This window comes from Saccostrea cucullata, unplaced genomic scaffold, assembly GCF_032062105.1.
Source record: "Saccostrea cucullata isolate Sc308-1 unplaced genomic scaffold, CSIRO_AGI_Scuc_v1 ctg612, whole genome shotgun sequence".
NCBI classification, from domain to species: Eukaryota; Metazoa; Mollusca; class Bivalvia; order Ostreida; family Ostreidae; genus Saccostrea; species Saccostrea cuccullata.
The window spans coordinates 160016-232104 of record NW_026925190.1 but is presented as its reverse complement, the minus strand read 5'-3'; the positions used below and the strand labels follow the sequence as shown (position 1 = coordinate 232104).

General features: G+C 33.0%; 3 protein-coding genes across 3 annotated transcripts; 2 read left to right on the top strand and 1 right to left on the bottom strand.

Annotated features, from left to right (window-relative positions):
- Positions 1 to 4149: 4149 nt before the first annotated feature.
- LOC134268291 (uncharacterized) lies at positions 4150 to 5636 on the bottom strand. Its single transcript, XM_062750525.1, has 2 exons — positions 5255 to 5636; positions 4150 to 4571 (listed from the first exon to the last, which is right to left on the bottom strand). Exons 1-2 carry the CDS (start codon positions 5634 to 5636, stop codon positions 4150 to 4152), a joined length of 804 nt encoding a protein of 267 aa, XP_062606509.1.
- Positions 5637 to 27506: 21870 nt separating this feature from the next.
- LOC134268289 (uncharacterized) lies at positions 27507 to 59248 on the top strand. Its single transcript, XM_062750524.1, has 12 exons — positions 27507 to 27586; positions 41167 to 41282; positions 41977 to 42160; positions 43510 to 43623; positions 43852 to 43924; positions 46136 to 46275; positions 46437 to 46661; positions 48161 to 48730; positions 48815 to 48912; positions 53098 to 54288; positions 54485 to 54512; positions 59127 to 59248. Exons 2-12 carry the CDS (start codon positions 41175 to 41177, stop codon positions 59246 to 59248), a joined length of 2853 nt encoding a protein of 950 aa, XP_062606508.1. The 5' UTR covers positions 27507 to 27586; positions 41167 to 41174.
- A 781-nt stretch (positions 59249 to 60029) lies between these two features.
- LOC134268298 (receptor-interacting serine/threonine-protein kinase 4-like) lies at positions 60030 to 61177 on the top strand. The gene has a single exon (XM_062750541.1). It carries the CDS (start codon positions 60249 to 60251, stop codon positions 61146 to 61148), a length of 900 nt encoding a protein of 299 aa, XP_062606525.1. The 5' UTR covers positions 60030 to 60248; the 3' UTR covers positions 61149 to 61177.
- Positions 61178 to 72089: the final 10912 nt, after the last annotated feature.

Sequence of the window (72089 nt, the reverse complement as noted above, 5' to 3'; positions counted from 1 at the left end):
GGGACAAAGGTTTGTATAGAATTCTATGGGAAAATAACAAGTACTCTTTTTATAAGTAAGCTTTCACTTCACCTTTTCATTTCTAGTCCAGTGGTTCTGGCGAAGGTTTTTCCTGAAATTTCGATGTTAAACTTGATTCCTTATCATTGCTTGTGTCTATCGCCGGTAGCAATGATTTAAACAGTAGAGAATCTACATCACCTTAAAAAGATCCCCCAGTTTTTCTGATCCAGTGGTTCTGGAGAAGACATACCTTTTTTAGTATCTCCTTTATCATTTCCCCTTGGGTGATGTCTTAGCGGTTCATTTTAAAAATTAAATTCCATCCTCACCCAAGGATGCTTTGTATCAAGTGCTCTTAATTGATTAATTGATTGATTGTATACTATTTAACGTCACTCTCCAGAATATTTCACTGATATGGAGACTGTTGAAACGGTAAAAAGAAAAAAATAAAAGAATACTGATGAACAACAAAAAAGTGAGTTTTCAGCTCAAGTGAGCTTAAATTCTGATGATAAAACTATCTGGACAGAAAAGCTGGCAGAGAAGCCTTTTGAGGTAGTGAAAAATCTAAATTGTTTAAAAATCTTGTCCTCTGTGGATAAAATGGAGTTACGTGCAATTGGGGATTATAGTTAAACACTGAAATATTTAAGAAAAATCTTCTATAGCTGTCTATAGTAAGAAGATTTTAAATTGTTCAAGGTACTCCGATCCTCTGGTTCCGAAACTAATGTTAAAGTTAACTGGAGTTCAGTGTAAAACACAAGTATGGCCAGATTATTGTCTCCGGTAACAGCGAGAAACCACAATGGAGAATCAAAGTTTTAAATTTACAGTGAAATAGAGTCAAATAATCTCTTTCGTCAGAACCATCAGGACAAAAAATTTTGAATGAAAGATGGAAGCTTGAAAACGTAGTTATCAGTAAATTTCTTCCTCCAATAGATTTAATCCAAATTCAATATAAGATCAGTGCACAGAATTACTACACTTGAATTGACAATTATGTTGATTGCGTTTAAATTTCAAGTCATTAAGTTGTCATGTTCTATGGGGTCAAAAAAGAGAGAAAATTCTTTTCGAATTAATAATTCTTTAGATTTGATTTCATTAATACCTGTTACACAAGCAGACATTACTATGATACATCTTGTCAAAAATGTCTGGTAATATAAATAAAGAAGGAAAATTAAAAGCAATATTAGGAACATCAATTATAAATTTGATTCTCGCACGCAGTATCTACGAATGTGTTGATGCAAATAATTATACAGTTGTTCAGAACATAGACCTCATCTGATGAAGAAAGTTATTATTATGAACTAAAATGCTTCAAGGTGCAATGCAATTAGTGAGCATAGTCAAATTCAAACAAAATTAATGATGAGTATTTACAAGTGGGATAGAAAGAGATCCCAGGTCGAGTTGTTCCGTTAATGAAAATTGGAATTTTCAGACAAAAATGATGTCACGACAGAATTTTAATTAAAATAATTAATCAAATACATCATAGATGTGTTGATTGGGAATTTATTTACGATAAAATCAAGCAGATTTAAGCTTCCTGCGACCGACGTCGGTTATTTCATCGTGTCTGCTGTACATATAAAGATCTTTTTAGTAAAATTAACAAGTGATAACACAACTTTAATTTTTCTCCATCAGAAATATATTTTTGAAAATGCACGTTTTCACGACGCTAATACTTCTCGATGTTTTTCTCACAATACAGCCAATTCTGGGGGACGGGAGTAGTACTTCTTCCTACAAACTACTCACATCTCTTCACGACAAGCTTCTAAAAAGTTATCGGAAGGACATCAGGCCTGTCTGGAATCAGCATACACCTGTTAAAGTTTCTATCCACGTAATTCCTAAATCTATCATTTCTTTTGACGAAATGAATGGGATTCTAGCCGCTTCCTTTGGACTTGACATTACGTGGACAGACGAAATCATAACCTGGGATCCGGAATCATATCCTAATTTAACCTTTATCCGCCTTCCCCTATCTTCCATGTGGCGACCCCGGCTGTTCAGCCCTAATGCGTTCGATACTTTTGCGTTGGACACTCTTGAGTCTAGCAATATTATGTATTTCTATGATGGAACCGCTCTATATGTTCTCGGTGTCAGATCTTCGACTCTATGTTCTCCAAATTCAAGATACTTTCCCTTTGATAGTCACACTTGTTTCATCGATATCATTCCATTGTCGTCGATATACGAAGTGAATTTCGTCGCAGATGGTGTGAATAACAAGATTTACGAAGAAAACCCACTCTGGAAACTTTTAAGTGTTGACACTTCAGTAGAAATTGACGAACATTTTGAAACTTATTTGTTCAGGATAGCAATTAAACTGCAAAGGCGACATTCGTTTTTGCTAATGAACATCTTTGCGCCAATCATATTTTTGGCGGTTGTAAACCTTGGCGTGTTTTGTTTACCGGTGGAATCAGGCGAGCGAATATCTTTTGCTCTCACAGTTTTATTGTCTTTTGCTGTTTTCCTGACTCTGGTGACTGGCAACACTCCTAAATCCAGTATAACCGTGTCATTGTTTTCCATCTACATGCTCATTGTTTTGACCTACAGTGCTCTGATAACCTTCAGTGTAATCATGGTAGTTGATATTCATTTTACCGAAAATAACGAGAAACCGAAATCGCCTTTCTCAAGGATAATAGTGTGGATTGTCCATAAAACGCAAAAGTGTAATTGTAGATCAACTGAGATAGATATCATAAAAGAAGAATTTGACATGGATGAATTTCAAGAAAAGAAACCAGTTTTTTGCATAAACTACAAAAGCATTTCCCATGCTTTGGACAAAGTTTTCGTTCTGATTTACACTTTCTTTTTCGTGTCTGTAACCATCATTTTTCTGCTGTATATTTCCTTTTATTCTCAGAGTGAAACTGTTTGAATTGAGCAGGTAAAGTTCTTTTAGGAGAAAACAATTTAATTATCTGTAATAAGGAAGTTGTTAAATGCTTTGTTTTTCAATATTTTGTTTGTGGGCAGTTACAGTAAAACTCGGTTATAGCGAAGTCCTGGGGACCTGTGAATTTAATTCGCTATATCCGTAATTCGTTATATCCGTATAACAAATTCGTATAACCATATAAAGCGAATTCGCAATATGCATGTTTTCCCTAGTGTTACTATCAAATATGTTAGGGAAGCAAATATTAGAAAACATACCTTCGATAACTAAGGTTTTATTATGAATTGAATTTTATATACAAGTGTTACAAGAAAAAAAGTCACTTCAATTTAGCAAATTGTTAGGTCTTTGAAAGTTCGTTATGAAAGATGTAAATTCCATCATATTTAATCTCACCGGGACTCAAAATGAGTTCGCTTTATCCGTAGATTCATTATGTCAGAATTCGTTATAACCGTAAAATTTTACAAGGATTTGTTAAGAATTTTGCCGGGGACCCAGAAAAACTTCGTGATATCCGTGAATTCGCTATATCCGTGTTCGTACTAAACGTGTTTTACTGTATACATTAACTACATGTATTTCATTTTGTTATGCATTACCATATAACTATGCATGGTACATGATTTATTAATTGTGCTTATCCTTTAAACAAAATGTAGGTATTCTTACAAATAACTTATTTTTAGTTTAGAATATTCGTTTAAATGTAAGAAGGAACTTCAAATGACATTTTCTTCATTGCACATCATCTCTCAGCAGTTTCTTTTACTCAAGTACGTACTTGTTTTAGCTTTTATAGAGTATTTGTTCATATTAATTTGCTGGGAATCACGTTTTCATGCTGCAGATTTTATTCAACAAAATGAAATATGTCCGATAGAACACGGGCCTATTCCCTTAACTTCTACCCTTGAAAATCAATATGTAGATTTATTATTAAAAGGTCTTCTTCGAAGGTTTTTATCATTAATATAATTAAAGTGTAATATACAATCGAACAAATAAATATCTGAGAAAACTTTGCTTTTTTTTTCAAAGTGCAAAGGGCTTAAAACAGAAAAAAACTGTTTTGAATATGGAATGTATTACTGGTATATTATTTTCACGTGTATGAAATGTTTTAGAACAACACAGTTAACGCAATATATATTTAAGATATATTCTTTCAGAAATTTATTTATTGGAAAGCTTTACAATCTCCATCCACTAAAAGAGGGTTGTCCGTGTAAAGGACTGCTTAACACATTTCCATGCGACAGAGTAGTTGGGTGTGTTCGAACATACACAAGATCTCCGTGATCAACTGTTGCGACTATTACCCCCGTTGTAGAGTGGTAGTCCCCCACCTCGTCACTGTCTGTTATCATACCAGTTAAAGCCTTAGAATTGATGACGATCTGCGTAAATATGTAGCTGTGCGCATCGGAAAATATGCTCCAAGTAAAAACGTATGTACCATCAATTGGAACTGTGAAGATACCCGAATTTCTATTATAGGCGGATCCAATATTGGTTTTCACAACATCGAACACGAAAACATGATGAAGGCTTGGACTTATTTCTTTTGAAGTCATGTATGCACAGAATGCTACAATACCGGAATTGTCAGGAACTGAAAAGGATATAGAATAGTAAAGTGTATTCCAAAAAAATGTTATCGAAGATTCGGTGGTATATAGTTTTTGCCTTGTCCGTCCATCTGTCTGTCAGCTTTTGTCTGTTTATCCACAATTTTTTTTAACCTTCTTCATACCTTTGGGTGAGTTTAGTTATGGCTTTCATATTATGTCACAGATATATTCCTTGTGACAAGACCTTTTCTTGGTATCACCAGATTTGACCTTGTTACCTTGACGTTGTATTTTGACCCACATTCCGACCTCTAATTATAACCTTAACTTTAGGAAAGTTGTTGCAGGTGCTTTCATAATTTACACGTGTTTTCACTTTGACAAGTCCTTTCATTGAGTAGAAAAATATTTTACCTTAACCTAAGAGTTTGTCCCACTTTTATACAACCTTTAACCTTGTCCATAACTTTTGAATTGCTAGTACAAGGGCTTTCATACTTTGTACATGTGTATTCTTTTTGACAAGAGCTACCTTAAGATACCTACAATTTTTTACCTTTTGAATTTCATTTGAATCTGAGAAATTTCAACACTCGCCACAAGCTACCATACAGGGGCATCGGTGTTTACATCTTGTTTTATGAGATTTCATTTTCAAAATATGATTATACAGATTAGGTGAAAAAAGCGCTTATAGACTCATTGAGAACAAAAACTAAAATACCTGGTACAATCCTTTTCTTTGCCTCATAGTTATTGACTGACTTCTGTTCCGAATTTCCATGACTTCCTGTGTTCAACATTACCTCATAGGAATCATCTCTGGTTTTGTTTAGTTCTATATAATATGTTTGAAAATCTTTTTGTCCTTCATCATCGTTATTGGAAATTTTATCAATGCAGTGTAGTTTAAGAATTTTTATTTTCTCCTCTTGAGAATCGACTTTTTCTTCCAGAAGGGCGATTTTGCTATCATACTTTTTGATCATCTCCTCGAACCTTTTCACTATTAGTTTTTCTATCTGAATTGCGGACATTTGGGCATCACACAACACTAATCCCACAATCCCCAAAATAACCACAAAGATCAGAGGGGGAAAGTGCATGTTCAATTGAAATGCTCTCTGCATTCTTCCTGAAGGAAAACAAATCGTCCCTATTTATCACGAACCTTTAAAGGAAAAAGTCTTATCTTTCATTATGCGAAGAGAGCAAATGTATATTGTAAGTGCATATCGTGATGTCTTTGTAAGAGTTCGTGACTCTACCTTACATTCTTTTTTGCTTTTCTCTTAGAACGTCGACTGACCCACAAAAAACGAAAAAGACCAAATATTTACAACATTTATGTGGATTTTGGACACCAAGTCTTTCAACAATCTATTGGAATTCCTATTTGTACCAATTGCGCCCGTTATTGGTAGACCTATTTGTTTTTCATATGACGCAGAATGTACTCAAAAGCTATTCGTGAAATGAAGGAAACTCTTGATGTGGCCTTCAACTGGACATTTAGGTATATCAACGACACATCGTCAATTAACACTAGTTAATTCTATTCGAATGTCAACATGATATACATGTATCTCGTTGAACTTGATTGAAACATATGGATATAACAATGATTAATTGATTGTGTTTTATTTAACGTCTCTCTCGTGAATTTTTCACTCATATGGAGACGCCACCACTTTCCGGTGGAGAGCTGCAAATTTTGTCCTATACTCGGCACTCAGGGCCACTGAGCAGGGAGGGGTAATTTCGTGCCAGCACTTACTGCGACAGGAGACTTCAGTTTATACGGTCTCATCCGAAGGACTGGTCTTCACGTCCCACAATGAGATTCGAACCCGTAACGTAAGGATCAACTCCTTACTTCGCGATTCTAGAGCAGACGCTCTATCCACTTCGCCACGCGGGCTACGGGGAGATAACAAAGTGTTCTTGCTACAAAGAAATCAGCAAATTCTGTTGCCCCGCGTGGTGCAGTGGTAAGAGCGTCTGCTCTAGAGTAAGGAGTCAATCATTACCTCGTGGATTTGGGTGTCACTTTGGGATGTACCATATAAACCAAGGTCCCATGTCAAAGTATGCGCTGGCATAATAGATCCCTCAATTCGCAATGGCCGAAAGTGCGGAATAAAAACAAAATGTTCAGCTATCAACCGGCAACTAGTAACATCTCCATATGAAAAAAATTCTCAAAAGGGGCTTCAAACAACATATACTCAGTAAACCATAGATTCCTATTGGGACAATAAAAATCCTAAGAATGCTGACATTAAATTACACAAAAACTTAAGAATTATTATACAGGAAACTAACTCCTATGACCCAATTTTTTTTGCTCAAACCAATAAATCTAACAAAATAAAAGAAGGATTTAACGTTTATTGATGGCAAGAGCAATTCATTAAATAAAGCTTTTTGTTTTTAAGTCAAAATAATAAAAAAACAGTCAAAATACCATTTCATTTAAAAGAGAAAAAGGGATGAACATATCATTGAAATGCATTATCTTTTTATATTTTTTATATTCTTTAGGGCGATAGCAAGAAATCCATATCCACTGCTTTTTAGATAATCTTACTACTTTCAAAAGGGAAAAGCGAAAAGAAAAAGAAAAAAATGATAAAATACTATTAAATTAATAAAAATACTCAATCACTATAAATGTATAGATCATGAAATGCGTAATTATAGTCACCAGACAAAAGAATGACTATTTCTTTATAAGTCTGAACTTTCCCTAGTGCATTCAAGTCAGTGGTGTTTTCAGACCCATTTTCATGATTTTTCTATTAGGTCTAACTTGTAATTCCTGGAAATTTTGATTTTTTTTTCCCTTAACAAAATTGGTTTATTTTTCATCGTTATATTTTGTGTCTGCTAAAAATTATATGTCATTGTTAATAACACTTTTAAGAATTTCAAACAAATAATGAAACATCACAAAGGTACACACGACCTTGTGTTCTACAGACTTTATCAAAATACTTATTGTAGTAAAATAAAAAAAAATAATAAACAAGGGAAACACTCTTTACAAATATGTGTCAAATTAATGTTTCTTTTTATTGTTACACATTACAGGAATGAAGAATAACAAGTCTAAATTAAAACTGTAAACAATTGATAAAAATATGAACAAAAGGCAAAGACATGCAGTCACCTATGCATCTTCATTTAAACTTTAAAATGTTGACGGTGCGACCGTTCGAGCGAGCGCAAACTCTTCTATTGTTTTGATTTAGATCGGAATCATCAAACTGCACGTGACATTCGGTGCGTCTAGACTCTGACGTCACATGACGTATGCAAGTTGCAATATACCGAGAAAAAGCCTGAACACTGCTGAAAGTTAATGAAGAACATTTTATTTTCTATTTATCTTCAATATATATCCATTAAATCAAGGCGAGTAAACTTTTTGTTGAACATTTGGCGTGATTCTCGCGAGAACGTAGCTAAAACAAGTGATGCATTGTGGGTCCAAATTACGGCATCAAAAAATTCTATCGAATGAATGTGCAGAAGTCCGAATTTTCTCTTCGCACAGGCGTTGCTTTAAGAGCTCGCTATGCGAGCGGCGCTTCGCGCCGCGTCGCTGCGCTCGCTATAATTTTCATTCTCAAGAGATTTCTTCAACAGCAGAATTATCTTAATCTATATTCCAATTTAATACTTTTTTTTAAAAGAACTCACTTCAAATTATGGACCAAAATGTTGCTCAAAGGAAGCTATAATTTCAAATCAATACGTCACTGTCAATTTGATCTACATGGCCCTGCTTTGGAGTTTCATAATACATCAAGAGCCTGTCTTTATATATAAAAAATGACTCATAAGACTGTATCATAATTCTTACTGAAAGGTGTTCAATCGGAAGATGTGAAATAGTGCCAGGTTACAACCAATTCAATTAATGATTGAAATTGCTTGATCGTACAATAAATACACATATTTTTCACCTTTATCTCGTTGATATAGCTCATGTGATATCGTTTTGGTATCAACACTATGTATTCTTACGCCGCGTGACGTAATGTAAGTAAACGAATACATGTGCATGATGGAGAGAATAACTTAATTTGTGAAATTTCACTTTATTTGATATATTTGACAAATTTTCATATTGAAATTAAAAACAAATAAGTGCTAAAATACTTCCTTTCTCTTATGTTTGTACGAACTATTTCATACAGCGCAATATTATTTATTACGTTATTTGATCCGAGGTAAGCGAAAGGGAACTTTGAATTAGAAATAACAAAATACACATTTATAGTGAACAAAAATATGTGATAAAAAGAATATCCCATAGTTTGTTGTTTGATATGATTTTTATCCAACGAGTTGTTTGTTTTCTATCCCTGAGCCTTGGCGAGGGGAAAGAAAATACACAACGAGTTGGAGATCCTATATTTATAAACACAATATGTATGAATGTTTTGATTTGTTACAACTCTTGCCTACATTTGCAATGTGAACATGTAGATGAAGCAAAGATGCACTTCTAATTTTTCAGCTCTTCATCTTTAAGTTACCAAAAACTCATTCATTCAATGGAAAAATAACCAAGGGAAAAGAAATCACAGATCAAAACATGCAACCCTTTACTTAAAATTAGAATGAGAACTAATACTGTCCAAAAGGGTCAAATACCCCTGCTAGGTTTTCAGAGAAGGAACCAAATCAGTAATATTTATGGATTTAAGAGATGTTCACTATTTTCTCATATACATGTACAAAATATAATTGTTTCTCATTATATAATAAATTAATAAAACTAAGGTGCAATCTAATAAAACATAAGTACTAACAAATTATATTTATTTATGTTTTTTTTATTTATTTATTTATTTACCTGGTAGTACATTGTAACAAAAATAAATTGGAACTAAACAAAGGTATCCGTTATTTTTGTGAAAAATGACAAATTGATTGTTAGAAAATAAATAATATTACCAGGTATAAAAAATCAAATTAATCTTAATAATTTTATACCGTAAATCTGGAAATTTTTACGGCGATTTTATTTTGCGAATTCGGGTCAAAATGGTGTTGATTAATTTTTACGTTTCAAAATTTTGCGAATTACCACTGATTTGTTTACATTTTCTTATTGGTGATTTATTTTTAAGAAAAAATATTTTTGCGAATGCAATGAACTCGCAAATTTGCTAAAAATTTATCTACAGCAAAAATTTCCAGATTTACGGTATCACATTCATTTTTAAAAAGTCTGGTGATCCAGAAACTAAGTACTTGGACAGACAATAAACTACAATTAAAAAAATTATAGAACAGATATCTGTAATTCATTTGCCGAATTCCCAGAAGATATAGATACATGTAACAACTAGAAAACTGTCCAGTCTGCATGGGCCCGCGGAGGTTTAGAATTATAAGGGCGCAGCTTACGGAATGAGAATTTCACTTGATTACAAAAATTTTCAAAAATACATGAAATATAATGCTAAGGATTTAGGAAGCGACGCAGTTGTAAACCAAGCTGGTGATGCTATTAAATGAGCTTGCCCGTAACATTCAACACGGTAAGCAAACCGATTTGATCCTGTTATATTTCAGCTAAGCTTTTGACAAGGTCTCACACAACAAATTACTTTTCAAACTACATGAGTATAGTGTTCGAGGCCGAAACTAAGCATGGATCAAGGGGATCCTCAGTATAACCGTTCCGAGAGGGTAGTGGTAGATGGCGAGTTCTCTACATGCATCCATCTCCGTTACATCTGGGGTCCCTCTGGGCTCTGTCCGTGGTCTCATCCTTTTCCTCGCCGATAATAACGATTTGCCGGAGCATGTGAAATCGTAAGTCAGACTCTTCGTAGATGACACTGCCATCTATATTACTAATGGACGGACAGGGTAATCAGTCAATGCTCCAAGGGGACCTTAAACAACTAGAGCTCTGGGAGACCTTGTGGGACATGAAATTTAATCCAAGTAAGTGTCAGGTAATCCATGTAACGACATCCAGATACCCCATTCGTACCAACTATACATACTTCATGGTCAGGTATTGTAGACTAGTACCTCATCAGCTCGATATATGGGTGTCTATTATTATATCGGATGACATGAATTGGGGTAAGCACATTAGTCTGGTTACAAGCAAAGCCAGCAGCTACCTTAGCTTTTTACACAGAAATATACCGAGCAGGAACCAGCAGCTTCAGCCAGCAGCATACAAGGCCGTGGTACGTACGCCAGCGTTTGCGACCCTCATTTGATAACACATATTAACCTAACTGAGGGTGTACAGCGCAGAGCTGCAAGATGGGTGATATAAGATTTTAGAAGAATATAAAGTGTCTCATATATGCTACACACCCTAGGTTGGTGAAGCTTACAACAAAGGAAGGCGGAGGCAAGGCTTTTACTTACGTACAAGATCATACATGGTTTGGTAGCCATCCCTTCAGTTCAGTTCATTTCCCCAGTAGGACTACTCGTCTATCTCCTTCCCTCACCTTTTAACAGGTACAGACCACAAAATTTTATAATAAATGCTCTTTTTTTTCCTATTGCAATAATTCAGTGGAACAGATTGCCGGGCAGATTTGTCTTAAAAGATCACTTACAGATGTTGAATATTTCAAACTGGAAGTGAGCAAACTGAATCACACAAACCTTAATTATATAAATAGTTATTTTATATCCTTTTAACTGTAAACATTCTTTTTATTTTCACTTATAACTTAATATTGTTCCCTTTTACATGTTTTAATAGCATTGAAATTTAAATTTTCTCTACTTTTTAAAAAATATTCTTTGGCAGCTGCGCACCCTACTCAGAATACTAAAAATTTGAGGGCGAGTAGTACTGAGAGAGAGAGAGAGAGAGAGAGAGAGAGAGAGAAAGAGAGAAAGACCATATACCATTGAGCCGGGTTGTGAAATTTGATCATAAAACTAGGCGTTTCTAAATTCAACAACATGAAAACAAGTCTTATTCTTAAGAATAGACAATAAGCCAATGTAAATTATGATATGTTCAGCTTTTTCATTGTCAACTTCCCTTATTCATGTTAATTATAAAGTAATATTATGCTATCACCTATATGTTGTTTAAACTCCTCCAAACTTATCTGATACTCAAGAGCATACCGTGAGTACGCACATGCATGTGCAATTAATCTTTAAACAGAGGCAATGCAAGGTATTGATAGAAAAAAATTGATAATGCATGGAAGGACTCAACAATCTCGTCAGCATTGCTAAAATTAGTTTGAATTAGAAAAATTCAAAATAAAACCGTCACTGGGTCGGTTTCATCTGACATTAAGCATATCTTTTGTTTTCCTGATAGGTTAAGGAACTCTGGATCACCATTTTTTCCTCTGGAAAAAATCAGTAATTACGGATTTTAATTTGTTGGGTATTAGTCCTCTTTTCCATTTTTTGTGATAAAATTAAAACTGTGCCACCCTCCGCCCCGAATATACATTTGGGATATGATTAACCCTCCCTAAAGTTTGTCGAGGGTTTTTTTTTTGCTATTTTTAAAATCATTATTACCTCTTTATGTATGTTTTTTATTACTATTTGGTACTTGTCAAAGTACTAGTAATTGACTGCCCTTCCTCATTTTGAAAAAAAGTGTCGATCCTTACCTAAAGAAGACTATATTACGATATTTTAATATCAGTGATTCATTAGATCACACAAGTACGCAGATAGATATTTACACAATGTATTTCTATTTTATCTGATATAGATAAAGTTCTCCGATTTCAAAGTGTATCTAGTTGATGCCTGTTAGCTTAGAAGTTTTCAAATGTGAAAAATACTTCAATTCAAACATATGTTGAAAATTTATTTTATTATCGAAATTATATATATTGAAAGTTGTTGTCTATTTGAAATCTTAACTTCAGTCTGTTTTCAGATTATGGTTTTGGGGTCAGGTTGATAAAAAAATATTTTTTATATTTTTTGTAATTTCTTACATAGCAAATTATTGATTTGAATTTCAAAAGTTTACATCTGTGGAATTAAATGATTTATTTCTCAGAAACATATTTATCTGGTGAATAGCAAATGCATTATATGTTTGTCGATTCCCCCGTATTTCAGAGAGTACTACAAAATAGTTTTCTACGAGGCCCGTTCAAAAAATACGCGAACTCTGCTATTGTTTACTCTTACATACATGATATGGTTTTTAAATTTCACAGAAATATGTATCTCAAAGATTCCAATCTTTATATTCAGTATCTTTGTTTTATGACTATGTATGTAGATTTCTGACGTGATATTTGAAGTACTAACAGTCGCATCAGAGACTGTGAAAAGGCGTCTCCTGAATTTATGGAGCACCATAACTTTTGTTAAATTGTGTCATGCTTGAGATATCGCCAACATAGATTCAAAATGTGCATATTAAAAGATGTAGCAAACCTGAATATTAGTGACATTTGTCCACAAATAGCAAATTGGAATTTTAGACCGTTATACCTCTGTAAAAAGGATATAGCTCTAGTAAAAAAGAATATAGTTAACTATAAGTTTTTCAAGTGTCAATGTTTTCGCCAAAGTTTTTTTTTTCAAAGTGTCAAAGTTTCGATAAAGTTTTTCAAAGTGTCAAAGTTTTCGCCATATTTTTCGATGTGTCAAAGTTTTTGCCAAAGTTTTTTTTATCAAAGTGTCAAAATTTCGATAAAGTTTTTCAAAGTGTCAAAGTTTCGATAAAGTTTTTCAAAGTGTCAAAGTTTTCAATAAAGTTTTTCAAAGTGTCAAAGTTTTCGATAAAGTTTTTCAAAGTGTCAAAGTTTTCGCAAATATTCATCAAAGTGTCAAAGTTTCGATAATGTTTTTTTTTTAAATGTCAAACTTTCGATAAAGTTTTTCAAAGTGTCAAAGTTTTTGCCAAAGTTTTTTCAAAGTGTCAAAGTTTTCAATAAAGTTTTTCAAAGATTCAAAGTTTTCTACAAAGTTTTTCAAAGTGTCAAAGTTATAAATATAGTTAACTATAGTATTTCTTTTTGTTAGGGAGGGGAGGGCGGGCCGAATCTTATCGACGAAAACTTTATCCGGACTGTTAAGAATGTGATTGAAAGTGTCACGGAGTATCTCATAAGTACCTGGGTCTTTGGTTTTAAAACAAAAAGAATATATTATACAAGTTTTATAGATTTTAAGCTTGACAAGAAATGGTGTATGGATGTTGAAAAGAGAGATTATGTAACTTAAACTGTACGTACAGGAACTCTTGGGAAAATGTTGAAAAATAAAAGCTCATATTTTTAAAATAATGTCCGTGACGTCGAAGACTTTGCTGCTCTGTGACTTAATGATGTGTCCTGATAAATAATCCAAAATTGATAACAATTTACAACATTTTGATAAGAAATTTTGAAGGCCATATTAGTAAGGATTCTTTTACATTATGTGTGACATTTTGCTCGAATACGTTGTCAGATATCTTTTCTGTGCATCAAGTCGGCTTAATTTTTGAACGACCCTTGTGCGAAGTCTGAGCATCGAAGGCAGGAAGAAATTTACCAGTAGATAATTGCTAATTTTAAGGTTTAGCTTTTTTTGTAAATAATATAAACAGTTCGGTAATATTCTTTGAAGGAAAATTTACCATTGTAGGTTTTAGCCATCTGCAAAAGCTTGAGATAAAAGACACCACAGAGTCTGACACATCTGTTTCATATTTGGATATTTTACTTCAAAAATACGTTTTTGGTAATCTAATAACCAAGTCATATGTTAAATGTGATGATTTAAACTTCCCCTACTTATGCAGTAAGCTATCTGAAAAAATATCCCCCTTCGTGTTCATGTTCTTCTTCGCCCTATAACTATAGCCCTGCTGGATACGTTATTACAGTTGACGTAAATATAGTTCATAATGAGGACCTAAGATCACTTATTTTAAAAGGTCCTAAATATAGGGAACCCCGATCCTTCAACTGGCGTCAGAATTTCATGGATTCTGTTGAAAATTACGCCAGACGATGGGCCAGATATGAAAAAGAAGACGTTGACACCTTGTAAGAATGGATTAAATGTATCAGATCCATGTTAAAGTCAGGAATTAAAAGATTGAGGGGCAAAATGAAAAGCATCCTTGCTTCTGTGTTCATTAAACCAGAAGTGAAAAAAGAATTAGATAGATTACACGATCAGTATGTACTGGTTCCTGCCGACAAAGCAGGTAACAACATTGTCTTCGTTTGTAAGGCTCATTATATAAATTGTATTGTAGAAGAACTTGGATTTAATTCTACAAGTGGTAATCCTACTTATACTCATACTTCTCTTTCTAAGGAAGAAATTCTTCAAAATCACCTGTCAGTTTTGAATACTTTTAATATTCCACAGAGCCAAATTGAATTTGAACTACCTTATATATATTGGATTCCGAAACTTCATAAGAATCCTTACAAACAAAGATACATTGCAGGTTCCAGTAAATGTTCAACCAAGCCTCTTTCGTTACTTCTCACTAAGATTTTGACAGTAGTGAAGGAAAAACTTCAAGTGTACTGTGCTACTATATATTCAAGAAGTGGTGTGAATCAGATGTGGATACTTAAATATTCTAAAGAACTTTTGGAAAATTTGAAATCACAAGACTTTACAAAAATCAACAGCTTAAAAACTTACGACTTTTCAACTTTATACACAACAATTCCCCATGACAAATTAAAATCCAGGCTTTTTGATATCATTGACTGCTGCTTCTTCAATAAAAATGTAAATTTACCTACCTCGTTATTGGTCATTTGCAAAATTATTTTGTTAAAACAGATTCTGATTACACACTTAAGTACTCTGAAGTTGACATCAAGAAGATGCTTGAGTTTCTGATTGACAATATCAATGTGGTTTTTGGAGACCAGGTATTCCAACAATCTATTGGAATTCCCATGGGTACGAATTGCGCTCCGTTCCTAGCATACTTTTTTTATATTCATATGAAGCAGAATTTATGCAAAATCTTATGCGTGAAAAGAAGAAAACACTTGCTGTGGCCTTCAACTCGACATTTAGATATATCGACGACGTATTGTCAATTAATAATGATAATTTCAATTCCTACGTCGATACGATATATCCTGGTGAGCTTGAGATAAAAGATACCACAGAGTCCGACACTTCTGCTTCATACTTGGATATTTTACTTGAAAAAGACACTAATGCTAATCTAACAAACAAGCTATATGATAAACGTGATGACTTTAACTTTTCTATCGTCAACTTCCCTTACTTATGCAGCAATATACCTTCATCACCTGCATACGGAGTATATATATCTCAGTTGATTCGATATGCAATAGCATGCTCTACGTATGAACAATTACTAAAACGAGGTAAATTATTGACAAGCAAGTTGATGAAACAAGAATATCAACAGTCTCGTTTAAAGTCATCATTTCGTAAGTTCTATGGTCGATACAATGACCTTGTCAGCAAATACAATTTATCATTGAGTCAAATGCTGACTGACGTTTTTCATACCAATTGTTAGTCCATTATTTATACACTGAGTTGACGACGGATTTTTTCCGTTATTTCCTGATCATGACAACGAGCACACGGCGGATGTGACCGGTCGGCAGGGGATGCTCACTCCTCCATGGCACCTGATCCCACCTCTGATGTTTCGGAGGTCCCTGTTTGCCCTTCTCTTATTTTGTATATTGTTTAATGGACTTTGAGATTGAAAACTGTTCGTTATCTCCATATCCTTCATGGTACAATCCTTTTCCTTGCCTCATAGTTATTGACCGACTTCAGTTCCGAGGTTCCATGACTTCTTGTGTTCAACATTACTTCATTGGTATCATCTCTGTTCTGGTTGAGTTTCTATATAATTATGTTTGAAAAATCCTTTTGTCTTTTTTCATCGTTATTGGAAATTTTGGCAATAAAATTTAGTTCAAGGTTCTTGATTTTTTCCTGTTGAAAATTGACTTTTTCTTTTAGGAGTGCGAATTTGCTATAATACTTTTTTTAACATCTATCCGAGCCTTTTCACTATTAACTTTTCAAGTTTTGATGCGCGTACATATGAGGACACACATACCACATTCCACAAAAGAGATCAGGGAGAAACAATGCTTGTTCAGTTGCAATGCTCTCTGCATTCTTCATGAATGGAAACAAATGGTCCCTGTTTATCATTAACCTTTAAACGTTAGTAATATTGTTATCTTTCATTGTGCCAGTTTCAACAGAACAAATAGAAGTATATGCATATTGTGATGTCTTTTTAAAGAGTATGTGACTGTACCTTACGTTCATTTAGTAAGCTTTTGTCTATTACGACTGACCCAAAAAACACCGTGGGGATCCGGGTTAGAATAGGTCCTTAGTACCCCCTTGCTTGTCGTAAAAGGCGACTAAATGGGGCGGTCCTTCGGATGAGACCGTATAAACCGAGGCCCCGTGTCACAGCAGGTGTGGCACGATAAAGATCCCTCCCTGCTAAAGGCCCTGAGTGCCGAGCATAGGCCTAAATTTGCAGCCCTTCACTGGCAATGGTGACGTCTCCATATCAGTGAAATATTCTGGAGAGGGACGTTAAACAGTATACAATCAATCAATCTGACCCAAAAATAACAAAAAGACCCAAGATCGTTCATAATGCTGAAGATATAAAGTATACGACATTAGCCTTGCGTAAGAAACCCAACTTGGTTCAAATGTTTTATAGTGTAATTCCGATCTAAGTATTAAATCTTGAACAAGAGACCCATGAGCCACAACGTTCACGTAACTAACTTCAGTCCTGCTGTTCTTCACCAGATTTCCATCTTTTAATACTCTTTGTGGCCCATTTCTCTACTTCTTTCTATCTTTAGCATTTCTTTCTATCTCTCCCCAAGTTAGCTTGTGGTCCCTCATTTCTTTTTCAACCGTCCTTCGCCAGGTGTCTCTTTGGCTGACCAGGTTTCCTCTTCCCTTCCGGTGTCCATCTAAGGGTTACTTTGGTGATGTTGTCTGCTGGCTTCCTCAACACATGCCCTATCCTTCGCCATCTCCGTTTGGTCAACAAAGTTCTCATGTTGTTTGTGTTGCCTTCTCATGTAGTTCCACATTTGTAATTTTGTTTGGCCTGAAAATCCTAATGTCTTTTTGAGGCATCCATTGTGGAAACTAAAGAGTTTGCATATGTCTCCTTCTGTCATTCTCCAGCATTCTGACCCATAGAGTAGGACAGACAGTACGCAGCTGTTATACATTCTTATTTTTGTCCTTCTATCTATGTCATTTGTTTTCCAGATGTTCTTAATGCTGATGAAGCCACCTTTGTTTTACTTAGTCTGGCCTTTATATTTTTTTCTGCATCCCAGTCAGATGTTACTGTGCTGCCAAGATAGGTATATGTTGTTGTGTTGCTCAGGTCGTTCCCATCAACCTGTACTTTTGCAGGTTGTTTGGTGTTTAATGACATCACATAAGGTTTTCCTGGTATTGATTTTTACTGCATTTTTTCTGCATTTCTCTGTAATTTTTATGTTTTTCTTTGCATATACTTTTCCATAAGGATGTCAAATCGGTAAATTTTCAATACTCGGTTACTTGGACGCTTTTCCGATCGAGTACCCGGTACTCGGTAAAAGTGTAAAGTATCAGTCACATTATCCAGCGATGGGGTATACGATGAGAAACCGATGCGTTTTTAATGAAAATGGCATGGTTGCCGGCCGGGCACCACTAGTGATCGGACGGTGACTGAGGCCATTTTGCGAATCGGTGGGGTCATCGGTAGGAAATAATTCGTAGTTAAAATTCAGCGATGTCTCCAACGATACCTCACATCGCTCCTCATCGGTAACCCATCATTAACACATCTTTCAAGGATCGGCCGATGTATGGCCGAGCATCGTCAAATATCCGTTGAATCAGAGGTCATTAGGGGGTTGAGTGGTGTTCAACAGATAACTGCCGATCACCGGTCGATGTTCGACCAAACATTGGCCCGTAGTCGACCGATGTACGAACGATGTTCACCAATGTATGAGCGATGTCATATACATCGGCCGATTATCCTGGAACATCATTTTTTGATTAGCAATGCATCGCTGGGCCTTTGTACGTCCGGCCGGCAACCACGCAATTTTTATTATAAAACGCATTGGTTGCCCATCGTATACCCATCGCTGGATAATTTGACTGTACTTTAAGGACTACTAGGCCGATGTGGAACGATGTTGGGGCATCACTAACACCACGGATTACCATCGGTCTACGGCTACCGGCCGGGAAATGTGACCTAGGCATAAATAAATATGAACAAGTAAATTGAAGACTGTAAAACATTGTAAACTCTTGTAGAAATAAAACCAGATGCACTGATAGGAGGCTTATCCGTAAATATATTTCTGTTGTAATAATAATGAACACTTCGTGCCCGACGAAATTTAATATAACATTTTTTAAAATTCAATTTATTTATCAGATAAACACAAGAAATAAAATCAAGCTGTTCACAGTCTTTTTGTTTTAAAAAATAATCTGCTCCGTAATTGTAATGTTACTCTTTGTCGCGTTTGACGACCAGGTATCAGTCGTCTGAGCTACGTACAGTATCAACTTGAACTTGATCAAGATTTCCTAACAGAGCGGATTTACTATTTTCGTACATTTTTTCGATCCTAGATTTTATAATATTACGGGATGGTATTTTGTAGTTTGGTGCAACAATGGTCATCGGTTTTTTAAAGCCTAAATGCCTTCAACCAGTTGTATTGGCATGTAATCAAACACAACCATATCAAAAATCGCACGTGTAATATTATTGGCTCTTTTCCCGAGAATTTACGGCTTCTCGGAGAATTGACAAAATTATCTAATTTCTTCAAACATAATGGATCTTAAACGATGTTCAGTGAAAACAAATAATTAAAGCCAAACAAAAAAAATAAGGGTAGAAGACAGCCGAAGGTGAGAAAGGTCAGGTACCCCAGGTGCTTGGTCACGATAATTACTGTATTAACACTGCCACAGGCGACAACAGTCATTTAGAGGAGTAGGAAACCCTAATTACTGTATGTATACGTGCAATGAGCATTTTACGTTTTAAAGCAGATTGTTTAATACTTTAACAAATAAGCTTAGAAATAATCAATACTATACATCGGAGTAACCGAGTACCGATTTAAGTATTCGATACTCGGACTTTCGATCGAGTGCCCGGTTTACCGTGTACTCGTTGACATCCTTACCTTTCCAGATGTGATAGTAGGGCCAAGTCATTTGCATAGTCTAGGTCTTCAAGACTGGTAAAGAGTGTTCATCTTATTCCTGTGTTATTGACATTCAGGGTTGATTTCATTACCAAGTCAGTTGCTAGTATAATCAGAAGTCTCTGTCGAGACTGAAGCTCTACTGGTTTGTAGTTATAGCAAAGGAAGAGAAAAGTTCTTAAGCAGTTGGTAATTGAAACTTTACAACTGCATTAAATAGAATAATGATCCTTGATTAAGACTCTTTATGTTTTTAGTGTAGTTGCTTGCTAGCCACATTATATTATAATCCGAATTATACTGTATTTGGAGCAGCATTTTGAGAGTATTTAACAGAAGTTTCTATTTTTAGTAACAAAGGCAATAATGTTCATCGAAGTCAAAAACCAATATAAAGAATTGTGTATCTTAGTGTAGTTTACTTCTGTGCCACATTATAATATAATCAGACTAAAACTGTATTTGGAGTAGCATTTTGAAAGTATATTTAACAGAAATTTCTATTTTTAGTAACCACGGCAACACCGTTCATTCAAATCAAAAACCGATAGACAGAATTATGCAATTTAGTGTAGTTTAATTATGTGCCAAGTTATATTGAAATCAGACCAAAATTGTAAGAGGAGTAGCATTTTGAGTGTTTTTCACTGAAATTGCTATTTTTAGTATCCACGGCAACACCATTTGTTGAAATCAAAAACCGATACAAAGAATTATGTATCTTAGTGTAGTCTACTTGTGTGCCAAATTATATTGAAATCAGCCCAAAACTGAAAGAGGAGTAGTATTTTGAAAAATTGTTTTCAGACAGACAGACAGACGGACGGACGCCGTACGCATTACTATCGCATAAGCTCTACTCTGGCTAGTAGAGTTAAAAAGAAGACCTGACATCACACATCCCTGCCTCACGCCAGATTGTACTATAAGGCATGCATCTGATGAGCTGCCTATAGAGCAGTATTAAACTCCAAGTAAAAGAAGGATATAGAGATAACGAACAGTATTCAATCTCAAAGTCCACAAAACAATACAAAATAAGAGCAGAGAAACCACGGACCCTCGAAACATCAGAGGTGGGATCAGGTGCCATGGAGGAGTGAGCATCCCCTGCCGACCGGTCACACCCGCCATGTGCTCCTTGTCATGATCAGGAAATAACGTAAAAAAATCCGTCGCCAATTCAGTGTATAAATAGTGGACTAACAATTGGTATGAAAAACGTCAGTCAGCATTTGACTCAATGATAAACCGTATTTGCTGACAAGGTCATTGTATCGACCATAGAACTTACGAAATGATGACTTTATCCGAGACTGTTGATATTCTTGTTTCATCAACTTACTTGTCAATAATTTACCTCGTTTAAGAAATTGTTCATACGTAGAGCATGCTCTTGCGTATCGAATCAACTGAGATACATATACTCCGTATGCAGGTGATGAAGGTATATTGCTGCATAAGTAAGGGAAGTTGACGATAGAAAAGTTAAAGTCATCACGTTTATCATATAGCTTAGTTGTTAGATTACCATTAGTGTCTTTTTTCAAGTAAAATATCCAAGTATGAAGCAGAAGTGTCGGACTCTGTGGTATCTTTTATCTCAAGCTCACCAGGATACATCGTATCGACGTAGGAATTGAAATTACCATTATTAATTGACAATACGTCGTCGATATATCTAAATGTCGAGTTGAAGGCCTCAGCAAGTGTTTTCGTCTTTTCACGCATAAGATTTTGTATAAATTCTGCTTCATATGAATATAAAAATAAGTCTGCTAATAACGGGGCGCAATTTGTACCCATGGGGATTCCAATAGACTGTTGGAATACCTGGTCTCCAAAAACCACATAGATGTTGTCAATCAGAAACTCAAGCATCCTTTTGATGTCAACTTCAGAGTACTTATGTGTGCAATCAGAATCTGTTTTAATCTGTTTTAACAAAATAATTTTGCAAGTAAATTTACGAGTTCCATTTTTATTGAAGAAGCAGCTGTCAATGATATCAAAAAACCTGGATTTTAATTTGTCATGGGGAATTGTTCTGTATAAAGTTGAAAAGTCGTACGTTTTAAGCTGTTGATTTATGTAAAGTCTTGTGATTTCAAAGTGTCAAAAAAAAAGAATTTTATAGCATCCACATCAGCTGATTCACACCACTTCTTGAATATATAGTTGCACAGTGCTCTTGAAGTTTTTCTTTCACTACTGTCAATATCTTGGTGAGAAGTAACGAAAGAGGCTTGGTTGAACAATTACTAGAACCTGCAATGTATCTTTGTTTGTAAGAATTCTTATGAAGTTTTTATCAGTTCCACTATCTTTGATGGTATTCCATAATGTCTTAAAATCTTACATAAGCTTTCTCTGTGGATACTGTCAATTAAGTTCTAATTCGTTTCACTCAAACGAACATAAATTATTTACAATCATAACAAGAACACTTGTCTGTATAGGAATGGAAGCGCTTGCTTGCCAGCATTTATTAGACGTATACATTTACAAAACACAAGTATTCAATGGTACTGATTCTCTACCTTTCTTCTACAATCACATATCACAGTACAAAATGCATTTTAACACAACGGCTTGTATGTCCTCACTTCACTGATTAAAAACATTATACAAAAGCATGTATGAACACATTATGCTTCCCTCGCAGCCCAGGAAAAACCATAGATAAAAAGCAACATTGATTTATGTTGAAAAAAACTATGGAAACCTGTAAGTCCGCAGCAATTGCGAGGTAAACAAATTGAATGGCGGACTCATTCTCACAAACTTACGTAAGTGTCATAAATTATAATGTACAATTAATTGATTTGTTTAAGTAAAGCCTGTGCAAAATAAAGGTAAATTAGAACTATCTGTAAACACATTTCGACTATATGTAGCTATACTATGTACCATTACACAACAATTTTACATTTATATAAAATTTTTACATAAAATTATCAAGAGCGACTAAGCAAATTTTTTTCCCATTTTTGACAATTTATCTGTTGTGTACAAAACTTTTAATTTTCTTGTGATGAAAACAGTTTGATCAATCCTTGAAATAAAACTTTCTTTATTAAACAAAATACAAATAAGAGGATGGAGTAAGAGGGTGGGTTGGTGGGTGGGTGTGAATGCCGCAAAGCAAAGCCTTCGAATGAGTTCAAAGTGTGATTAAATTGAATACCTGTTCCACAGGTATCGTCCTTTAAATACTGACCAACAGCTACTGTCGCTTTTATTAGCACATAATAAACAAAAGCACGTGTTCCTAATACATATGATAAATTAATAGGCTTTTTCGAAATCTATAAAGTTTATCATAAGCTGTCTTTGCCACTCTGTACATTGCTCTATAATATTTCGTGGGGGTAAACACTTGGTAGCAACAACTTTTCCCTTTCCTAAAACCTGCTTGCTCTTGTCTTATTTTGGCATCCTTTGCAGTTTTAATTCTGTCGATTATTATTCTGCTGAAAATCTTACTTGGTATAGATAGTAATGTGATGCCCCTCCAGTTATCGCAGTTAGTAAGATCTCCCTTCTTTGGTACTTTAATGATATTTCCTTTGGACCATGTCGTTGGTATTGTGTTATTATAGTCTGGTTCGATTTATAGAAAAAAATACTTCTAACGGCAAATAATTATTATTTTGTCCAGCATAGTTTTTTAACCTATTTCGAGTATGCTAAATCCGAAAAAATATGCTGGCTTTCATGAAAATGGCGGTAAATAGGTCAAAATGGCGATTCAAAATGGCGGATATCAAATTTTTCAAATTTTCTCTTAATATCGTTCAAAAAGGAGAAATAATGTGTGAATATCTCACTAAGTGTAATACAAGTATAAAAATGATAATAGAATGCTACCATTATTAGTTTAACTCAGAAAATTTAGTCGTTTCTCCACGCAATTCGAATTTTCTCTGATTTTTTGTCTATTGTTATATATTCTGCTTTGTTCAGGATCTCACATTTGCATATATCATACACTGCAGATTTGTATTTTTTCCTCTACATCTCACTATTCTACAAGTGAATAATGGTGCAACTGTAAGTTAAAAGTCAAAATGGCGATTCAAAATGGCGGATATTTTTTTTTTCAAATTATTTCTTAATGTCGTTTACACAGGAGAAAGGATTTGTGAATATCTTACTGAGCGTAGCACAACTACGTAAATTTCCAAAAAACACTAATATCATCACTTTAATTTGGAAAATTAAGTTGTTTAAATTTGAAATGTCTTAATTAGCTCAAAATGGCGATTCAAATGACGTCATATTCACTCGAATTTCGTAAAAGACTCAAACTGCTGAAATCTGATTCGTATATATATATATATAGTGTATTGATTAGTCCATAAAATATGAACAAACAAAAAATACTAGAAAAGATCCATTTTTTCTGGAAATAGTTAAAACAATCTCAACTTAAGAGTTTCCAAATTTTTCCCTCGTATTCGACCGTGTTCCAAAGCCTTTGAGACCTGTCCACCTAAAATCACTTCTGAATCCTGTCATTATCAACTCGCTCTTCTAAATCAACATCCCTCAGCACACCATAAAATATAATCTGAACAAATTTTTGTCCGATTTCATCGAACACTTTGTTCCAGATTTTTAGTACTTATAAGAACTTAGTATTATCCCCTTACATCTTCTATTCCAAATTTATTTGCTAAATGTTTCAGTCAGTCTTCGGAATTTTGGTATTGTCAACACTCAAGTAAAATGGTGCCCCGTGTCAAGGATGACAACCCCCTTGGCACGTAAAAGATTGTTTCTCTGGAGTTCGAAAAAAAGTAAGCTCACTTGGGGCCGCTAGAGAAACCAAAATCCTTCAAAAACCGATTATTTAAACAGATAGTCCACCGAAACGTGGCTGCAAAATTGCCGACTCGGCGTTAAACAATATAAAATCAATCAAAAAACACTCAAAAAACAACACATTTATGTTCAAATGTTAAAAGTCTATTTTTTTCAAAAACCTTATGCAATATGAATTAGAGGTATTGTGAGCAATTAGCTAACTAAATGATACCCCCGTCTCCCAAAGGAATATAATGATAGTGTCCATGTTTTACTTTGGAAAACTCAAAATATGTGTCGGATCAAAAAGTAAAATAAGAGGTGCACAATGGTATTATGTAATAAAGATTCTGTGAAAGTTTCATCAAATTCAATTCAGTGGTATGAGAGGAGTTGTGGATAAGAGATGGGTACCCCAAAGCGTAACAGACATACGGTCGAACGGACGTACATACCGATTACTCTATACCCTCCCGCTTTTCAACCGGGGTGGGGAAGGGGGGTATAAAAAAACTCTGATATTTAAGACATTCAGCTCTTTATTTCGTGACCACGTTTAGATTTGTTGTCTTTTAGGGTAGAAAGGTCATTCTATTAGCAAAAAAATTCTCAAACGTTATCATCTGGAATCATATTGTGTGCATATTTTGATGAGAAGAGTTTTGTAATTATGCAATTTAAGAGCGTCTGCAGATTTCTCGTGATTCCTATCACTTACAAGCTTTCGTAGCAATAGGCCTAAGCCATTCTTGACTTCGATCTAGTCAACACTTCTCTTGGCAACAAAATTTTCTTTAACACTCCAAAAACTTTACGAGGCAACTTGATCCACACTTCTTTGCTAGGGTAGTTAAGGTTGTATCAAGAATCGAGGGGGATTGAACACAAACATTTTCTTCTTTCATATTTTATAAATTTCATATTTTTAAAATTTATATAAACTGTTCAATACAAAATCATGCGTTCACAACGTAAAATATTTGAGAATGCAGTTGAATTTTTGACTGAGAATAACAAAATGCAAATGTAGGGACACAGAATCAGAGCTGGAAAATCAAGAAAAATCCATCATTTTAAAAAGCATACTAAGTTATGTTGCACTAGACCTCCCACATGACCATAAACATTTTTTTCTACATTGGACTATGAAAATAGATCAAGAATTTCCAACAACTGATATGATTTAGCAACCCTCGAACTACAATGTCCTCTCGCCTTAATGCTCAAGGAATACTGCTCTTGGGGTAGCTTAATTTTCATATTGTCTTCAAAATAGCAATTAGTATATGCTATTTATTAATTAACTTTAATATGAAGAAGCATGGAGAGACAGATAATAGGTAAAATGTCTTCGGAATTGTCATATATTTATCTTAATAACAGAAGTAATTAAACAAAAATCCGTGTTATAAAAATCCTAAATCATTAACAAAAATATCCTCCAACTTTAATTGCATTCGAACATTATTTTATGTAAAAAAAAAAAAAAAAAAACAGCCTCTAAATATATTTTCTCGAATCAGAATTAAGCAGTTTGGGTATTTTACGAAATTCGAGTGTGTAAGACGTCATTTGAATTGCCATTTTGAGCTAATTAACACATTTCAAATTTAAAAGACGAAATTTTCCGAATTTAAATGATACTATCAGTGTTCTATTGTCATTTTACATGGTTGTACTACGCTCAGTAAGATATTAACAAATCCTTTCTCTTATGTAAACGACATTAAGAAATAATTTGAAAAAGAAATGAATATCCGCCATTTGAAATCGCCATTTTGACTTTTGACTTACAGCTGCATCATCATTCAGTTGCAGAATAGTGAGAATGAAGAGGGAAAAAAAACAAATCTGCAGTGTATGAATATTTTCAAATGTAAAACTCTTAACAAAGAAGAAAATAGAAACAATAGACAAATAAATAAGAAAATTCAAATTACGTGTAGAAACGACTAAATTTTCTAAGTTAAACAAAAAAAGTTAAAATTCTATTTTCTTTCTTATAGTTTTTTAACACTCAGTAAGATAATCACTCATTATTTCTCCATTTTGAACAACATTAAGAGAAAATTAGAAAAATTTGATGTCCGCCATTTTGAATCGCCATTTTGACCTATTTACCGCCATTTTCATGAAAGCCAGCATATTTTTTCAGATTCAGCATACTCGAATTAGGTTAAAAAACTATGCTGGACCAAATAATAATTATTTGCCGTTAGAAGTTATTTCTAGCCTTCTTTTTAAATATCAGGACCAGACTATTATTCCAGATCTGGGTGAATAATTAGTGTAAAATGTCTGCTGCAAGGTTTGGATCTGCTTTGAAAAAACTCTGCTGGCAGTTGATCATTTCCAGGTGCTTTGTTGTTCTTAAGGGCTGTTATTGTTTTGAGTATTTCATCTTTAGATGGTTCCTTTCTTTCAATTTCTAAATCAGTGTCAGCTTTCGGTATGTGTGCCAGTTCGCTAGGCTCCAGGCGATTCAACACTTCCTTAAAATTTTCCAGATTTGATCGCTGATTCTTTATTATGGGTACAGAAGATTCTTCTTATATAGACTATTTATTACACTGTAATGATGATTTTATCAGTTTGTACAAGCCAGAGGTCATAACTTTTTTCCTGTCACATGCTGAATACATGTATTATCATTTAGTAAATAAAAAACGAGGTATTTAAAAAAAAAACTGTATAGGATTTGAACCCGGAATCTCTCAAATGTAAAGCGGAGTCATTAATCAGGAGACAAAAGGGATATTGTTGCATACATATAGTGATAATAGATGATCAAATATAACTTTGTAGTACTGGTTAAAGCGAGGTTGATATATAACAATCATGTGAGGTCAAAAAGTATATTTTCGAGAGGTTTTGTGAAAACTTTCAAAATGAAAGGAAGTTACAAAGCCGAGCATATGATGTTTAACTAACGTACGTGCAATATATGCACTTAATAATGACTGACCTGATTTCGTAGGGATTGTTATTTCGAAATTCAGGTCCAGGAAATCCAGGTAATTAACAGGTGTCTCAAAGGTATGTTTTTTTTTCCCGTTTGGAATAATTAAATAATAAGTGCATTAATTTTAACACTAGTACTTTCGTTTTTTTTTTCTTTTTTTCACTCTTCTTGTGTTGTGTTTTAGTATTGCTTCTAGCTATATAGTTCGTTTGTTTACATAGGACTATAGAATTGATAAAGCATGATTTTTTAAATACAGATAATGCTTACTCTGTCTTCAAAGAATAGAGTTCAACAAAGTTATAAGCAGACGTATGAGAATTCTACAGTATCTAAATGTATGTTCACATGGTTCATGCAGAGGCGTTGTTTTCATTTGTTGACTTTTACGGAAGCCCAATGGTGCAAACCAAAAATATATAAAGAAAAACGGAATTAATATATAAAGGAAAACCAAAAATATATAAAGGAAAACCAAAAATATATAAAGGAAAACCAAAAATATATAAAGAAAAACCAAAAATATATAAAGAAAAACGGAATTCATATATAAAGAAAAACGAAATTAAAATATAAAGAAAAACGGAATTAATATATAAAGAAAAACGAAATTAATGTATAAAGAAAAACTAAATTAATATATAAATAAAAACTAAATTAATATATAAAGAAAAACTAAATTAATATATAAATAAAAACGAAATTAATATATAAAGAAAACGGAATTAATATATAAAGAAAAACAGAATTGATATATAAAGAAAAACGAAATTATTTAATAAAGATAAACGAAATTATTAAATAAAAAGAAGAGTGAGGGAGAAAGAGAAAACATCAACTGAAACAAATACTTCAATCTAATGTCTGAGGTAAATTGTCAATAATTGTTCAGCGGTATACGTAATTTGTTGATGTGTAGCATTATGCATAGAGGATCATGAGGGTGGATGTTTCTGCTTGATTGAAAACAATGAAATCCAATTCAAATCGCTTGAATCGCTGAAAGGTCAAGACCTTGCTTATCGTATTAAAAAATTCCCTCCGGAATAAGCCTAGCGCCCCATCTGTATATTCATAAATCACGGGTTGTTGAAACAAAAACGAGGATGATTTGATTACTTCGTGACTATTTTTACTTCTACATTCCCCTCATTTCATAAGGACGTCGCAATACAAGAACACATTTCTAAAATGGCATTTTGTTCTTCTTGTTGACATTTCTAAAATTCTTCGTCCAGCATGTCCCTGTCTGGCGCTGAAGACACACTCACTGTGGAATGAACCACGCGTGACTGGAACCCTTATCCTCGCGTTTTGTTTTGTTAAACTTATCAACGATGCTATCTTAATTTAATAATTTCGTTTTTAGCTCACCTAAGCTGAAAGCTCAAGTGAGCTTTTCTGATCACATTTTGTCCGTCGTCTGTCTGTCCGTCTGTAAACTTTTCACATTTTCGACTTCTTCTCATGAACCGCTGGGCCAATTTCAACCAAACTTGCCACAAAGCATCCTTGGGTAAAAGGGATTCAAGTTTGTTCAAATGAAGGGCCACGCCCTCATTCAAGGGGAGATAATTGGGAATTAATGAAAATTTGATGGTATGTTTTAAAAATCTTCTCAAGAACCACTGTGTCAGAAAAGATGAAACTTATGTGGAAACATCCTCAGGTAGTGTAGATTTAAGTTTGTTTAAATCATGACCCCCGGGGTAGGGCGGGGCCAAAATGGCCGACCAAAGTTTTACATAGAAATATATGGGAAAATTCTTTAAAAATCTTCTTCTCAAGAATTGCAAAGACATAAATGTTCATATTTATATGGAAGCATCCACAGGTAGTGTAGATTCAAGTTGGTTCAAATCATGACCCCTGGGGGTAGGGCGGGACCACAATGTCCGACCAAAGTTTTACATAGAAATATACAGGAACATTCTTTAAAAATCTTCTTCTCAAGAATAGCAAAGCTATATTTGATCATCTTTATATGGAAGCATCTTCAGGCAGTGTAGATTCAAATTTGTTCAAATCATGACCCCCTGGGATACGACGGGGCCACAATGGCCGACCAAAGTTTTACTTTGAAATATATAAGAAAATTCTTTAAAAATCTTCTTCTCAAGAATAGCAAAGTTATAATTGATCATATTTATATAGAAGCATCTTCAGGTAGTGTAGATTTAAGTTTGTTCAAATCATGCCCCCCGGGGGTAGGGCGGGGCCACAATGGCCGACCAAAATTTTACATAGAAATATATAGGAATTTTTTTTTAAAAAAAAAATCTTTTTCTTATGAATTGCAAAACCATAATTGGTCATATTTATATGAAAGCATCCTCAGCTTGTGCAGTCTCAGGTTTGTACAAATCATGACCCTGGGATGGGGGGGGGGGGCGAGCCACAATGACCAATAAAGTTTTACATAGACATATATAGGAACATTCTTTAAAAATTTATGTTCTAAATAATACCAAAGCCATGATTGGTCATTGGATTGCTTTTGGATTTAAACTTTTTAATAATAAACCAATTTCTATACTTTTTCCTAGCCACAGTGCTCAGGTGAGCGATTGGGCCCATGGGCCTCTTGTTCTTTACTTAATGATTTTGTTTTTCTTTATTTAATAATTTCGTTTTTCTTCATTTAATAATTTCGTTTTTCCTTTATTTAATAATTTCGTTTTTTCTTTATTTAATAATTTCGTTTTTCCTTTATTTAATAATTTCGTTTTTCCTTTATTTAATAATTTCGTTTTTTCTTTATTTATTTCTGGTTTGCACTATTGGGCTTTGTAGAAGCCCATTAGAGCTCAGCTAGAAGGTCACGACCTTGCGTATCGTATTACTGGATTCCCACGAACTAAACCTAGCGTCCGAATCTGTGTACCCATAAATCTTAGATTGTTGAAACTATAAGAAAAATGATTTCATTACTTTGTGGGATTTGTTATTTACAAGTGTGTGCATTGTCACCGACTTATAAATACACAAATTGAGAGTTTGTCATTTAAAATATATGAGAGCAAGAACTATAGTACCACTGACTCATAAATAGTACATATTGAGAGTTGGACATTTATAATATGTGAGAGCAAGTACTTAGTAGCCAGTACATCACCTCTAATTATGCGTTGATAAGATCACAGAATCAACTGAAGGTGATTTGCTTTATTTCTAATATAGTAAACAATCATAAAAATCTACTTGTAACCACTTTGACTTGTTTTACTTTTTGCACCTGTTCTCTTTAAACAATCTTTTTTAAAAATGTCAAACAAACCCAAGTCCGATCGATAACGTATTATTTTACATTTTTAATGAATATATTGTGCGATAGTTGAATAATGGATAAGGGATTCCTGAATGTTAAATGTTGTAAACAATAGAATCTTAAAGTTCATGTTTTCTTAAATAGTTGTGCAATTAGATATCAAAGATTAAATCCTCCCCATTCATGTATTGTAATGGATGTGTTTTCGACATAGGAAAAGGTGAATGTAAAGGCAAACACCACGCTTGTTTATTGTTGAAACAAAATCAGGTCTATCAGACGCGGTGCACTCATGATTTATGGGTTCAGACCCTTACCGTGCACCTCAATAAATTCCGTATTTTAGTTGAAGTTTTTCTACTTTTAACAATTTCGTTTTTCTTTATGTAATAATTTCGTTTTTCTTAATATATTAATTCCGTTTTCTTCATATTAATTTCGTTTTTCTTTATATATTAATTCCGTTTTTCTTCATATATTTTTGGTTTTTCTTTATATATTTTTGGTTTTTCTTTATATATTTTTGGTTTTCCTTTATATATTTTTGGTTTTCCTTTATATATTTTCGGTTTTCCTTTATGTATTAATTCCGTTTTTCTTTATATATTTTTGGTTTACACTAAATGGGCTTCCGTAGACTTTAGCATATGACTACTTCATAGATGTATTTTTTTTTAATTTTTTTTTTACTCAGAATAACTTTGTGATAAATTGCTTTTCTATCTTTGCATATATCTACTTCCAATATTAGTTTGTTTTCTCTTTAATACACACAGCTTTCTGCGTACGTTAAAAATGAAAATAAGCAAAACACAAAAGGTGTTTTTTGTATTTAAATTCCCTTTTTACAATCTCTGTAAACATGGCGGCATGATATAAGGAAGCCCAATAATGCAAATAACATAAAAACTAAGTTTTAAAAAACTTCTTTACAAAATTAATCAAAGTGCTGAAAGAACTGAAAGCCGGGCTTTAATTGCTAGAGTATATAGAGTAAATATTTTCCCCTTTGACCATTGATGTTTAACAGGTAGAGATTTTATGGTCATGATTAACATGATTAACAATATCCCATATACCAGTTATTAAATGTATCAGACCAGACCCCAAGATATGTTATGATTTTAAAATATAATAAATAATATTCCAAAACATTCTAGCATATTTTCTATTCAATAAGCATTTTTTCTCTCATAATTTAAAAATTCAGTCAGCACATGTTTTAGAAACATTCTTTTAGTGTCAAACAAACAGTACTTTATTTATCGCCAAGCATAAGCACTGATACATGTACATTGCCAAGCTACTTCAGGCATTATGCATATTTTTTAAAAACTTAAAATTGTAATTCACCATACTAATAATTTGCTAAAAATAAAAACAGAATATTATCACTAACATAAATTCGACGAAAATGATATGAAATATGAAACTCTTCACAAATTTTAACCTTTCGAAAAACATGCGCTATTAAAAATTGTTCGCTTACAATATGCATTCAGCAGCGTATATGCACAATTTGTTATAGATCTATACTGATTATCATAATAAAGCGATAGTTGGTTAATCAAAATATTAATCTACTTCAAGCACAACTACATACCGAATTTTGTCTAAGGATCAAAATCTTAATTTAAAAAATAACAACTTTTTGAATAGAACAACAGAAAAATAGGAAATTCAATATTTTCCAATTGACAATCCGGCTGAATCCGCTAAGCTCTATATGTGTATTTGTGCATGTATTATATAGCATCCCGTTTTTGTATTGTTTTGTGATCATTGACATTCTTCAACATAATTTTTGAATTCTTGACTTGTGTGAGTGTCTGTCATCTGAATTGATTTACATCTTCTCTCATTGTCATTGGGCTTATAAGGTTGTCCGTTGCCCAATATTGTTAGACTTTGTTTACAAACACTACATGTACATTATCTGATTATACCAAAAACATTGAACATTGTGATTATGATCATGAACCGTTGTGGCTATGCCGTTGATTGAGGCTTTGTGGCTTTTCAGCTCATGTTGTGATGATAATATAATGCCTTTAATGGGACTACATGATGATTTTATTCTGTGCGACTGCGTGGATAAACTATCTGTTACTTTACCACGGCCGAAAGATCAAGTGACGCCTCGGTACAGATATGGTGGATGTACAGCACTGGCTAAAATTGCGCACAAGTTACGTAAAGCACTTTCCAGATGTATTTCTTTTTTATCAGCCGTGCAGTATCAATTGATCTGTTTAAAAAAAAACAGTGTACGAGAGTAGCTTTATTGAATTTGTTATTAATTAACATTTAAAAATATTAATGAAAGAGGTACATTTAATACCGGCAACATCCTATGGTTTGGATTTAATTTTTATCTGGGTCCAGTAATCCTATTTTGTGACTAGGATCAGTTTTGAATTTTACGTATCCTATTCCTGTACTCTTATATGGTTGGAATTAATATTACCAGGATCATGCACCCGTATATACTTGGGGTTTAATGTAAGCAGGATCCTGTACCCCTATATGGTTGGGGTTTAACTTTTGCTGGATCATGTACTCCTATATGGTCGCAGTTTAATTTTAAGAGGGCCCTGTACTCCTATATGGTTGGAGTTTAATATTAACAGGATTCTATACCCCTATGTGGTCGGGGTTAGTTTTTGTAGGATCCTGTACTCCTATATGGTTGAGGTTTAACTTTTGCTGGATCATATACTCCTATATGGTCGCAGTTTAACTTTAAGAGGGCCCTGTACTCCTATATGGTTGGAGTTTAATATTAACAGGATTCTATACCCCTATGTGGTCGGGGTTAGTTTTTGTAGGATCCTGTACTCCTATATGGTTGAGGTTTAACTTTTGCTGGATCATATACTCCTATATGGTCGCAGTTTAATTTTAAGAGGGCCCTGTACTCCTATATGGTTGGAGTTTAATATTAACAGGATTCTATACCCCTATGTGGTCGGGGTTAGTTTTTGTAGGATCCTGTACTCCTATATGGTTGAGGTTTAACTTTTGCTGGATCATATACTCCTATATGGTCGCAGTTTAATTTTAAGAGGGCCCTGTACTCCTATATGGTTGGAGATTAATATTAACAGGATTCTATACCCCTTTATGGTCGAGGTTAACTTTTGTAGGATCCTGTACTCCTATATGGTTGAGGTTTAACTTTTGCTGGATCATATACTCCTATATGGTCGCAGTTTAATTTTAAGAGGGCCCTGTACTCCTATATGGTTGGAGTTTAATATTAACAGGATTCTATACCCCTATGTGGTCGGGGTTAGTTTTTGTAGGATCCTGTACTCCTATATGGTTAGAGTTTAATATTAACAGGATTCTATACCCCTATATGGTCGGGGTTGATTTTTGTAGGATCCTGTACACCTATATGGTTCATTAATTGTAATGTCTATGCAAGATGCGCATACTAATTAATGGTTAAAAGTCTCCTTTCATGTTGGGAGTTAGTCTTTTAGCCTGATTACTGGTTTATTTTGGTGCCCCTATATGGTCGGGGTTTATTTTCTTGCTAGCATAATTGCTTTATTATTGTGCCCATATAAGTTTGTGCATTTTTGTTAGTTGCTGGATGGCTGCATGGAAGGATCTTGTGCAGTAATTGTTGTTTTGTTATTGTGTTCCTATGTGATTGGGGCTTTTTTTTTTTATCCAAACTACGACTACTGTTTAAGGTTAGGGCGTTTTATCAAAACTATGAGTACTGGTTTATTATGGCACTCAAATAGGCATAATTTCTTCACATTTATATTTGTGCCCTTACATTTAGATATGGTATGGCAAATTGTGTGCCTGTTATGTTTGTAAAAAATGGTTTTACTTAGATTGTAAACTTAGATTGTAAATTGCAATTCAAAGTCAAATACTTTCATGTTATCTTTGATACGCTTTACCTCTCTTACTAGTTTTAGTTTATGTTTAGTAATTCCGGATGAATTTACACATACACTCATATTTTGCTTCATATATGATTATTTATAACAAAATTTCATGTGTTTCTATGTTTCTAGAGAGTCAAATAAATTAGTTCATTGATATACACATAATTAGTTGCAATACTATAATAACTACTTATTAAGTCACAGGTTATAGATGCAAATTACTTTTCAAATGAACATGAAAGCATCAATGAAGCTTAAGGAATTCATCAAGCAAGATTGGAAATCTTTAACATGATTCCAAATTTGCTTTTCTTCAAAGTTTACTAATTTCTGTATGTACCAAAAAATAAATAAATAAATAATAATAATTAAATTAATGAGAAAAAATAGCAATAATGATAATTAATAATTAGGAAAAACATGGCCTTCTTCATAACTTATCTTTCCTCAAATGGAAGGGGAATCTGAAATGATTTTTTTCCCAATGTCAAAAATATTCATGTTATCAAATTATAACAAAAGCTGCTCCAATTTAAACTTTAAATAAATATTATTTGTTAGCAAAATTCATATGTGTATATTATGCTGCTAGAAATAATGCTGGGATATAAGTTGTCTTAGGCAAAACATTGTTTTCATATGTGAAATTAGGACGAAATGCCATATTTATATTGCAGGAATATTACATCACTTGTAAAGAATTATTCCACATTGTTTTAGCTACTGAGATTATCCAACAGTTCCATTCAATTCGTATTTTGATAAAATGGTAGTTGTAAGTAATCTTCCAAAAATAATTTTAATAATGCATTTCAATAAGAGATGCCATAGTAAGACACCGATAAGGATACATACCTAACCAGTATTATAGTGTAATAGTATTGATGATAAATATTTTCTTTTATTTCAAATTCATGTTGAATGACAGCACTCATATTATGTATCACTCGTACCAGGATCATCAAAATTTTTCTGCATGTCAAATGTTTTCCTCATAATTAAGTAACTATATTAACATACATCATGGGACAGACATTACATTATGAACAACCAACTCACATGTTGTGACAGTTCAGTAAAATCATAATTGAAGGATTAACGTACCCGGCACAATTTAGATTTGAGGGTGTTGCACACGTATCAGGTGCACCTAATATTCATTTACCCACATTACCTCATGTTATTTTGATGACTCAGTGGTTAATAGAGCATTAAATGATATATTTTGCTTCATAGAATTTAATAAGCAACCTCTTGCAACCATGTCTACACTATTTCCTTATTTTTGTGAGTTTGAGATATAACAGGAAAACCAATACACACGAGGATAATCAAAATGAGTATGAGCATATTGATAAAGAAACAGCAATACCAAAACAAGTTATGATGGTCAGTTTTACAGCGTAATATGTGATGAATTTTAAAGACCAGTGTGTTTTCAAATATCAGCAAAAAATGCAAGACTATGAAGCAGATTGTAATGCAAAAATGGCAATTATTTTAAAGTAAAGAGTAAAGGAAGGGATATAATTCTCTTCTGATTGATCCATTTTAGCTATAACTGGTACATGGCATGATATATTACTGCTGAAATACTTTGAATAATAATAAGGAATATAAATTTCAGTTTTCAAGAAGATGCAGCAATTCCTCATTATTGCTTTTTAGTGACTCATTACAAAATAACAAATCTGTCTTACAGGTCAATTTAAGTAGTACTTTTGATTTCAATCTTTTCTTTCATAACAGACTGTCTGATGCAGCTGAATAGTGTTTCTTTTTGTGGTTTCTTGTTCAGTTATATCTCGCATTTTAGAAAAAGACTGTCTGCGACAACATTTTTTGGTAAGATGTAATCTTTGACTTTCCTAGGAAGCACTTGTGGAAGTATATAACTCCACTTGTAACTACGGTGATTATCTGAGGCTGATGTTACTCAGAATGACTGTCTGAGGCAGCATTTCTGGTGACTTGATTATATTGTATTTTATAGAATGGAACAATTTACATTTTTTAGTGATATACAAAGTTAGTGATCTTTTATTATACCCTATTTCCTAGTGTAGGTCAATCTACATGTACATCAGTATGACTGTCTAAGGCAGCATAGTCAATGGGTAACACAATTTACATCATAACAATTGTATGGAATGACATTGTTGTAATACTTTGTGTAGAGTGAAGTACAACCTGCATCAGTATGACTGTCCGAGGCAGCATAGTTGATCTCCTTGTTTTATATGCTTTTAAGACTAGTTTAAATTTATATGTGTATTTAAACCAATTGTATATATTACTTTGTTTTGTTTTCAGTGTAAAATAACTGTCATTATTAAGACTATCTGATATATATGTGTCTTAAAGCCCATTATATATGTTACAATGTTTTCAGTGTATAATAATTGACACAAGTATGACTGTCTGAGGTAGCATAGTTGATTTTATATGCAGTTGAAAATTTGCCTTTGTATTTTGATAACCCACTGTATATATCACTATGTTTGTTTATAAGTGTAATACAATCGACATCAGTATGACGGTCTGAGGCAACATAATTCATAACCTTGTTTAATATGCATTTAAGACTAGTTTAAAATTGGTATGTGTATATATATCTTAATCCATTGTACATAATACTAGTCTTTGTTTTCAGTGTAAAATAATTGAAACAACAATTGATCTCAAAAGTCATTTGAAACAATTCAAAATTTAACTTAATGTTAGATAGTATTTGTTGCCAATGGGACACAATTTGTATATGTAGCCTATTTCAAGGGAATATGAATGCAAAAATAGGTTTAGGTCTGCAAATAACTGTGCACAATTAGAACCTATTAAAATTCTTAAAGATTGTTGGAAGACTTTGATCTCCAAAGAACATCATAGATTGGTAGGTTTACAGGAAATAAATAGTAAAGTTTGGCATCTGATGGTTTAGCCATATGTTAGTCTGTTTGTCCTACTTATGAGGTGTTGATGTTTCCCATTCGTCTCCTCTGTATGGGGCACTTGTCTATAACTTGTTAGTTATCGACAAGTTTAAGGCGTGTTTGTTCTCCCATCTTTTTTGCAAATTCTTCTAGTCATATTTGTAATTTTTCGTTATGTATATTAATATCCTTATAAAGGATATATCCAGATATGGTCATATGTAACTTTTGTTGTACATATTTGTTTAATTTGTTTGGCATTACAATAAATGCTCATTTACAACAAACGTTTTGCTTTGATATTTGCAAAAAACAGAGCAGAGTAGACTCATTGTTGAACAAAATAGATTATTTGAGGAAGGTTGAAGACGATGGTATAATTGTATTTATGTGCAACATAAAGTAATTTATACCATCTCTGGTAGTCTATTGTTATAAGAGAATTTTTCCGGAATTTTCAATGCCGCAATGAATTCTTGCTACTATTTTATATTTGTGACTTGATCTTGTTTATCCAGACCATGCTTTCTGATGGATATAATTTTTGACCCACCACCTCCCCTGCATCCACTCAATATATACTCAATTGTATTCGATTAAATAATGTACACTTACAGTGGAATTATTGTATGTTATTTGTTTTTTGATTGATATGTTAATAATGTTATAATTTTATGTCATCATAATTATTTTGTTGTTTATTATATATAATATACATATATATTGTTTTTATATAATATACATTTACATTGAAGTTGTTAATCTGACATGTTAACAATGTTACAATATAGTACTTATTTTTTCGAGTGTTTCACAAGCTTTTAAGAACTTGGGTGTTTGTTCTCCCATCTTTTTTGCAAATTCTTCTAGACATATTTGTATTTTTTCGTTATGTATATTAATATCCTTATAATATGGTCATTTGTAACTTTTGTACATATTTGTTTTATTTGTTTGGCATTACAATGAATGCTCATTTACAACAAACATTTTGTTTAGATATTTGCAAAAAACAGAGCAGAGTAGACTCATTGTTGAAGAAAATAGATTATTTTAGGAAGGTTGAAGACGATGGTATAAATACATGGTATTATCCATGATTCAATTTGCGCAAAAGTCTTCAGATCTATATATTTTAATTTAATTCTAAGGCTTTTTTCTTACACTAAGTATTTGATTTGTTTCACCTTGAAAAAAGTATCCTTGACAATTTTTAGGAACTTGTTGTACAAATATAATTTAATTTAAAAACATAGTTCTTTGGAGCAATGCTTTAAGTTTGTTCGTGCAGTCTAAAAAATAACCAGTAGCCGTCCAATAGTACATGTAATAATAATCAGTCCAAAAAAGACATCATCGAACGGCTGTGATAACAAAATCGGACAACATTTAAAAAAATCAAGGTTAAATATGTGCAGAGACAAAAACAAGTTAGGGGGGATTTAAATCAGGGTGAAATCTTTTTAAAGGTGTGACAAGCTCCGTAAAACTTGAGATAACGTCTTTTTATCGGAACACTTTAGTTAAAAACTGCTGGCATAGTGTAATTGATGCGTTTTTTTTCTGTAAAAAAAAATTCAAATGGTATAAACTAACCCTGGCGTAATGTCTACTTTGTCGATCATGTCGATGGGAGTATGGTATGAATTATAGAACAGAGAAATGATTTAAGACAGGTGGAGACATTTAAGGTATTTTTCATTGTTTCAGATTTTAATTAAACTAAGTTGTAAGGGTGTATTCTATATAAAAGTAATCTTTGTAGATTAATTAATCTACAATGTATCAGAATCTATTCCTTCGTTATACCTAAAACTGTCTCTCTCTTTTTCACAGTCGTATCTTTTATTGATTTCATCACTTTTATATAGATACCCATTTCCGCCCCTGTCCGGGGTTGAACTCTCGACTTATGGAATGTCTCTCTGTAATGCCTAGGTCACATTTATAAGCCGATGGTCAGGCGACTAAATTTTTCTGGTCTCGTCGGCTGAAAGAACATGATATGCCGACATAAATATCGGGCGACACGAAGCAGTCACATTAAGTCCTAGGTACACCCGTGACTTGGATAAAGAACATATTTTTTTTAGAAATTAGAAATATTTTTCATATATCAATATTCAGATAGGTGACGTGAGTAATGTTTGCAAGACAAAGTGGCAGAATTTTGTAAGATTCTGACTCAATGTTAAAAATGTGTGCAAAGTTTGTATAGAATAGCATAAAGACGACAAATGGCGCATATCTAAGCAGCAAAGAATACTTAAGATTTCTTATATCTTACGGATTGATAATTTGTTATTTCCATTCAAAAAATATATATCAATCCATGCATCAAAATTTGGTGTGTTAAATGCTATTAAAATATATAAGTCGTTAATATTATACAGAAAATGTTAACTTCAAATTTGTGTCCATGCACCATTGATAGCAGTACAGGAACAGTGCGCTAGACGGCTTGGCTATCTAGGCCAGTCAAAACTTTCGGCTTTCGATGCCGATAGAATTCTCACAGCGCAGCCATACATTACACGGTTTTATAAATAAAATTAATTTCATTACAACGTGTATTAGTAACGATCCTCTAATTAAACTACTGTCAAAATAACTGCATTTCACTTCTATTCTCTATGACGGTGTAGTATAGGGCGGCGCTGTGAGAATTCCATCGGCATTGAAAACAAGTTTTTGACTTGCGTTGATAGCCTCGAGCGGTCTTACCCTCTGTTTCTGTAATGCTAGGAGACATATTGCGTAGGACGAGTTCAACGTCGCATAGGAGCGGAAGTGGATATCCTTATAAAAGTGATTTTCTCTGCGCTTTGTATATTAATACTTCTTCACTTTGGGCAGTTATGTTAGTTTAAGAGCTGTTGTAAATTGTGAATTAGAAAATATTTTTGACTTACGAATTAGAAAATACTTTTGGACAACTTTTAAATTCGTTTGTACAAATTATTTATTTGTTCATACAATTCCCTTTTTTTTTTTTACAGATTATCTTAAGATGTTTATATCTTCAGATTTATTAAGCCCTCATATATGAAACAGATGGGTACGTTAAACCTAATGTCATTTTCATCAATGCATGTAAAGGTGTTTGGATAAATGACATATACTCTGTGTTACTGTGATACTGAAGTCATATGTTTGGAATGTTTTAGTACTATAGACGATATGTACAATGTAAATGATTATAAGTTTAGCTTTTTCATCGCCAACTTTCCTTATTTATAAAGTAATAATATGATATCACCTATATATTGTGTAACCTCCTCAAAACTTATTCGATACTCAAGAGCATGCAATGGGTAAGCACATGTACGATTAATTCCTAAAATGAGGCAGCTATAATTGATAGTAAAAGGTTGATGTTGGAGGGATTCAACGATCTCATCAGCATTGCTAAAATTCCTTATAATTAGGGTAATTAAAAAGAAAACTGTCACTGGGTCGTTTTCAGCTGACGTTAAGCATATCTTTTGTTTTACTGACAAAAATATTAACTTTTTTTTTGCAGAAAGAGCTATGAAGACGCTTCCAATAGAAAAGTGTTTTTTCATTTGCAAAGAAGTTGTCTTCATCGCAGTTCTTTTAATCGAATTTTGTTTTCTGCTTTGTACAATGGGAAATCCGGTATGTCTTAGAAATTGCTTCAGATTTATTTCTTAAAGAATCTATAATTGCTATTCAGATGTAGAATTTTATTTATGGAATATTTTACCCCTACCATACCCCCAGAAAATACATTTGTGATTTTATTGACCCTCCCTTTAGTTTGTTAAAGCAATATGAGCTGCATGTGTGACATCGAAAAAAAATGTAAATTTGTAATTAACTATTTCAATGACAGAAAAATAGAACATTTATAAACTTCTGTTGTTCATAATTATTTGCGATGGAAGAACTTTTTATAAGCTTTGATTGAAGCAAAATTGAATTATTGTCCTGTACTGTATATTCGGTTGCACAGAAATATTCTTCTGAAACATTTTAAAACTTTATTTTAGCCTTATTGATTATAAGGGTTTAGATTACATACAGATTAATCAGAATAACACATTTTACCAGCCAAATAAAATTCTCAAAAATGCAGCTCAAATTGCTTTAAGGATTTTTTGCTATTTTATTTTCTATCATCTCTTTATGTATGCACTTTCTATTACTGTTTGATACTTGTCAAAGTAATTAACTACCCTTCCTCATTTTGAATAAAGGTCTCCTTACCTAAAGAAGACTTTTTACGATATTTTAATATCAGTGATTCATTAGATCACAAAAGTACGCAGATAGATATTTACACAATATATTTGAATTTTATCTGATATAGATAGAGTCTTACGATTTCAAAGTGTATCCAGTTGATGCCTGTCCGGCGAATATGTCAGCTTTCGAATCAGCCGCAACAAGAATGAACTGTTCAAACAGAACAAGATATTTATGCACCCCTGACAGGAAGTTGACTTCTTTGATAGAATTTTGTACAGATAGGCCAAGAAAACCCTATGGACCAGGTTGACTTTAAAAGAATAACTTATTTCAAAAATAATCTTCCATAGCAAATTATCGTTTTGAATTTCAAAAGTTTAACAACTTTCATTGTATAACATGAATTAATCCTCAGAGAGTGATATTTTTTCCAGTGAACAGCTATTGTTGTATCACATTTTCGTAGATCCTCCCATATTTCGGAAAGTACTACAAAAAGTTTTCTAGTTTTTTCTTAATACGAGGGTTGTCCCAGAGAAATGCGAACTTTTTAATATTTCATAATCTAACAGACTAAAATTATTCATTTTTTTCCACAATGCTGGAAAATTAAATTTTCGTCATTTTAGCGAAATAATATAAGATTGTTATGTTATATGCATTTCGAAACGACATTGATTTACAGGGTATTAAATATCGGTGGTCGGCGCACGGTAAATTCTTAACTTTCAATATTTACAGTGATGTTTGTTTTAATAATCCGACCATACGGAAAAATAAAGTAATTAATTAAATCCTTAGAAACTGTATGATTTAAAGTTTTTGTGTGAAAAAATACTTCGACGTTATAAAGAAGGAAAAATGGCTTTAAATGCACAAACAGTTTTAGTATAAATATTGGTAAATTATCACTTAAAGTTGTGTTGAGCATGTTATGACACCTGTTCATATGGGAAAGGAGCTAGGGATCAGGGAAAGACAAAATATATATATAAGAGAAGTAGACCTACAAGAATGACAAGTAAAAGATATACAGATGGACGTCATAAGATATACAGATGGACGTCATAAGTGGAGATAGCCGCTAACTATGCAAGCTGTTAAGTTAATATTGATTGGAAAATTGTCTTTAAAAATTAATTCCTTAATTAATTTTAAATATTGCATTTGTGAAATGGATAATCCATAACTAAAAGAAACTCAAATTCAGTATCAAATTAATGCTTCTAACGTTTTTTTTAAAGATGCACGTTTCCTGGATACATTCAAAAACTCCACAAATGACGTTTTGACACCGTTGGTTTTGCGTCGACTGCTTCTTTGAATGATTGTTTATCAAAAATAAAAATGTTATTTATAAAGATATTTTATTAAATTTCTTTGAATTATGTAACAAATGTCGATTATGATGTATATCAATTTTTAGCTAAAAATATAATATGTGTGAAACAAAAACTATTGAAAATGTTCACTTTTTTCTGGGACAAACCTCGTATTTATATATTTATTATATCTATTTATAGACAATTGCGAATGGATGTTCTCTTCTTTATTTTTATCAGTGTGTGTGAGGGTGTGTGAGAGAGAGGGTGAGTGTGTGTGTGTCTTAATCAGAATTGCAATATAATACATATTAAGATTTTCAATAATTTAGGATTTTGTGTCAGACTCGAAGGCAGTGGCGATTTGAACCATGATTATAATTGTACGGAAAGATTTAGTGAGGGTTGCCCAAGTACGCATTATTTCGACAATGAAATTTATAAATGTAAGATTTGACATATATCATATACTATTCAACTTACTTGTAACAATTAAATAAAAAATTATTACATGCAGTCCTAAATTTGAAAATATAATATAATAACTGCTTTATTTTGCTAGCCACATGTAACTTGATGCACTTTCTTGTAGTATAAATCTAAGATTTTCTATTATTCTAAGGTGTGAAACCCTAAATACTATCCTCAGTGATTAATTGCATATTTTTTTTTAGTTCCAGAATGCCTAAAAATTGACAAGAAACGTAGCTGTTTCACCGCTGATAGAAACTGTTCACGAATTCCAAGGTTTGTTAAAAGGAAAACATGTATTTTACCAGAATTGTATCTAAAAGATCTTTAGGACATCTCTTTAAAACTAAAGTTTATGCACTTACAAACCGATATAAACTCTTAAGGTCAGACAACACACTCCTTAAAAATATATGATTTCCCCCCCCCCCCCCCCCCCCAAGAATTCGTCATTGAAATATAATTACTTTAAAAAGTTTCCTCACAAAAAAACTAGGTTACATTACCAGGCATTTGGACAAGATACCACATGCTGATATTTTTTACATATCAGTTATGGGTACATGTATTCTATAGAATATCTTTATATCACAATTTTTAGTGCATTTATATTCAAAAACATATTGAATTCAATGTAAAAATTAAAAGAGAATGCCAATTATGCATATTTTTTTCATATTATGCAAAGAAATACAAAACATATTTGCGGAACATGTCATCTGACCTTAATTATTTGGGTGCGTATCATTACCGCTACATTTTCAAACTTTACATTACCGCTACATAGCCATTACCGCTGCAAAAAACCTTACATTACCGCTACATAAAAAGTATACATAACAGCTACATTGCCTCTTTCGTTAGCCAGCCACATATGCGTGTACATGCAGTACAACCCATAAATCCATAAGACTCGTTTCCCATGCTCACCATGGGGAGGTGAAAGAAGCCTTTGAGCAGGATTCTTTTTATTATTAAAATCAATTTTATTTCATAAAACACAAAAAAAATTAAAATCAAGCACTTTTAACAGATAATTTTCTAAGTTTTTTCAAATGTTTTTTTACACTATCGCTAAAGCTTTGAAAGCCATTTGCTTGACATATTGTTGTTTTCTAAATTTATAACCATCATGTAAGTAAGCCGGCATTCCCTCGATTTGTAAAAAACTTCTCAATTTTGGTTATACTGTTCAAATGACGCTAAATGATTAAATTTCGACTGCAGAGTTACTTATATAAATATACTCATTCTGATTAGAAAGTGAGTGAATTCTGTTGATTTGAACTCGTATACCGAACAATACCTGGCTAAATCGATATGTAGCGGTAATGAGTTGTTTTTGGGCTGATTCAATATGTAGCGTAATGAGTTGTTTTTGGCCGGAAAAAAGTAGCGGAATGATCGGTCGAAAATCTGAAAAAAATGTAGCGGTAATGAGTTGAAATTTTTGGCAATGTAGCGGTAATGTTGACCTCCCAATTATTTTACACGAATTTTTGGCGTTTGACAAAATGGAAAAATATAACCAAAGTAGATGCTATGTGGTTTTTAATTTGCTGTTACCTGTAAAGGACTTTTAGAAAGAAGGAATGGACATTATGATTTAACTGTGTATATTAATAAAAACTCCTAATATGAAATTCAACACATTTTTGTGAATATTTTTCTCTGTGGATAAAATTTTATAAAAACTAGTCACAAACAGAGAGAGAATGTTTTTCAGTTATATATATTCATATATTTTAAAAAATTGAAATAAAATAGCGGAATTATAAATTTTGATATTTTGATTGATCCCGATTAAAACTTAACTGATTCCAATCAAAATTAATTCAAAAGTCATTTATTGCCTTTTTATGTACGTGTGTTTACGTATTTACTTATTTACCACTGTCAAATCTGTTTAATTTGAGTGGCAAGTTTAAACACATTTAATAAAGTATTACACTGAAACAATTCAGTATTGGTGCAGTCTAATGTCTAATACTTATCAACATTTGTTTGGATTAATTTCGATCGAATGGGTCAAAATCTAAAATATATATAAAGTTTCTAAAATTTCGCAATTGCACTTTAGTTTCTTTTTAAAATATTATTGTCTGGGATTTCTTTTATAGCTTAAATGATATTCTGAATAAAGAATTCGTATGTTTTGAAAATACATGTATCACAAATTCTGTGTTTAATTTTCTCAAATAATCTTATGTTAAAAAAAAAATTGAAATATATGATATTTAGTTAAATTCAATTTCTGCATTGAACATTTTATCCAAAATTTTCTTTTAACAAATCCGCATTGTTGATTTATTTATTAGTGTGGGAATTTTCCGAAAATTTTATTGATAAAATTGATATAAAAAAATATCCATTGGTTTTTTTAATCCCCAGAAGAAACAATTTTTTAATTCATCAGTGTAGATGATGAAACACAAAATTAATGTTATGTCTGTTTCTTTTCCTCTCTTATGACTTTGTTTATTGTAGATACACGAACTCTTCAAGCAGAGACGATACACGTATACACGTAATAGTACCCGTTTGTGTTGTAATCGTTTTGATAATCATTGTACTTGTGGTTCTCCTACTGTTACTAAGGCATTTTAAAAAAACCAAGAAAGAAAAAGGTAAGACCTTTGCTCTGACAAATTATTTTTGAGAACAGAAAATGTAATTAATGACCCACTTTACCACCCATTATAACTCCAGCACTTCGATTTATAGAATCCTTTACGGTGATATTTTCCTGTTTAAATAAATGTTATTAATATCTTTTTTTTTTTTTTAGAAAATCCAAATATTCGCATTGACGAACTAAAGCACTTTCTAAGTAAGAAGAATGTTCAGGTTTACCATGCAAGATTTATTATCGTTGGTTGTGCTCAAGCCGGTAAAACTACTCTGCTAAAACGACTCCAAGACAAACCATTTAGAGAAGTTAAAAGTGTAGAACAAACGCATGGGGTTGATGTCCATGTAAACAGCTTTGAAATGTTAGGAGACACAATCAGAGGTAAAAAAAACCTTTTGCAAAGTGCATTTACGACTTTAAACTACAAAAGATTAAAGATTTATCTAAATCAAAAAGTTTTTAAAGTGTCCTTCTCATTAAAGAGAGATATCTTCTCAAAGAAATTATTCTGATATGTCCAAAGAAATCTAAACTAGCGTTTAGTAATGTGGACAATTTTTACAGTTAATACAAATTCAATCGCGAATATTTTGTAATATGATATTAGTAAAATTCGTAATTTCGTCTCCAACATACCCCCTCCCGTTCCCCCGTTCCCCTTCTTTGTCCCACGTAAAACAAAGTTCTTTGTAAAGAGGAAGGCTGTAGAGAAAATAAATCCTTTTTCACTATTGTTTAAATAGAGGAATGGAAATGGCATGCTATTTGTAAGAACGAAAACATTTCACCTTTTTTTTAGTTTGTCAATTCCTTTGTTTAATAGGTAGCACAAGTGTATAATTGTGTAATTGTGTATAAAATCTCGAAAACTGGTCCATATTTTGAAAGTGTCCTTTAGCACTACATTAAAGGCAAGATAACAAAATTGTAATTTTTTTCTAAACATACAAATATCTATCAAAATATTTTAATTCTTATCAGTTTTCGTTATCCAATTAAATTGGTTCTTGATGATTTGTAAAGGGTAAAGATAAGAAACAGTGATCGAATTCATTAAACTAATAAGTGAAGAGGCATGCATAAAACACAGACCCCTGGAAATTCCAAAGGTGGGATCAGGTGAATAGGTGGAGTAAGCATCCCCGTTGACTGGTCACACTCGCCTTAACCCTATGTATTGATAAGGTAGACTGAACTATATGTAGTAAACAAATTCAGTATAAAACTAGAGGTTCTGTGAAGACTGATCATAAGCTCAATAAGTGATAAAACTTTTGATTAAACTGGCAAAGTAAATGCATATTTTGTTCTGGGAAACTCGAAATAGATATAAAATCAAAACGTAAAGTAAGAACTGCACAATGGCATTATGTAACAGAAAATCTTTGAAAGTATCATATTCATTGGTAAAGGAGGAGTTGCGAATAAGAGATATAGCTTCCGTTCGATATTATAGGCAGAATTCTGGTCAATGTTTCGCCATGGGAATTCGTCAAATGTGTCCAATAACAAAGGGAAGACGTGCCCAATGGCACTAATTGTATGTAACAAACATTCTGTGAAAGTCTCAATAATAAAACATATAAAGATAACGAACAGTTACCAAGATCAAAAATCCATAAAACAGTACAAATTTGGAACAAAACAAGCACGGACCTCTCAAACATCAGAGGTGGGATGAGATGCCATAGAGGAGTGAGCATCCTCTGCCGAATGGTCACATCCGCTGTGTGCTACTTGTCCGTTTTTGCTCTGCTCCTGTTTTGTATTTTGCACAAATGATTGTATCGACATCAAACATTTTATCCCAAAGTTCACAAAAGTTCTCCGAGATATCCCCAAGTTACTAAACATACTTATATATATTATTTGATTAAAAGGCATAAACACAAAAGAAGAATTCGAAATGCCAAACATAATATTTTCGGAAGAAGATGTATTAAGAGGAAAAGATGACAAAGATGATTCGTTAGATGATAAAAATGAAATCCAGAATCACATATCAGCGGAACATGTTGAACTCCATCCCCTTCTATTGGAACAGTCTGCAAATAGTGATAATTATTCCATACCCAAAGAAGGAGATGAAGTTAAAGGAAATGTTTCGATTTCAAGAAAATCAAGTATCTCAGTGGAATGGGAAACAGAAACTACTGTTAAAGAATATATTCCCAAAGGTGACGTTGGCGTGAAAGAAGAAACAAAAGATCTTGAAAATGATGCAATGATGAAAATTCTGAATGCTGTAATACAGATCGGAAAAGAAAAAAGAAATCCTCGAATAACATTTCTAGATTTTGCCGGACAGAATGCCTATTATGCTTTTCATCAAGTTTATCTAAGCCCCAAAACGTTTTTTATCCTAGTTATAGACATGACAAAGAAGTTCACTGATAAAAATGAAAATGATGCAAGTGGTGGTAGCAGATTCACATCTTGGACTTACAAAGGTATACAGATATGAAGTATATTTTAATGTCATATTTCATTGATACATTTGAATACATCGATGACAAACTCGTCTTTATCTACAGATTACTACAAGTTTTGGCTGAAGTCCATAGACAGTTTCAGTGATGTAGACACCCCCGTTATTGTTGTAGCCAGTCATGCAGAAAATAAATCCAAACAAGTAAGGTTGCGCTGTTACAAACACTTTTCTATATCTACTATTAAGAAATATATTTGCAAGCTGATGAGATTGAGTTCTGATACAAAAAAACCTTTAATCAGAGAATATTGAAAAAGACATTTTGTTACGTAGAGACAAGCGCCTTTGATAAGAAGTTTATTAAGTTATGTATTACTAAAACCACTTAGAATTTTCATTTTAAACTTCCATGCATTTTTATCTCACCTCAACGAAGTTGGGGGAGCTAATGTAATACTCTCGGCGTCGGCGTCCCAGGTTAATGTTAAGTTTTTTGAAACAGTTTTCTTTTTAAGTACTTTTATGTCCTATATTGATTAGACATGCATGGAAGATGCTTCTAATGTGTTTCATTGTACCAGTCAAAGTTTCAGATGCTGCAATTTCAGCAAAGAAATGACCAGGTTAATGTTTTTGGAGCAGGTTAACATTTTTGGTGCAGTTTTTGGTGTTGGTCTCCTTTCCAAGGAACTAAAAGCCCTATGTTGACCAAACTTGCATGGATGGTACATCTAAGGATGCACATTACCAGGCTTGCTTCGGATGCTGAATCTGAGCAACATTTTCCGGTTTAGTGAACAGGTTAATGTTTTTGGTGCAGGTCTCATTTCCAACTAACTATAAGCCCTATGTTGACCAAACTTGCATGGATGATACATCTTAGGATGTACACTACCAGAAATGGTTCGGATGCTGAATCTGACTTACATTTTCCGGTTGAGTGAACAGGTTAATGTTTTTTGTGCAGGTCACATTTCCAAGTAACTGTATGCCCCATGTTGACCAAACTTGCATGGATGATACATCTAAGAATGTACACTATCAGACTTGCTTCGGATGCTGAATCTGAGCTACATTTTTCGGTTGAGTAAACAGGTTAATGTTTTTGGTGCAGGTCTAATTTCGAAGTAACTATAAGCCCTATGTTGACCAAACATGCATGGATGATACATCTAAGGATGGACACTACCAGACTTGCTTCGGATGCTGAATTTGACCTACATTTTCCGGATGAGTGAACATGTTAAAGTTTTTGGGGCAGGTTTCATTTCCAAGTTACAATGAGCCCTATAATAACTAAACTTGCATGGATGATACATCTTAGGATGCATACTACCAGACTTGCTTCGGATGCTGAATCTGACCTAATTTTTTTTCTGGATGAGTGAAGAGGTTAAATTTTTATGCAGGTTTTATTTCTGAGTAACTATTAGCCCTATGTTGTGCAAACTCACATGGATGATACATCTTAGGATGCATACTAATGGACTTGCTCCGGATGCTGAATTTCACGTACATTTTCCAGATAATGGACCAGGTAAAAGTTATGGGTGCAGGTCTATCACCAAAAAAAACTATAAGGCTTAAATAAACCAAACTTGCCCAAAGGATGCACCAAGGGATGGAAACTCTTAAACTTTCTTCAGATGCTGGATTTTGATCACATTTTCATGATGAAGAACTAGTTTGAAGTTTTCATATAGGTATATTCCAAAGTATCAGATGAAAATTGCATAAATTTTGCATTTTTGAATGTACACTTTTTGTTGGGTAATTGTGTGACTTTGCCTTAATTAAAGACAACATTCGTTGAGGTGAGCTCTGTAATCTCTGATTACCTATGTTTTACTTTATCTACGAATGCTTGTGATTCAATTGTTCGCTAAGAAAGAATAACTTATAAACAAACTAGAGGTACTGTGAGCGATGAGCTCACTAAATGATACCCCCCGCCTCCCATATGGTTATAACTGGTGAAAAAGTCCATGTTTCCCTGTGGCCGGGAAACCCAAAATATGTGTCGGATCAAAATGTAAAATAGGAGGTGCACAATGGCAATATGTAATAAAGATTCTGTGAAAGTTGCATCAAATTTCATTCAGTGGTATGAGAGGAGTTGCGGATAAGAGATGGGTACCCCAAAGCGTAACAGACGGACGGACGGACAGACAGACGGACGGACGGACGTACGGACGGACGGACGGACAGACGTACAGACGGACGGAAATCCCGATCACTATATACCCTCCCGCTTTTCAAGCGGGGGGTATAAAAATAGAAGCGAACACGTTAAGAAGAGGTTGATTAAGGAATCGTGGTCTAGTGTGTTAGGTATGCCAGGGCATCAATTACAGCTTGAAACATTACTATATTTACGTCACCTGTAATAACGTGTCCAGCAAGACTATAGTTATAGTGTGAAGGAGAACAAAAACAATGCGAGATTATGTTTAGGATATTCGATATCCAGGCCATGTAAAGTTTTTTGTATTTAAAAGGTTTGGAAGCAATGGCCGATGTATACTTGTAGGATATACAAAGTGTAGTCTTTAACTTGAAACATAGTGGAATACAAGACTGGACCCTTTTGTGATTAAGAATATTACTTAATTAAACGCATCAATGAATAAAAGATGGACTTTTCTCGACCTTTTCAAGAAGACTATTTCAAAGTTTCAAAGGGACAAAGTTTGGTTCGACTATGATGTAGACTTAATTGTTGATTTACATAAGGTGGTAATGAATCAAAAGAGACATCATGTATTAAAGGTTTATTATAAGACAAATGCCCATAACTACGCTTATGTCTCTGTGTGTGGTTAAAAAGGATCATCATATGTACACTGTTACACTAATACTGTGGATTGAAAAGATTTCCAAGACTTTCGTCATTGTCATTACATCAATAGGGAGAGGCTGTCCCTAGTTTTTTAATCCACTTTTCTCGTTGTTTATGGAAAGGTGTACTCAGTGATGGACTGTTTGTGTGCTGATAAATCTTTTCAAGAAATCTAACTTTCATTGACAAAATAGAATGATCATGTAAATTAGAATGTTTGTATAAAAAGCTGCTGACCCCCTTGATTTATTTGAAATCGATGACCTGATATACTTCTGATAAGTGATCAATTGGTTTCACAAGCATAAACAAGTCCACACATATAACATTCTATGCCGTAAACAACATTTAGAAGATTCGCAGTTCAGATTTTCCAAAGTTTTGGTATAGAAGCTCTGTCCAGTGAAATTTCTGGTGAAAGAAGTGTTAGTTATCAAAATGTCACAGATTTTACAGTTTTTCACAGAACATTTTGAAACAGAAGACATGGGATCTGAAAAGGAATCTTAAAATATATCTGCAATAGAAATCTTACATTCTTTCAATTTTTTATATGAGCTATTGGTTTTATACCAAAACTGGGAATCTGAAGACTGTACATATGTTTAATATTCCTGAGGATTATCCGAGGGGAACCGAATGTACTCCTTGAGACTAGCTGTGTCCTTTAAAGACTCAAAAGAGTTACGCCTTTTTATTGTGGGCGACGCGCCTGTCAGTATCGATATCAATTCGTTATTCTGTGTACTGATGAATGAATAGGTACCGAACGACAAGTATCCTTGGGGACAGACCATCACCAGCAGAGAAACATGTTCGATGATTAAAATAAAACATGGAGATAATGAACAGTATTCAAGATCAAAAATCAATAAAACAATACAAAATAGGAGCAGAGGAAACACGGACCCCCAAAACATCAGAGGTGGGATCAGATGCCATGGAGGAGTGAGCATCCCCTGCCGACCGGTCACACCCGCCGTGTTCTCCTTGTCATGATCGGGAAATAACAGAAAAATCGATCGTCAATTCAGTGCATAAATAATGGACTAACAATTAGTATGAAGAATGTCAATCAGCATTTGACTCAATGATAAATTGTATTCACTGACAAATACAGCAAATCTGACATTCAATTATGGTCAAATTTGGTTTCAAGAGCGGAAGCGAGTCTACAATGTTTGTGAAATATATAGAAAAAAATCTTTCAAGATGTTTTTTTCTAGAACTGTGTGGTCAAAGCAAATGGTATTTATATTCAATCATAATAAGATGGTGAAGATTTAGTTTTTAATTTTACTCACTTGAAAAGTAAAAGTACCACATTTCAGGAGCAACGAGACTGTATTAATCATGTTGATCTAACCCTCTTGTGTAGATTTACATGTAAGTTCAATTCAATGTTACCCTCGTAGGGCTAGTTTGAAGCCAAAATAAAGAAATAAAATACAGTGTCATGAAAACAAGAAGAGATAAATCTAAAGAATATCTAGGTTGGGTAATTCATGCAATTTGTGTTGCTAATTGTCTCTTTTTCGTATTTGTAGGAGTGTCAGCAATTTTTTGAAGAGTTTTTTGAACTATTTGATAAAAGAGATGAACTTCGAAGACATTTACATGCGGATAGAAGATTTGCTATAAAATTTCCTGAAAATGAATCAAAACTGGAAGATGTTAATGAAATAAAAAATTGCATTGCTAGCCTTGTCAAAAAATCAAAATACTGGAAATTAAACATGCGATCTGCATGGGCAATCTTTGAGAATATTGTTGAACAAGAAAAGAAACAAAGAAAGATACTTTCAAGGGATAGACTTTCAATGTATATAAGATCATTACAGCCCGAGTTTAGGATGAGTGAGGACGAAATTACAGAAATGCTATTGTTTTTACACAGAGTTGGTGCTTTATTGTACATAGACGAAGAAAATGTACGAAATACAATTATTCTTGATGTACAATGGTTTGTAAACGCATTCAAGTATATAATCACAGATTCGGTCAGTATGCATGAACCAACGGACAAAGATCGAAAGCGATTTTGTGACACTGGGGAGTTGAGTGATAAGGAACTAGAACAAATTTGGAAAAAACACTACAAAAGTAGTCAAGATTTCTCGGATCACAAAAAAGAAATTTTATCTTTCATGGAACAACTGTGTTTGCTCGCAGTATGTAGCGCAGAAGGTTCAAGTGAGTCAGGAGAGGGAACATGGTACTATTTCCCCTGCATGAACAAAAGAAATTTTAAACCAGATTCGCTGAAAAACCACAGCAGATCCTCCATTTTGTGTTTTCAATTTGACGAGCAAGGACAATTGCCAATTTTTCTTTTCTATGGACTTGTTCTAAAATGCCTCAAACTGCCAGGATGGACATTTTTGACAGAGAAAAAGAGTCAAAGGTGTATTTATGAAGATGCTGCATGTTATCTTTTGAACAAACACATTGTTGTTCTCTGTATATGCAAATTTCAGATTCAAGTGCAAGTCTGTGTACCAAAAGGATCCTTCGATCCTTCCGCCACCGTACTCAAAGAAGTACAAGAGTCAATTGAAAAGAAGATAGAAGAGTTCAAAAAGTATTCATACAAAGTTGGCTACAAATGCCAAAATGGTTCACTGTTCAACGAAAAAGATAATTCCTTTATTGAACAAGAATCATTTCCTTTGGAACGATTTGTTTGCGACAAATGCAGTGTTGATGAAAAACATTACGTGGATAATAATATCTGCTGGGTAAATGTTTGTCTTTGTACAAAAATATCTGGGCACATAAACATTTAATATGCATTTACGAAATGGTAAGGTAATGTTCTGAACAGTTTTTTTTAATCAAATCTTTTTTATATTGATATAAAAATAATGTGAATTATAAACTGATTTAAGAAGTATACAGTCATAATAATTTTATGTATATTTTTATTATTTCAAGGTTAAAAAAAGGGAGAGTGCAAAATTAGGTAAGTTAAAACGTATATAAAAAGTATCGTGTTTACAAAATATTTAATATACAATTTATTATGCTCGGCCATGATATTTAAAACCATCGCAAGAAAAGTATGAATAGCCGAAATTTATTAACAAGCTGAAATATAGACATTGAACATCGTTGCTACTTTTGTAAATAAAAATATATAGAAACAAGATATGTTTGTGAAACACTGATGCCCCCGTATGGCAACATAGCGAAGGTTAAGCTTTCTCAAATGCAGATCAAATATGTTGGTACCTAAAGTAAGGCATTTTCACAAGAAATACAAATGTGAAATAGAAATGTGAAATATGACAAAGGTTAACATTTTTAAAGGTAGGACAAACTCTGGGATAAGGTCAAAGGGTCAAGGCTGTTGGTTTCTAAAGAAAGGCCTTGTCTCAAAAATTACATATGGGAAGTATGAAAGCGCTGGCCCTTACCGTTGAAAAGTTATTGCCAAAGTTAAAGTTTGTAAAAAGTAGGTCAAACTCCATGGTCAAGGTAAAAGGGTCAAGGTTCTTGATATCCAATGAAAGGTCTTTTCACAAGGATTGCATATTTGAAGTATGAAAGGCCTAGCCCTTACCGTTCAAAGGTTTTGACCAAGGTTAAGGTTTTTTCGTAAGTACGGAAATCTCCAAGGTCAAGGTCAAAAGTTCAAAATTGTTGCTTTCAAATGAAAGGTATTGCCAAAAAAAATGATATTTCAAAAATTCCTAGATTCTACTGTTTAAAAATGAGGGTCAAAGTAAAAGTTTGGAATTTTTGTGTAAAAGTGGGTCAAACATCAAGGTCTAGGTCAAAGGGTCAAGGTTCTTTATATCAAATAAAAGGTCTTGTCACAAGGATTATATATGTGAAGTACGAAAGCCCTAGTCCTAACCCTTCAAAAGTTTTGGTCAAGGTTGTATTTTAAAAGTAGGTCAAATTCTAAGGTCAATGTCAAAGGGTCAAAGTTCATGGTATCCAATGAAAGGCCTTCTCACAAGGATTACATACGTAAAGTATAAAAGCCACAGCCTTTACTGTTTAAAAGTTATGGCCAAGGTTAAAGTTTTTTCCTAAGTACAGAAATATCAAAGATCAAAAGGTCAAGGTTGTTGGTATCCAATGAAAGGTCTTTTCACAAAGAATACAAATATTAAGTATAAAAGTCCTGGTATCTACTGTTCAAAAGATATGGCCAAAGAAAAGTTTGGAATTTCTGTGTTAAAGTTGGTCAAACTCCAAGGTCAAAAGGTCAACTTTGGTGGTACCCAAAGAAGGGTATTGTCACAAGGAATACACATGTGAAATATGAAAGTCATAGCTCTGTCCAGTCAAAAGTTATGGGCAAGGTTAAAGTTTTTGCGGACAAACAGACAAACAGACAGACAGACGGACGGACGCGACAAAACCTATATACATAATTACATCTCCGACGCTTTCCCTCCAATATTTTATCCAAATAAAGCATGGAACAAAATAAATTATATTTCTTTTTTGAAAAAAAAAAGACACTTTAGAATTGTGACTAAGAAAAAGATTCAAATTGCTACGCATAATCATTTATTTGACCTTTCTGCACTCACGAAATGTGATTTTTCTGGCCTTGAAAATTTTATTAAAATTATTTTAAAGTCTTAAACTTTTGCTGAATTTATGCAGAGAGGTCAAAGTATGCAGAGAGGTCAAAGTTATCTTAAGGTTGTCCGATCCTCAGGTTCTGAAAGTCAAGCATTGAGTAATTGAAAATGCTCACAAAGATGTCTCTAAATTCTCAAATCAAAATATATTTACCCACGGTATTTCTTTAAACTTCATCTTTGAATTTAATCATATTATACAGGAAAAATTAGTAAATCTCAAATCATTTTTCAGGAAATGCGATTTGAACTACCTACTGCATATTTTTAAATTGATAATTGATCAAGAAATACGTTTTCGGAATATAAATCATAGGTATCCAGGCTTTTAAAGAAAATTGCATGAATTTTACACTTATTTGGTACTTTACTTTCTCCATCGTTTCATAATGCATAGTGCATGAAGTGTTTCCTTTCAAAGAAAACACCGTAAATCACTTCTAATTTCAAGTCAGGCTTCTAAATATAGGTAACTAAGGCTAAATTAAAAGAAATTTGATTTTTGTTTAAATATGCAAGTTTTACTTAGTTTTATAAGGTACAAATGTAAACATTTTTAGTACCATTTGTTAAAACTTTAAAGAACATTGAATCATATGTAGAGGCATAAAATGAAAATTGTTGCATGAAAAAATTTCAATTTCAAGCTTTATTTTAAGACTTTTTGAATTAAAGACATACAACACACTGGGGGAGATAACTCTTGCGATTTCAATTGAACGTTTGTCGTGACGTTAAATTTAACGTCAAAAATAAAGCGTCAAAATGAGGAGTAAAACGATCCCGATGTATTTCAATCATTAAAGAAAAATGGAATATGGGGCTTGGCTGTGATTATGCGTACCATAATCAATCAATAAGTATTTTTTAATTAACCCGTTTAAACTCCGTAAAAAGCAAGTAATAGACATAAAATACCATCCCTTAATGTTTATTTCATTTCATTACATATACAATAAATTGTAAACTTGATCAAAGCGCAGCATTTTTTTTCTGAAAATTATATTTTACATTGCCGAAATTCTCATTATGTACAAATGGCTATATAACATTCCGATTAATTAATGGTCTTCATTACAATTTGTGCATTTACGATATAGATATTGCTTTTCTTCTTTAATTAAATAAAACAACAATAAACAAACAAAAAACTTTTTACAATGTAAAATCGATGTTGCTCTCAGACCCTTACTGATCAAAGAGGAACAACTCTGAAAATGTAGGAGATGTTTATTTTCCTCCCTTTATTCACGGTTTTCCACAGAAATACATTTACAGCAAGACCTGATAAAACCGAGAATTGAATACTATAGACCTCATATACACAATGTAAGTATAGAATTGAAAAGAATTGGAAATTATCTGCATTTATGAATATCGGCTATTGCAGCAAATCGTTTGACTTTCTGTCACTGCCAACAATGCAATGTCGGTTCGCATTTCCTCGAATCAAAATAAAACGTAGCCTATAAGATTTTTAAAAATATCAATGTGCGATTTGATATAAATTGAAATAGATGAAGAGTTTAATGTTTGATTTTTTTAAGTTAATGTGGACGAATACGGAATTTTCATTTTAGCTTTAGAAGCAACGACATTGAAAGAATGCGTACAATATCATGAGGGGTGTACATCTATGCAAATGTCGATGTATCCCCACGGCCACATACTGTCTCGTTTGAAATTATAATGGCATGAAAGACACTACAATTATTCCATTTATATCACAGGAGAATTGAACATACACCATTTTTTTAATAAATAAAATTAAAGAAATAAAATTAAAAATCAACATATTCAAGTTCAACATAACTTGAATTCGTATCTAGGTTTCATGTGATATGGTATGCATAACGCGTATATATATGGACTTAAAACTAAAATCCTTCAGTAATTTTTTCCTGATAGTTATAAAAACAGTAGTCAATATTTATTCTGCATTCATTAATTTAAAAACTAATGCATACCTCCGGGATTCAAATAAAGAAATACTAGTATATTTGCACTGTAAACGACGTTTCGTCAAACGCTAACATTGGTCTGCGACGCAAAAAAGGAAGGGGTGGGGTGGTAGGGGTATTAAAAAATTGCATAAAAATCTACATTTAAATAGGCTTTACATATGAGAACTTATAAATTTGTTTGTTAATATATTTTTGAAGCAAAAGCAATATTCCAATTTGATTTTTTTAAAATGTGTATTTGTAGATTCATAGCAAAGTGATCGACCCCCATCTGAAAGACGCGCGGAAACGTGATTTATTGAGAAAGGGGGAGGGGGTAATTTTTCGCTATTAAATCAAAACTGGTCGTACAAAAATTATACAAAAAATTATGAAGATTATTTTTACTACCAGCTACCTAAAGAAAGTTTTTTACCAAAATTAAACGACAGATTTTTTCACAAAAAAATTTTGAATTTGAAAAATACACAGTTTTCAAGGCTTAGGTAATTCATAGTTTTTCAGTTTAAGGTCTTTAAAAATTGTTTAGATGATATGTATATCAAAAAGATGACAATGTTTTTGTGTTAAATGGTTAAAGGAATAAGTTAATAAAATTTGACATTTATATCTAACCTGGCTTTTTTGAAAATCAAGGTTTAAGTAGTTCATTGATTAAAAATTTTCTCTCCTCGTAGACAACTAAAGGGGGGTAACTTTTGGAAGTTCCTGTCCAAAAACCACTCGAACGATTTTGTCCAAAATGTGCATACATGCAGTAGATATAGTCATTTACTAAATATACAAAAAATAACGAAAATTAAACGATAGGAATTTTTGGGGGTAGGTGTGTTGTACATCCTTAAATTATAAAGTAAAGAGTTATCCTTCCTGGCTGAGGATCGTATATCCTTAAATATTCATAAAAGAACACAAAAAGATTGGGGTACATGATGTACATGTAAATGTTAAATATTACTAAAAAATGTCAATTCTATATTACATTTGCTCAATTTTTTCCTGAACCTTCAGAATATATTTGTAAGACTCCAAAGTGCGATGGTGACGCCAATGTGCGATGGACTCGCCAAACCCCGATGGTTTGCGCCAAACCTCAATGGCTCGAAGACTTTACGGACGCCAAAGTCCGATAGTCACGTCAAAGTCCGATGGCTCGTTTCCTATGAACACGTTGCGCTAAAGTGCGATGGTATGATACGCCAAAGTCCGATGGTGCGAAGAAACAATCAACGTTTATGACGTCACACTAGTCCGACGTCATGACGTTGTCCTGCATTCAAAATCCATTGATTTAGTATTTGTCTCGCATACAATTTTACTGATTTTGCTAATTGTTTTCGCACAAAAGAGCTATTAATGTTAGTCTGTGTACACCGTTCGACTGAATAAGGGTTAGTTATTGAAAACAAATGTTTCTTCGAACTCAGAATTTATGGCTAGTCCTACTGGACTGATTTGGGTTAGTCCTGCACCCATCCAAGATATCTAGCTAATAGTTGTTACACATTTTTCGACTGATAAGTGTAAGTTTCGCACCTATATCCAAAGGATTAGGGTTAATCTTTGCATTTAATATTTATTTGTATTTATTTTAAACAATTAGGGGCCCGTTTTACAAAAGAATTTAAAGAAAAGAGTGTATATTTAACAAAACAGACCTTTTTATAAAAAACAAATATTATTTTCAATTTTAGATTCATATTTTTAAAAACTTTGGTTTATTTGTGTTGATTTTCCAAACATTTCTTTTATACTTTTTTCAGACACAAGGCAATATTTTAGAGATAGTAAAGAAGAAACCGATGAAGGGTCGGCATCCTTGAAAAAAATCATAGCTGCTTGTCTAAATGGAAATACAGACAACTTTAAATTCTATATGAAGAATGAAATAGGAAAGAGAAAGCATTTATTGAAGAAGTCAAACCAAGATGGGTGGAATACACTGCATTTTGCAGCTCAAGGTGGAAATTCTGATATATTTAAAATCTTGATCTCCGAGAACCTGGATTTTCATAAGAAAACAAACGAGCAAATGACAGTTTTGCATATATTGCTGCTCAAAATGGCCATCTCGATATTTGTAAAATAATTGTAGAAAATGTAAAATTCAAATCAATTTTAAACGAGAAATCCATGAAAGGGAAAAATGCTTGTCATTATGCTGCGGAAAGTGGGTCCATAGATATACTCAAGTTGTTCGAGTCAAACAATTTCGACATAGAGGCAATTACGGATCACGGTCATAATATATTCCACATTGCTTGCATCCATGATAAACTGGAATTGTGTCAGTTTATTGCCAAAGAGTATCGCAATATGATCTTTGCAGAAAGCCACGAGAAATGGAATGCAATTCTATTCGCGGCCAAACACGGTTATGTTGACATTTTGAACTTTCTTCACGAACAGGAGGTATGTTTTGAACAAAAATCAGAGAGCGATAGAAATGCATTACATATTGCCTGTGACAATGGGCATTTATCTGCCTGTAAATTTATCATAAAAGTCTGTCCCTCCTTGCTTCGTATTGCTGATTACAAAGGTAGACATGCAGGTCACTTTGCCGCTAGAAATGGCAATGTCGACATAATGAAATATCTTGTTTCAATAAAAGCGGAGGTGACGAAAAATACTAATACAGCGATGAACATTCTTCACATGGCCTGTTTACATTGTCGCAAAGAAATGTGTAGGTATCTCTTACACACCTTCCCTGCAATGAACTTACAACGATCAGCAAGGGGATGGACAACTTTACATTTCGTTGCTGAGAAGGGAATCAATGAGGGCAATGAAATCGAAATATTTGAAATGTTAATAGGTATGAAGGATAGTTTGGAGATTAAAGCCTTGACGAAACAGAACAATTCGGTTCTTACACTCGCAATGAAAAATAAACTTTATGACTTTTGTGAGTATCTTTTGCGGGAACATTCTTATCTATTAGACATACCGAATGCAATTAATCCTATGGAAATGAAAACACTTGATACGAAAATGAAAAAACTCCTTATGAAATATAGAAAAAGTTGAATAAAATATCAATTAAAAAAGGAGTTGTGTGTACATCTGTTTAAAGAATACGAATCATATAACATTACCAAAAGCTTTGTTTTGTTACAAGTTCAAATCAGAAAAAACATGACAATATATATTTATTTCTTCCTTAAAGGACAAAATGAAATCTTAAATATGATTGCAAAAAATAAAAAAATAAGAACGTCCTTAAAAGTCACGTTTTAAGATGATTTAACAAACTTAAATGTAGTGAATAAAACGATCACAGTCTGTAAATGTCAACAGTATGTTAGGAATGTTCACTAAATTTTCCAGAATTTTAAAATTAACTAAGTAGAAGGAAATAGCATTTTTAAACAATTTATTTCAAACCAAATCTTCAATTATTTCCATCATTAGGCTAACACATCTGATTTCAAATTTAAACTGAACATTTGAGAAGGAGATGAGCCAAAGTGTAAGCATGTATGTGCGCCAAGATTGAAGATTTCCAGCTTCAGCTTTTAAGATCGATTCCGTGACATATGGAAGTCACGATCTGAAGCTGCAAATCTCCAATTTGGGCAAACACACATGCCTAAAAGGTATGTGTGTACTTGTTCATCCTACTGCGGCATGTAGTGTTGTTCTGTGGATACGAAGACAATTGTAATGGAATATATAATTCCAGGAACTGAATGCGATATTTTAGTGCACAGGGTTAACGTTTCTGTTAGCAAGTATGTCAAATAGATATCGGATAAAAATGATAAATCAAATTGTTGCATATTCATGTTAACCGGAGAGAAAAACGCCTCAGAATTCTGCTTCTTAAAAATAACATCGTCTCAGTTCATCTGTAATGCACTAGCACACAAATCCCTAGTTGATCAGATGGAACAAAGCTGCCTATACGATTGCCTAGACCTTCCACTGATACAATTTCCGTATACCATAACAATAGCTGACAAAGAAAAGTGACACCCTTTTAAGATAAGATATCCCTCAAGAAAATGTACTGCTTAGACCAATCAAATAAAGTGCTCTTTATTGGAAAATGCATAATTAATAGTTAAGGTGTGATGAAGAAAAAAAATTCCATCATTTGGAATTCATATTTTTATGAGTAACGGTATTTCTTGATTCTTAAGTCATCAGCAGCCACCATTTATATATGTTGAAATCTGACCGTAACAAAACATAACTGACATTTGAATTTATTAATTGTGTCTGTAACAATTATGCGTCTTTACATAAACAGATACATATGTATCAATGAGATTTTTTTTCCCCATTTAGTTCCTTAAAATGAATTTGATCAGGATACCTGTGTTCCTCTTTCCCTTACTGGGGCATCAAATATTTGGGGAGGAAATGTTTTACAATGTTTATGGATCACTTCAAGAAAAACTGATGAAAAATTACCGAAAAGATGTTAAACCTGTTTGGAATCAAACTGAACAAGTAAAGATTGAAATCAACTTAATACCTACATCTGTTATAAATTTCGACGAAACAAGAGGGATTTTGACTACTTCTTTTTTGTTGGATCTGATTTGGAAAGACGACATCATAAGGTGGGACCCATCATCTTATCAAAATATTACCTACACGCGCTTTTCCCATTTCTATGTGTGGAAACCTCTTTTGTACAGCCCTAAAGCTTACGATACGTTTGTAATAGAGACTGACGAAGCCCAAAGTGTAGTGTATCGATATGACGGGGAAGCGAGGTATGTTATCGGTATCAAATCTTCAACAATGTGTTCACCAAACTCTAGATACTTCCCTTTCGATATATACAAAATTGTTACATAGATATCAATCCTTCATTAACGTTTTATGAAGTGCATTTTATCGCAAATCGTGTGATTGGTGGATTTTACGAAGAAAACCCCCTTTGGGAGCTTGTATTTATTGATACTCTTGTATATGGTGAACATATCTTCTTCAAAACCCCAATCTTTCAAATAGTAATTAGGCTGCAAAGACGCCATTCGTTCTTTTTGATGAACATCTTCGCACCAATCGTATTTTTGGCAGTTGTCAATCTGGGTGTCTTTATTTTACCAGTAGAATCGGGCGAGCGAATATCGTTTTCTCTCACAGTTCTATTGTCATTTGCTGTTTTCTTGACTTTGGTGACTGGCTACACTCCTAAATCCAGTATAACCGTGTCATTATTTTCTATTTATATGCTCGTCATATTAACTTACAGTTCTTTTATGTGAAAAAACATTAACTCTCTGTTTATCCTGAAAACCCCTTCTTTAATTACATTCAGTAATATTTTCATCCTTGACTTTTCATTTTTTTGCACAAAAAATTGCTTTCTAGTCGAAATAAACCGAAGTTGTTTTATATTGAAGATTTTATAAATCAGGTTTGTGCTCTTGCATACCTTTGCTAACCTTCGCTGTTTTTATCAAGACTGCCAAAATTTTGTTTTGAGGGTTTAAGACGTCACATCTGTTTGAATGTAAAACAAACGTGGATAACTACAATTACTGATATTTTAAAATAATTGTAAAGACTTTCGTGCACGCTGTCGTTTTCACTTTTTTCAAAATATAGTACCAGATAATTTTTTACGTCAACATTAAAAACAGCTTTAATACTATTTTATGATTATTCTTTGTGTACGGTTTAAAGTCAATCATACATCATCAAATACATTTGTTGAAATTTGAAACAGGTTAATTTTACAATTTTTGTTGGCTTTAAATTTAAAACATTTTTTATCATGGAAATCCATTGACTTTATTATAAAACCAAAAATTTCAAAATTAATATATTCAAAGTTTTTATATGTGCATATTTTGGTGTATTGTATTCAATAATATGATGCCAAATATAAAAGATATGGACACTGTGACATTACTTTTGGAGAAAGCAGTTTAATGTATATGTATGATATCTGTTTTATCATACAGTTCAATGAATAATTAAGTGATAGAATTTTTATTTATCCTCATTTTTTGTTTTAAATTAATGGTATATTTTCAGGGACATTGAAAAAGAACACAAAAAACAAAAATACCATTTGTTGGAATTTATCATGTTAAAGATTTAATCTGTCACTATTATATATATATTTAATTATCCTTAACATTTACCCACGTCTCATCCTCTCAAATATGTAACATTGGAATATTGCTCCAAATAAATGCGAATCCTTTACTTTCCTTTTTTACTTCTTGATTTTTTGTCCATTGTACGTTTACATGACGTATTCATTAAAATTCTTTTCTTTATAATTATTTTTCTACTTATTTCTCTATGTTATCTTTATAAATATGGATTCTACCAAACGTTTGTTATGCAACATGATATCAATTGTGTGTATCCAATCATCCAGCTTTATCATTATACAATTGAACAGTGACTTGCTTCAATCTCTAAATTATTTATATTTATGTGCATTTATTGTTATGTGTTATGTTTCTCGTGAGGCTCTAATCTGAAAATAAATTAATTTCTATGCAATATGATCAGTTCTCTAAATTGAACGCTAAGTTACCTTAAATATCCTATTTTTGCGTTATGGGTTGAATTCCAACAACTCTTTTCATCGGATTCAATTGATTTATTAATGAGTCTTTCAAGAAGGTAAAATCATATTTGTATCTAACCAGGAAACCAGGAATATATTTCAGTCTGTATACAAATATATTGTGTTTCATGAAATATTACATGTAATAATCATTAATTATCAAAGTTGCGTCAGAATATCTACCCAAAACATTCTTATGATGGAAACTTTTAAATATTTTCAATTAAAACGATAAATGCATTGTAATAATGAGAGGAAATACCGGGTATAATTCTAAATAAATAAAGTATTGCAGATAAAAAAGACAACCGACATATTTCCATTTAAAATATGTCTGTACATGTAGGTCTAACGTCTAGAGATTTAAAATGTATTTATTTATACAGAGAAAATAACACAAAACTCAATTAAGAATGTATACTTATTTATCGGCCACTTGATTGGCCGTGGCACAAGAAAATACAAATTGTGGGACGGCATTTCGTCACAGAACACTGGTTTTCATTGGTGATGTTTGATTTTCTTTCGACAATTGTTGAGAACACTCATTTGTTGTAAAAATTTGAAAAATCATACCATTCTTTATAGGAGTTTATAAATAAATAAAGTAATTAAAGTGAACACTTAGAAGTTTTGTTAAGGTTTCGTCGAAGGTCAACATGCCCAACAATTTATTTTTACAATAGCTCCAAAACTATGTGAGGTATAAAGTTAAAACTTTTACAGTTTATAAATTTTTCATTGATTAACAGATAGACAGTATCACTTGATAAAAAATACTTTGAAAAAATATTAATTGAGAAAAATTCTTCTTAAAAATGCAGATATTTTCAAAAAATACACCTAGTTAATTCAGCACTCTCAGTGAAAACCATTATTGCAGAAACAAAATATGTTTATCAATGAAGGGCAAGTTGGACTTGGATAGCCTCTGGAAAGTTGTTTTCCCTGTTTATTTTGTCCAAATGTTAAGACTTGAAAGTCAGAAAGTACATTGCAAATGGCAGATTCTATAGGGGTCTTGTCTTTATAAATACATGTCATGCTTTCAAAAACAGCCTTGCAGAGACCATTCACGTCCAACTTGCCCTTCAATGATAAACATTTATTATTTCTGCAATGATGGTTTTCACAAAAAAGACAGAATTAAGCAGGTGCATTTTTCTTTAAATATGCACATTTTCTGATACAATTTTTCTCAAAAATATTTTTTTAAAAAAAATATTTGTTATCAAGTGATACTTTCTATCTATTAATCAATGATATATTTATAAATTATAAACGTTTTGACTTTATACCACACATAGTTTTGGAGCTATTGTAAAAATAATTTTCTAGACATGTTGACCTTTGACGAAACCTTAAGTGTAGTCCTGCTGAAAACGTTATTACAGGTGACGTAATTCAATTTAGTTTTAATGTGGACCTTAAATCACTAATTTTAAAAGTTCCAAAGTATTTAGGGAACCCCGATCCTTCACCTGGCGTCGGAATTCATCAATTTTATGGATTCTGCAAAAATTTACGACAGGCGATGGGTCAGACATGAAAAGATTTTGACACTTTGACCAAATGGATTAAATGTGTCAGATATATATGTGTTACAATCACATATTAAAAGATTGAGGGGCAAAATGAAAACCATCTATTCTTCTGTATTCAATAATCAAGAAGTCAAAAAAAGAATTAGATGGATGACATGATCAATACGAACTGCTCCCTGCTGACAAAGCAGGTAACAACATGATCCTTTGTAAGGCTCATTATATACATGTAAATTGTATTTAAGATGAACTTGGAGTTAAGGTTTCGTCAAAGGTCAACATGTCTAGAAAATTATTTTTACAATAGCTCCAAAACTATGTGTGGTATAAAGTCTAAACGTTTATAATTTATAAATATATCATTGATTAATAGATAGAATTTATCACTTGATAACAAATATTAAAAAAAAAATATTTTTGAGAAAAATTGTATCAGAAAATGTGCATATTTAAAGAAAAATGCACCTGCTTAATTCTGTCTTTTTTATGAAAACCATCATTGCAGAAATAATAAAATTTAATGTTTATCATTGAAGGGCAAGTTGGACGTGAATGGTCTCTGCAAGGCTGTTTTTGAAAGCATGACATGTATAAAGACAAGACCCCTATAGAATCTGCCATTTGCAATGTACTTTCACTTTCAAGTCTTAGGGGACGACCATTTGATTCTGAGGAGGGGGGGGGGGGCCTGGCAAATTTTTTTGAGATGGATTATTTATTTTCATGCCTGTCAAGGACAGATTATTTATTTTCAAGATTATCGAGGACAGATTATTTATTTTCTTCTTTGTCTTACGGCACCTTGATCGATTGATTCTAAAAGACTAATCATTTATATACCATAGGCGGATTCAGGATGGGGGGGGCGTGTATAATTTCGTTCAGGCAAGAGGTCTAGGGCCGCCTTAAGGCCCCCAGTGGGTCTGGGCAAAGCACTGGTGGAGGCCAAGGGAGGGAAATTCCCCAGAAGCTCTTGGGTTTTCGGGTATTTTAAGAGTAAAACAGGTACAATTATAGTGGTATTGGTTATTATGTAGCAAAGTATGACATTATTAATGTTGGTCATATCATACTTTGAATGAAGGGGGTTCAGGGGGCGAAGACCCCTGAAGCTCGTGGGTTTTTGTGTATTTTAAGAGTAAAACCAGGCACAATTATTTAGGAATTGGTTAGTTATGTTCCAAAGTATGACATAATTAATACTAGTGATATCATACTTTGAATGAAGGGGGCCCAGGGGGCGAAGCCCCCTGAAGCTCTTGGGTTTTTCATGTGTATTTTAAGAGTAAAACTAGGCACAAAAATATTGGTATTGTACTAGAGTATGGCAATATTAATATAATTCATATCATACTTTGAAATTTTAGGGGAGGGGTCATACACATGTATGCCTTCCTTAAATCCGCCACTGTATACTTTGTATTAATTTATCGGGAAGTATAATTCTTTGACAAGAAAATTTATCTTTTGTGGAGTTTAAGAATTGGCTTGTATTTAAAGATATGTATGCCGTGTTAAATAGAACTTTTGCACAGCTGAAACCGAACAAAAATTTCTGGAGTATGATAAGCTACCAAAAATGAAGCATTCTTGCTAATTCGACGAAATTTTATTCGGTATTAACAAAGTACTGATCAGGAAAAGAACACGATATTCTCATGCATATTTATAAAGGACTGACGTTTATCCTGGATCTGCGCATGTGCGCGGGAAAAGCATCGCGAAAATCATCAGGTCGAGGAAAATATTTTTTGTGACGTCTGTTCAGTGAGGGACACAAATAGACCAATCAGCTCAATGAGTTGCATTTATGGGTTACTACATAAAATACTACATGTGTTTTTCAAAAAGGCTAGTTTTTTAAATCGCTCTCAGAAAGACTTGATGCATTATGTACATTATTATCAACTAATCCCATGCTCATATTTGCATACAAATGATTAACAATGATGAAAATTAAAGTTTTCCCCACTCCATTGTACAGGTCCGTTTGTTTAGAGTTTCCCCGTGCTGTACTGCTAGTGGACATTTTCGGTTGGGTGAACATTTACGGATCTTCAATGGAGCGCATTATGCGCAAAATATATTTTATGTCAAGTACAATGTATGGAAAGTAATTTAAACTACTATGTTTACACCCTGAATGGGATATCGTCAATAATCCCTTTTAGTTTTTTAATATGAGCTACATAACATATGTAGATGAAACTTACTTACCATACGTCTTGCCTTCTTAGAAATATAGTTGGGCTAATAAAATAAAATTGGTCAAGGAATTCCAGGTCTCTAAAAACTATTCCAGTTTGAGGTCACAACCATTAAGAAAATTAATTCAGGTAGGTAGCATCGTTTTTTTAAGTGGGTGGGGGGATAGAACAGTTAGAATAAAAATCAACTAGCTCGAAGAAATCTGACAAGTAAAATAGGTTCCAATATCTATCAGTACTAAATTTTATTCATTCGCTACAATTTACTGCCAAACTCCAAATTTCACTTTCGAATTAGCTCGAGCCAATGCTGATAACCTACTTGCAAGATTTTTTATATCATTTTCAAGGGGTCAGAAATACTGTGGTTCATATGTAAAGAATATAATTATATTATTTAGTAGTATTCTGGTTTTGGCATTCGGTATATTGTGCAGATTTAAATTCTGTGGAATACTTTTTGTTGTTTTGAACCATTAAGAAATGCAGAATCGAATGTATCTAATAACCATTTTGATTGATCAAATTATATCATTTGTTTGTATTGGTTATTTCATTTTGGCACAACATGGTTTCCACACTTCTTTATCCATAGCTGTAGAAGTTCACCCAACCGAAAATGTCCATTGAAAAGACAATTGAACTCTTAGGTGCTCTCAATATTGACAATCCCTAACTCACGTGTTTGTAGTAAAAACGTAGTAGACCATCATGCTTTTAGGTTCATTCACGAGATTGGACCATTGTTTGCTGTAAACATGCGAGACAACGTGATCGTGAATATTTCAATAAGAGGCGGTTTTTTATCCGACACGGAGAGAAAATAATTTTTACCAAATAATATTTCATAACTTTTAAAAGTGATGGAGTGGAATTGTCTCATTTGCAGAAAGTATATAACTTATATAACTTGATGAGACACCACATATATTTATTACTTTTAAAATAAAACACTAATACGGCATATATAGCTTTAAAGTGATTCATCACATCTACTAAGTGCACATTGTCATGTTGATCAACTGACTACAAGTATCCAGTCTGGTAATCTGATTATAAATATTTGGTTCTAAAATGGCGAGCGAAGCGAGCCAAAAAAAAAACTGAATTGAAGATTCTGAGGTTAAATTACACGAAAATAAAAAGGTGTTTTCACAATATTTAAATATCATAAGTCAAGGTCAAATTATTTATTTTCTTTGCAGAGGAGGACAGATTATTTATTTTCAACATTTTCAGGGACAGATTATTTATTTCCAAAATCTGCCAGCCCCCCCCCCCTCAGAATCAAATGGTCGTCCCCTTAACATTTGGACAAAATAAACAGGGAAAACAACTTTCCAGAGGCTATCCAAGTCCAACTTGCCCTTCATTGATAAAAATATTTTGTTTCTGCAAAAATGGTTTTCACTAAGAGTGCTGAATTAATTAGGTGTATTTTTTGAAAATATCTGCATTTTTAAGAAGAATTTTTCTCAATTGATATGTTTTCAAAGTATTGTTTTATCAAGTGATACTTTCTATCTGTTAATCAATGAAAAATTTATAAACTGTAAAAGTTTTAACTTTATACCTCACATAGTTTTGGGGCTATTGTAAAAATAAATTGTTGGACATGTTGACCTTTGACGAAACCTTAATTCTACAAGTGGTTATCCAACTTATACTCATAGTTCCCTTTCTAAGGAAGAAATTCTTCAAAATCATATGTCAGTTTTGAATACAGTATTTTTCAATTTCTCAAATAACCAAAATGAATTCGAATTACCATATCAATGCTGTGTTCCGAAACTTCATAAAAATCCTTACAAAGATACATAGTGGGTGCTAGTAAATGTTTAAACAAGCTTCTTTCTTTACATCTCACTTAGATATTAACAGTAGTGAAGGAGAAAGTTCAAAAGTACTGTGCTACAGAAATTCGAAAAGTTATGTAAATCAGATGTGGGTACTTAAAAATTCAATGGAACTTTTGGAAAAATTTTTAAATCATATTTTTTTTCAAAATCAACACCTTAAAAACATACGACTTTTCAACTTTTAACACAACCACTCCTCAAAATAAATTAAGTCCAGACTTTTCGATATCATCGACGGCTGTTTTTTCAATAAAAATGGAACTCGAATATTTACTTACCTTGTCATTGGCCATTTGCAAAATTATTTTGTCTAAAACTCTGAAGTTGACATAAAAGATGCTTGAGTTTCTGATTAACAATGTCTATGTGGTTTTTGAAGACCAGCTTTTTCAACAATCTATTGGAATTCCCATTGGTACCAATTGTGCCCGTTATTAGCAGAGCTTTTTTTGAATTTGTTTGAAGCAAGAAATACTTGCTGTGCCAGTGGTCTTTAACTCGACATTTATAATAGATATATCGACGACGTATTGTCAATTAACAATGGTTATTACAAATCCTATGTCGAAACGATATACATTCCGCTGAGCTTGAGATAAACGATACCACAGAGTTTGACACATTTGTTTCATATTTGGATATTTTACCTGAAAAAGACTTTTATGGTTATCTAACAACCAAGTTCTATGATAAACGTGATGAGTTGAACTTTTCTATCGTTCTTACCTATGCAGCAATATACCCTCATCACCTGCATACGAGTTTATATGTCTCATTTTACTCGATACGAAAGAGCATACTCTACACAATCATGCACATATGTACAATTTCTAATACGGAATAAATTCGTAAGTTCTATGGCCGATATACTGACCTTGTCAGCTGATACTATTTATCATTGAGTCAAATGCTGACTGACGTTAGTCCATCATTTATACACTGAATTGACGACAGAATTTTTCGTTATTTCCCGATCGTGACAATAAGCACACGGTGGGTGTGAATGGTCGGCAGGGGATACACACTCCTCCATGGCACCCAATCCCACTCTGATGTTTTGGAGGCCCATACGAGGGTTGTCCGGTAAAATCGTGGACAAGTTGTCTAGTGTGAAACCATGTTTGCTCTGCTCCTATTTTATTTGTTTAATGGACTTTTGAGCTTGAATACTGTTCGTTATCTCCATGTATTTTACTTTCATGTAAATTAGGTGAATCTGATAGGTTGAGAAACATTTGTTAAAAAACACTATGACCCGCTGAATAATGAAGCCAAGCCCTCCACCATAGCAACAGTCAACAGTGCTTGACGACGGGTGATATTAAAAAAAATAGCGACTGTGTAGAATTTATGCGCGTACGGTTCACCGTTATATGTATTTGTATAAAACATTCAGTATAATATAATAAATATTTATATATTTCATCCTAAAATCCAAATAATTATTGTTTAAAGAAAGTAGACTAATTGCAATATTTATTTGAATTTTCATGCTCCCAGATCTATAGATCCAGGACGTATATTGTATTTGTCCTGTCTGTCTGTTTTCTGCAAACTTTAACCTTCGCAATAATTTTTGAGCCATGAAAGATAGAGACTTCATATTTGGTATGCATACTCCAATTATTAAGCTATTTCAAATTACACCAAGGCCAGTGACCTTGACTGTGACCTTTATGCTAAAAATACCTTTTTTGTTAGCAAACTTAAACCTTCGCCATAACTTTTGAACCATGAAAGATAAAGACTTATTATTTGGTATACATACTTCACTAATTAAGTTCTTTGAAACATCAAGGTCAAAGATCTTGTGA

Coding starts and splice junctions, on each gene's coding strand:
- LOC134268298 (XM_062750541.1), top strand. CDS start 60,249: ATGAAAGGGAAAAATGCTTGTCATTATGCTGCGGAAAGTGGGTCCATA.
- LOC134268291 (XM_062750525.1), bottom strand. CDS start 5,636: ATGCACTTTCCCCCTCTGATCTTTGTGGTTATTTTGGGGATTGTGGGA. Junction 4,572..5,254: donor AAAGAAAAGGATTGTACCAG/GTATTTTAGTTT, acceptor TATCCTTTTCAG/TTCCTGACAATTCCGGTATT.
- LOC134268289 (XM_062750524.1), top strand. CDS start 41,175: ATGAAGACGCTTCCAATAGAAAAGTGTTTTTTCATTTGCAAAGAAGTT. Junction 43,624..43,851: donor CGACAATGAAATTTATAAAT/GTAAGATTTGAC, acceptor ATTTTTTTTTAG/TTCCAGAATGCCTAAAAATT. Junction 46,276..46,436: donor AAAAACCAAGAAAGAAAAAG/GTAAGACCTTTG, acceptor TTTTTTTTTTAG/AAAATCCAAATATTCGCATT.